The sequence below is a fragment of the Apium graveolens genome, chromosome 10, assembly GCF_009905375.1.
Source record: "Apium graveolens cultivar Ventura chromosome 10, ASM990537v1, whole genome shotgun sequence".
Taxonomy (NCBI): domain Eukaryota; kingdom Viridiplantae; phylum Streptophyta; class Magnoliopsida; order Apiales; family Apiaceae; genus Apium; species Apium graveolens.
This window is the reverse complement of record NC_133656.1, coordinates 182765508-182835305: the sequence shown is the minus strand read 5'-3', so window position 1 is coordinate 182835305 and position 69798 is coordinate 182765508. Positions and strand designations below refer to the sequence as shown.

At 35.6% G+C, this 69798-nt stretch overlaps 3 protein-coding genes across 7 annotated transcripts; 2 read left to right on the top strand and 1 right to left on the bottom strand.

Annotated features, from left to right (window-relative positions):
• The first annotated feature begins 19009 nt into the window (after positions 1-19009).
• LOC141688878 (putative transcription factor bHLH041) lies at positions 19010-22998 on the top strand. 5 transcript variants are annotated; one of them, XM_074493007.1, is made up of 8 exons: positions 19010-19495; positions 19602-19727; positions 19816-19918; positions 20012-20026; positions 20163-20237; positions 20429-21079; positions 21358-21753; positions 22799-22998. In XM_074493007.1, the coding sequence occupies exons 1-8, from the start codon at positions 19380-19382 to the stop codon at positions 22865-22867; spliced, it is 1551 nt and encodes a 516-aa protein (XP_074349108.1). In that variant the 5' UTR covers positions 19010-19379; the 3' UTR covers positions 22868-22998. The 5 variants fall into 5 exon arrangements, with proteins under 5 accessions (XP_074349108.1, XP_074349107.1, XP_074349106.1 ...); XM_074493006.1 differs by having other exon boundaries at positions 19011-19495; positions 19813-19918; positions 20163-20225; positions 20420-21079; XM_074493005.1 differs by having other exon boundaries at positions 19011-19495; positions 19813-19918.
• A 10950-nt stretch (positions 22999-33948) lies between these two features.
• Positions 33949-39074, bottom strand: LOC141693895 (DNA repair protein recA homolog 3, mitochondrial-like). The gene is made up of 8 exons (XM_074499083.1): positions 38815-39074; positions 38159-38216; positions 37422-37639; positions 36879-36966; positions 36618-36790; positions 36334-36480; positions 35340-35471; positions 33949-34638 (listed from the first exon to the last, which is right to left on the bottom strand). The coding sequence occupies exons 1-8, from the start codon at positions 38878-38880 to the stop codon at positions 34246-34248; spliced, it is 1275 nt and encodes a 424-aa protein (XP_074355184.1). The 5' UTR covers positions 38881-39074; the 3' UTR covers positions 33949-34245.
• A 455-nt stretch (positions 39075-39529) lies between these two features.
• Positions 39530-42199, top strand: LOC141691408 (zinc finger BED domain-containing protein RICESLEEPER 1-like). The gene is made up of 5 exons (XM_074496149.1): positions 39530-39550; positions 39763-40578; positions 40695-40938; positions 41022-41239; positions 41357-42199. The coding sequence occupies exons 1-5, from the start codon at positions 39530-39532 to the stop codon at positions 42197-42199; spliced, it is 2142 nt and encodes a 713-aa protein (XP_074352250.1).
• The last annotated feature ends 27599 nt before the right edge of the window (positions 42200-69798 follow it).

Here is a 69798-nt window from a genome sequence, read left to right as displayed (position 1 = left end):
TTTTGATATTGTGTGCTTTGTGTGATTCCGTGGAATATAATATCTTTACATATCTTATATGCTTTGTTCAACCATAATCCAAATAGTTTAAAAATAAGAAAAATTCAAGAAACACATTCACTCCCCTCTATGTTACTTTTCTGTGCATTCAATATCTAACACTTTTAATGATTCAAAATAACGCATTATTTCTGCGGCTTGTGAATTAACATCCACCAAGATTACATACTCATCTTCCTTATTCTCATATCCGGAATTGAGAATATTCATGTATTGCTCCAATGGTTCTTCATATGGAATATGCTCTAATTTATCAGAAATTAGAACATCAATAATAGAGTTTGTGGAAGATTCATGTACATATCCTTCAAGATTTGATATCGTTTGAGAGACATTCACCTCTTTTTCGCTTTCAACTAACCTGGGTTCCGAAATTTCTCTCATATCATCAAGCTCTTGTTTTTGAGATCGTTGAAAACATGAATAGCTAGAGTCCATATATAGAGTTCCATAAAAATATCCCTCAACGATCCATGAATAGTTAGGAGGTTGCACCAATGGCTGATTGATATCAAAGCACATAGAGTCTGTATTAGAAGGACAACGGTCATATGTATGAGCACCGCAATAATAAATACATGAGGCATTGTCAATGGCTCCATTGATGAATCATTGGTTTCCATATAGGTTAATTTTTTCATGTGCATAAATCCTTAATAACAAGAATTTTGTAAGAAAGGAATTTTGCGGTCTTGAGCAACACACTCTTCATCATACATCATATCCATCTCATATGGAGAATACATAACTTTATGTTGTTGAACCTGACAAACAACAAGAATTAGTCACTTAAGCACAAACAAACCAACTTGCAAGATAATTAACTTAGCAATAAACAGAATAACAATCCCCGACAGTGGTGCCAAAAAATTGTTATGTAAAATACTGATGTGCAAGTGTACACAATCACAAACAAGTAATATAGTAATAAATACCAGGTATCGTTCCACAAGGACTGTGTGACTGTGTAAATCACAAATAATATCCAACAATTGGGTTGTGAAACACAAAAAATGAGTTTCATTTTCTAACTAAACTAATTAATTTACCAGAATAACTAACTAAATTAAATTAGCAAAGAGATTGGATAAATTTCAGATATGAGAAGCTGAGTCTGGATATTACTTTCCCCTAATATGTTCATGTCGACAATAAAGCAGTGCGATACCACAACAAATTACAGTTCACTAACCTGAATTCATTCATCATAGGTTTCTCTCGAAATCAATATTTGTGATTATGTAATTAAACTAATAGATTTCTATGCCCAATTTAACTTACAGAATACAAATAAGCACCAATTTTACACAAATATGCATGGTAACAATATATGTCTATAAAGTCACATAATTATTATCAACGGATATATTCATGCACCGTTCAAGTATTGTGTTAATTAACTTTAACACTGCTAGTATTATAATTAACTCGTTAACCTACTAAAGTTGATCAGACAATAACAAGGATTAGAATGAAAAATACTTGAACGAGTAACCATCAAACTACATACAATACTCTTTAAAAAAATACCAATAATCTCATGCTAGAGTTCCATAAAAATCCTAACTCATATAATTTAATTCATAATAAAAGTATCAAAATCATCATAAGATAACCAACACATGTTTATAAGATGAGATAAATAAAAAATAAGAAAAAACAAAGCCAACTGAATGTCTCAAATGGATGAATTCTTCTTCGTTAATGGTTTATTCTCCTCCTCCATTGTGCGGATACTTATCCTTGTCTCTTGTCTCTCTTCTTTTTATTAGGATGATCTCTAATCTCATAATAATATATCTGATAAAAGGTCTTTTTAATGAATTTATGCAAATACAAGAAAATTTACCAATTAGAATCGAATTCCACGAAAAGAAATTCGTAGTTGACCTTTGGGCTCTGATTTTGGGCTGATTCGGGTAGACATTGAATTCAATACCACTTACGAAATAAAGCTTTCCTCATAAGTTTTTTGTGGAATGTTTGTAATATCCCATATATTTTCAAATATTATTATTATTATTCGGAATTGTTTATGTGATTTTATGTGAAATTTTTTGGTGAATTATCTGAAAAGTAGAATAGATATCTGAATGTTATATGTGACATTATTTGAATATTTGAATTTTTATATGTCCAGAATAAAATATAGATAATTGTGGTATTTTTCTGGTAATTTTTGGAGTGTTATATGATTTTATAATGATTTATGATGTATTAATTATTTTCAGAATAATTATAAAATTATTTTATAAAGCCGGGAATCTTCCAACTTCAACCGTTTTGCGTTTTTACAACCCGAAACTCTTCCGAAAACTCCTTCCTAACCTAATCTGGTAATTCCGGACATTTTCCGTGTTTTGACTTTTTCGATCCGGATTACGGTTTGACCCGTGCGCGGCCCGACGCAATATTTTCGATACGACAGTTATTTCGGTAATCAATAAAAACCCGTAATCTCGAAAGACGGGATATTTTTACGTTATGTTCGTATATGGTGTTTTATAAAAAGCCCGGTTTTGATAATTATCCAATTCTGGTATTGAATTGTATCGCTTTTACAGTTACTTAGCGGCTAAGCAACTAATTTAACGATCCAGAACGATCCAATATTCCATAAATATAAATAGCCTATTTCTTATTTCGTTTATTTCATTTATTCATTTGTAACCAGTTAAAATACCGTAAAAATAGAGAAAAACCCGAGAAACCGATACGTTTCCGAGAATCAAACACACGAACGAAGGCGTTATCGAACTCCGATTCGGGCGTGCAGCATATCAAAACGAAGCTCTCGAAATCTTCTTTCTGAATCAATCATCAGTTTCTGTCCAGAAATCACCGTAATTTTCTTATTTAATTATTTATATTCGAATTATTTGATGATTAAATGATGAATTTTTGTTCTTGATGTTGTTGATGTGATTTGATGCTTCCATGTTGTAGAGCATGTTTTTCTGGTCAATTTGGTATATTATACGTCAAAAACTGAGTTCAATATCATATAGAAATTAAGGTTTGATTTTCTGAAAATTTTCTTGAATATGTGTTCTTGGTGTTCTTGAGAAATTCTGAAAATCAAAGTCAATTTTGAAGGCGTTATTGAACACCAAATCACAAGTGTGAATAACCAAAATGAATCACAGACGATTCTTTACCATTTTATATCATCAAATCATACCTCAGGTGAGTGGATTTTGAAATCGATTTTTAGGATTAATATTCGAATTTTGGGGGTTTATGATTTAATGGTTTTTGACTGTTTGTGATGATTGAATGTTGTTCCTGAGGTCACGAGGATTATTTTGGTATTTCATTTGTTGATTTTTGTTGCGTTTTGACTGAACTCGGTCTTTCACCGGAAAGAGCTTGAAGCTCGCCGGTTTGTATGGAGTTTTAGCCGGAAAATCGAAGGCGGCTTTGTCTGTTAATATTCGCAGGATATCTGAAAAGATGGGATGTTGTAGAATCGATGTGGCTTGAGTACGGGATTAAACCGTGCGTTTTTAGGCCGTTATTGAGTCACCGGAAAACGGTTGTTGACCGGTTTCTGGGGAAGATCCGGTCGGACCCGACCGTGTTCTTCCTGACCCGTTTTGCAACCCATGACCAACCCGTTTTTTTTTAATCAAAACCCGGGTTTGATCTTCAGTTCCCCAAAATTTTATTTTAGAACCTGTTTCTGCATTTTAGTTTTAAAAATAATTCAAAATTCTATTTATAATTTCTGAAAATTCATTTTTATTTTAAAAATCATTATTTTAATTCTGAAAATTTATTTTTAATTTAAAAATAAATCCAAATTATTTAATTAATTAATTTTAGTTGATAATTAATTATTTAATTATTCAATTAATTTAAATATTAATTAATTAATTAATTTAATTAGTTATTAATTAATTTTAATTGATTATTTAATTAGATTTAATTATTTATTTTTGATTTAAAAATTCTAAAAAATAGTTTCGAGCTTTAAAATATTATTTTAAATTATTTTCCAAACTCGATAATTTTATAAAATTATTTTCGAGTATTCGAGCCCTATTATTTAATTATTAAATGATTCGGAGACCCGTTTTATTCCGAAAAATGTTCAAAAATTTATAATAAATCAACCGTTTGTCCGTTTAATACGAAACAAACGCGTACAGACTCAGAAAAATATTGCGCTTTCAATAAAAATACTTTTGAGACCTAATTTCCTTTGTATTGCAATGTCATTTGATTTATGCATCAGTTTGAGTCGATATTTGGTCGGTAAATGCTAATATTGACCTAATTTTCATTCTGAACGCACTGAGACGTACCTTTTAATGATCTGACTTATGTGTTACATGAAATATATGAGTACGTGTTATACGAATACCATAATTACGTGTTACGTGATATACATGCTATCTGTTTCAGTTTTAAAATACCATGCTAGTTATAAACGATCGGGTAGATGTCAAGACGTATAGTTACGTCAATTGAATTTAGTTCTGTCAATTAAGATAGTCCTTTTGTTTATAGAATCGAGTAGCAAGGAGTGCAGTCAAGTGTTAGACGAAGATAATAGCCATCAGTTAGAAGCAGAGTTAAAGTAAGAGGTTATTGAGCATACCAGGCAAGTACCCCTAACTTCACTTATTGTTCAAGTGACGTTTATTTTGAATTATATTATGCAAGTACCTCTATCTTCATTCATCATTCAATTGATATTGACTCTGAACTTTATTCTTTCGATTTCCATACTATTCTAAGTTCAGAATAGTTAAACGTTTTATATATTTCGCTATAAATCACTCTATACAGTGGAACATTGAATTGAGATTAGCGAATAACTAATTATTCTAGTTATTTCGCCATCGATTGTTGAGATAACTCTGGACCATGAGAAATGGGGAGTTATATGGTTAAGGATGTCCTTTGATTCGGCTCCTTTGATCAAAATGTTTTATGGATTGGATGAATGCGTAAGTGACCGGGACGGACGGTCCAGCGGAGGGCTATTTCTATGTGTTGTATGAAATACTATGACACCATTTTTGCCACAGGCAGGTATATTGCCTTTTTAATTGAGTACTCGTATTTTGGGGACATGTTTCTATGAATCATGACCTTGTGCTATCACACGGGCTGATCAGCATGTGATAGTACGTCCGTCGGAGTTAGATTCCAATCTAAAAGTTATCATTTATTGTTGATAGTTTGTGAAGTTTTTATTAATGATCAAATATTACTGCTTTTATTCTTTTGTTCAGTTATTATTGGAATGTGGTTTATCATTACAAGTACATTTTATATTGCTTGCTGAGCATTTCTTTCGCTCATACTTGTTTATCAATCTAATCTTTCAGCTAAGCCAGAGCAAGCTTGAGATCCAGGTTTGGTCAGAAGTCGAGTGCTTGTAAATAGTGGTGTGTATTCCAGGTAGACTGTTTTGGGACGCTTGGATAGTCTAGAGGTTTGTAATAAAATTTGAACAAGTTGTAAAACTAATTAGACTATGGTCTGTAATAACAGTTGGTTTGTAGTAGTGCCTGTTCCATACTATAACCTGTGATCGATCCAGTGCAGGTAATGGGGTCGTATTTATTATATTATTCCGCTGTGATTATTTTATTATAATTTAGTGGCAAGTGACCCCCAAATCTAGACCCCGGGTTTGGAGGGCGTCACAATGTTAAATCGTCATAATCGGACTTCTAGAATTTCAGGTATGATTCAAATAATGTAGACGGCGCAAGCGGTCCAAAACTCCGATTTTTACTGAAATTCACCTCCCTCCAAGTCTTCCTTTATTATAACTCATTGATAACTACAATACAACACTAATAATTTTTAAATAAAAATTTAAATCAAAACAAAATAAATAAAATATAGGGATAATATTAAAATAAAGTGCACGCCCATACTACATAGAATATATAATTAACTTATGGCTGAAATTATAATTTGTTGACAGAGGAATTTGGTATCAACAAAATTTGAGGTTCGTAGCCGGAATCAAGATCTACGACAGTGGTTCTTCTCCTGAAAAGTGAGCGGAGTGTGGTTGTTGTGATATATTGGGGGTTGAGATTGCTTAGGGTTGGTGGTGGCTCCTTAGGCTCTCGCTTCCGACCCCCTTGCAATTTGCCTACGTATCCCTATTTATAGGGAATCAAGCCAACATAGTTCTTGGGGAACAAAAAATCTAACGGGCTTAGATTTCTTGTCCCGAGGCCCAGTGGAAAACCCACTGGAAACCGTCTTCTACTAGCTTTAGGAATGTCCGCCGATGAGGCCCAACCACAAAGGCCCAAGGCTCGTCCGCGGCTTCGAGACTTCACGGATAAGGCATCTCCCAACGAGGACACCCGTTGACTACAGAGACAGAGCTCCCAAAGCACACACCAGATTTTACCCCGCATCCCCAATGAGGACACCCATTGTGACGACCACAATCTCGGGGTTAGGAAATGAGGACTCACACACCTCTAATCTACTAATTAAATATGCATAAACCCCGATTATCTACTAACAGGATCAACAGGATAAAGAATGAGACAAGATTACAACTACCAATCAAACAATATAACTTACAAACCCAAAATATTATTAGATAATCAATATCGATTCCGGCTGGGAACCGACAGATAACCCATTGTATCTTTAAACACCTCTTTCTAGGTGCGAGCTCACTTATACAAACCACTACCTGCTCTGGCAACTGGAAGCCCTCAACACGGTAGGGACCATCAGGTACGCTCTTACGAGCAGTGCGCCTAAGCCTGGCCATCTTCTTGCTTAACTGCCATGGTTAGATTAAGACAAAACAATGAGTATAAAACTCAGCAAGTAACTAAATAGCAGTTCTACAATAACAATTCTCAATATACTTTGAACAAACTAGGGCATTCTATTTTAGCTAATCTAGGTGGCAGATTTCCATATATTTATTTTTGTTTTCTTTGAGATAAGGAAAGGTATCCGAAGAATAGTTGGGCTTTCAAGAAACAAGGCTCGAAACAGGATGAAAGCCGACATTCAACACAAATCATTATAGGATCAAAATAGATCTTTCGGTAGAGGAAAGCAACAGTATTTCAAGATATAGAATCATTCATATGATCAACAATTTCAGGAATCAGGGTTCTGAGCCTTAAGCTCCACAATAACATAATCAACTCTTTTCAAAGCAGTATAAAACATTTTCATTTCCAGAAATCAATTTACTGAATAAAAGTTTCAGTTCCCTTTTTAAATAATCATTTAGAACCCATGATTGGATCACTTATCTTTCCATTTCATTATATACGGGTGATCAGCCCGTATCGACCTCCATTCCGGTCTTTAAGGTACCATTCGGCATAATTTCAGCCATAAATTGGACTAGTCCCACTAGCCTCTTACCATGACTGGACTAGTCCCACTAGCCTCTTACGTCTCAATCCAATCCATCAGGAATTCATTTGGAAAACCTTGAGTTGGAAAAACAAATAGGTTTTCTAAAATCCATTTTATCATTACCAAGCATTTGAAATCATTCGGACTCTTTCAAGTTGAAACTCATTCTTAATTCAGATTTTAAAGAAACAAAGTTCAGGGAGTGAATCAAAGATACGCAAGGAACAATTCCCAAGGATTCTGCATCAAAGATAATAAGGTACTAAATTTGAAGGATCAGTAATAACTTAGGGATCATTAGGGCGATCAAGAGAAACAGGGTATCATTAACAGAGTTATCCAAGATAATTAAAGGATCAATATTATTTATGGCATTATAGGAGACTGGAACAGAAAGGCAGATTATCAAAGGGTGAAATCAATAGGATTATCAATAACAGGTTATCAAGAACAAGGGTACTTCAAATCAATATCAGGGTTTCATAAAGCAAGGGTTTCATACTTTAAAAGTTCAATACTCTACATGGTATGAACAACATTTCCTTTCTAATCATTTACACAAGTAATCAGAGTTACTTGCCTGAAATTGCTTTCCTGAGGGTTGAACTACTACCACCTATTGTACTTTTCCCTTTCCTAGCCCGAATGCCCTAACGCTCCGAGTCTACAATAAAACCAAAAATCTTAATTAGATTCCCAACTCTCGTTCTCGGAACGATCACTCTATACGATAACTCGATTATATCCTCGACTCGAGCATACGAATATAGCTTATACACATAAGCACATAGCACATAACACATTCCTTCCTCGTAGCCTTTATATCTTTATTTACTTAGCAATCAAAGCGTACTCGCTTGACCTAGGCTATTTCTCAAATTACACTAACACGGCCCTTTTACGAGTACTAGACCCATTTACAACCAAACATTTACGTGCATACTATCACTTATATCAATCGACTTCATTCCCTTTTCTTTTATTCCTTAAATTCGAAACACATAACACAATTAACTAAACAATCCATAGATATTCACATATACGCATCCAATCATTTCATATTTGATTATCAAAAACCAAGTTTTGACCTTAAGTTCATATGGCCTATTCGGCCTAATTGCAAATACCACCATAAAATCAATCAAATACTCACTTTAATTCACATAAACACGTATCTCATTTAACAACCTTTAAAGAACCACTCTTCTTTCTTTTAATCATAGAAATCCGAACCATAATCATACATATACAATCAAATTTCTCAAAAATCACACCATACAACTTTAGTTCTAACATGATTCCATATTTAAACTAGCACCATTTTCTTGATCAACAACCATTCGAACCAAAACATACATACACGCTCACATGCAATTCAATTTCAACTTAGCACGATATCAAACACTTTATCTTTATCACGTAAGCCAACTAAGTTCCTTAACACAATTGATTTTTATCTAAATTACAACATGCATCCATTCATTCATCAAATTAATCTATTTTAACTCAATTTCATTCGGCAATAACTCGAATTCACATCTCAAGGACAAATCTTTGACATGCACATCTTGATCCTTTTTAAAACTAACATGCAATCACTTTTAGGATATTCATACTTAGCGTTTACCAAGATTATCTCACAAAAATCAATTTCCTTTCTTATTAACATAAAAATTCGAACCTAACTTAGCATGCATCAATAATTTCATTTCTTTTTCAAGCTAATAACAATCCATTATTACTTTAAACAAGTTTACTCAAATCAAACAACTTTAAAAATTAAGTCCATTCGGCCTTTTTCAAAAACAAGACATGCAACTTGATATTCTTACTCCTTGAATCACAAATCATCCTATTTCTTAACATCAAATCATTAAATCGGCATTTCACCACAATCAACTTGTTTTTTCCTTAAAAATAATAATGGCCATTCGGCCCTTTTTAATCAAAACATCACATGCAACTCGAACATATGGTCTTAAGGTTCTAGAGCTCAGTTTTTTTAACATCATAGCTCACCACCGGTTCACCGGAGTTCATCACCGGTGGCGGTGGCATCTCGGTGGTGCCCTCATTCGAGGGTGTCCAACCATGAGCCCCCGATTCCATCAATTACACAAAAAAAACTAACATGCACATCTTCTCTATCATTTGTTTACAAGGAATCAAGCTTAGCAAGATGACATCAACAACAAATAGCAAGAACCATGTGCTTCTCGGGTGAACACACACACCGAGCACCCACAACACACACACACATCGACATGCAAGTGGGTATACACACATGCACACACTTTTACCTACAAATATGTGTTTAACAAGAAGATTTGGGGATGATTGATGTGTTTGATCAAAGAAAAGAGAGGTATACCGAGAGAGATTGAAGAAAGCCGAGAGAGAGAGTGAGAGGGTTCGAGTGAGAGAAGGAGAGAAAAGAGAGAAGAGAGAAGTGATGTCACGGGAGCAAGAAGAAGAAAGAAAAAGAAGGGAGTGAGGTTATATAGCACTCAAAAACAAGGGCACTTTGGTAAATTTCTAATTCCTTTTTCATTCTTACTTGTCCATCTTTTTACTAAAATAAAACAAAGACTAAATATAAAATATATCTCTCTCGAAAAGTCAAGAATTATTGAAAATGACATTTTTAACGCGTAGGTCTCGAAATTAGCTTTTTATCCATTACTCATAATAAGAAATTGAGCGAACGGTTGATTTTATATGAATTTCGCAAACTCGCTTTAATAAATACCTTTTCCACATAAAATCGATTTAAAAATGCAAAGATCAACAATTAAATTCAATTATCATTTTTAAAAAGTCTCTAAGACCTCTACGAAGATAACAGAACAAATCCCATGTTTTTATCCATCTCAGATGATTTTATAAAAATGCACGAAGGTTAATTAAACCTTTACTTAAATCACATAATTCCTTTAAAATTCACAAAATTGACACAGAACATATAGTCATGCACACAGTCAAGCAATCACACGCATATAGTCACATAACGACTCAGGTCTGATCATAGAATATATCACTCTTAAATCTTTATCCTCTTTTACGCGTACCGGGTCACGTTCAGCCTGACGGCCCGACGCTCAGCGTTTCGATTACGCTTCTCATTATCTTTGTCAATCAGCACGTCTCTTAAGACAAAATACTTTATTCATTCACTTCACATATAATTCACATTTTATATTATTTAATTTTCATACTAGGACGGGTTCCGTTCTACCTGACGGCCCGAAACCACAGCTCGACTTCTAAGCTGACTCTTTAAATTGGAACGTTTTTACCCACGCTCCTTAACTCTAGTATACAAATAAGACAATTAATCATCGCTTAATCACATAATCTCATCACATAACACATACTTTACTTTCTTAATTATGACGCAAAATTCTCGGTCGTTACACCCATTGACTACAAGAGGAGGTCTTCATTCATCAGGCATACCCCTGGAGGTCTCTGACCACGGACACCGCCTTTCCTATAGATGTGCTACAGGAAGGAGTTCTTCAATAGAGTACCCGCATCAAATAGGTTAGTAATAATAATCTACATCTTCCTTGAATCTTCCAAAGAGTTCGTCCAAGTAGCATGTCAAAGTTGTATTATTTTTCAAGTAGAAGTTAAGGGTACACCCAAACATTTCTGTATGTTGGCAGCGCCCTGTGTCATCAGCCTTTGATCTCTTCTTTTGTCATTCTATATTATAGGGTGCGCCCTAAATTATTCAACGTTAGGGCTCGCCTTAACTCTGTCCAAGTAAAGCCAAGGTATGAATCTGTCAAAGTAATCATGTCCGAGAAACCCGGCCAAGGATTCTATCCGAGGAATCTTTTAGGGCTCGCCCTAATATGTGCAAAGGTAAGGGCTTTTCCTGACCTGTCCAAGGGTTTTGGCACGTGCCAAGCTGTCCAAGGATTTTGGCGCGTGCCAAGTTGTCCATGGGTTTGGGCGCGCCTTAACTCGTCCAAGGTTTGGGCTCGCCCTAAGTCGTCCAAGGTTTGGGCTTGCCCTAACTTTTCCAGCAAAAACCTATTTCCTTGGACGTCCTTCCTTGGCCGTTAGTCCTTGGTCGTCCGCCCTTGGCTGTCCGACCTTATTAAATTATGTTGACCCGGATTTGACCCAAATAACTTTTATACCAAATTTTGGCTATAACAGCTACCCCCCAAAATTCCATATGTCATTGGAAATGGAATTGGAATTTTTAACTTTCTTGGCAAAAAATTTGTACGCATCGTTCTCTTAATAAGGCGCACCTATATTGTTTATCTTTCAGGGTTCATCCAAAGAATTTTAACCAATTAATAAGTCAATCATGGAAGACATTCGTCTCCATTATCTTTAAACCCAAGAAAAAATTTATGTTATCCTTAATCATGAGGGCACATCATTTGGGAGAGGAGCATCGACCTCAACAAAGATTTTCATTCTTGGAGGGCGCGTCCTCTGTAAGAGGAGCATTTACCTTGACAAGGGTCTTTTCCGAAAATTATAAATTTTTTAATAAAACAGGTGAAGTTTGAGCTAAGGGGAGTAGACATGGACTACCTCCTAGACCATCTGTATTCATTTAACAAAGAGGTATTTCACGTAGAAGCGTCTCAAACATAGGAACCTCACAATGAGGCATCTCAAGCATAAGCATATCACGAAGATGCATATCAAGTAGAGTCATCTCTAAATGAGACATCTTCTCGGAGGAATTTTTTAGAATTTCCTCGAATTTGGTCATTTCCCTGATTTTGAGGAAAAATTATTTATCTTATGCTCGTGGCACCATGTGATGCCACGTAACCAATCACATGCGTCCTACCCCCCGGGTGCGCGTCCTCTATCAGAATATCATCTATTTCGATGAGGTATTTATACTTAGAGGGCGCGTCCTCTACAAGAGGAGCCTCTACCTCGACATAGGTAGTCATTCTTGGAGGGTGTGTCCTCTACTAGAGGAGCTTCTACCTTCACAAGGGGAATCATCCTTAGAGGGCGCATACTCTATAAGAGGAGCATCTACCTCCACAAGGGAAATCGTCCTTAGAGGGCACGCCCTCTGCAAGAGGAGCATCTAACTCGACAAGGGTCTTCTACAGAATATTCATATAACAAAACTAAATCAAAGATCAATATTTTTAGAAGGCTTCTATCTTCAATGAAGCTTAAGGGATGCAGAAATCATCTTATGAAGAAGCACCTTTCAACGAGGCATTTATCTCAGAGGATTTCACATGAAGTTGAACGTTTTTCCTGGAAGCTGAACGTCTTCCTGAGCTTTGGCATTGCACACAATTTGGATGTTTCCCGGACTTTTGAAAAATCCATTTATCTTCAACACGTAATATTATGTGACGCCATAAAAACAATAACATGTGCCCCACCCCCCAAGGGTGCGCCAAAATAGAATAGCTTAGTCAATCCCTTAACTCCTCATTGATTGAACTTATTTTTGTGACCACTTTCATTAACTTGGCGTTGTCTTCAAGCAATATTTAGTAACACAAATGTACCTTCTTACCTCTTGGATCTTTATTTCTCACCCCACTGAAGACCACCATCGACTTTTTACTTTCTCACAATAACAATTTTTAAGTTTAGGGAGGCACATCTATTTCATAGCAGTGTTACTTCTCGTAATTTTTGTATTCATCTGGATGCGTCATTTTCACCCTTCTCCAATAAGTAACTGGAAGATGTATAATTGGACACCTATATATTCGGAAAGTGTGCACCATCTCTTCAAATATCTATATTTTTTTGTTGGCGGCTTATGTTGCTTTGTATCATTTTCAACTTGGTACACGTGGTCAAAGAATTCAATGGGCGCGTCCTAAAGTGGTTGTGCTTCTCATGCTGCAACCCTGATCTATATCAAGTTGCTAACTACATGCATGTTTCCACAACTTTGATATCGTCAATACATTTTAATTTGTACACCAACGGTATCCATCCTTGGCGCGTCCAAATAGATATAGTACTACTTTTTTCGTTCTTCCTCCCTAAATGCTTTGGCCCTTTTCCATAATCGTGTCTTCATTTTCCTCTATTATCGAGCTTCTCACACCAACATCAGCTTTCACACTATCCACCCAGATAATAAAACCAACCTCATGCTCTTCCTATATTTTAGTTTCTAGGCCCACACATATTTAATTCATTTTCTTTATTATCACCACACAAGCTGCAACACCGCACTCTAGGGTCGTTGGTCGATCCTTTAAAACTATTATGCGACCAATACTGCTCTCGACTTTAACATTTGTAGGTTGAGTGTAGGATGATATATAGGTGACTTATATGAAGGCGCATCCCTGTATATTTCATCATCAACAAGATGGATTTAATTTGTATCCCATCCTGGTTTGGCCTTGTAACTTTAACTTGTACAACCGTAGAGTGACCTTTATACTTTTCTCTCCTCCACATTATTTCTTTTACATAGACACCCAAGCACACCCATTGTCTATATTTAGTCATTATTTTGAACGTCATATTCCCATCAGCTTCACGTTCATTTTAATCCCAACATCAATTTGGAATAAGATTCATATATAATCTGCAAAAATCTGACCTCTCAAACCATTAACACCAACAAAATGCATCTGCTTGATTTCTTATTTTTTATTGGCTGGGTGATTTGATTTTGTAACCTTCATGGATGCGTCATAAATCTTCGGCCAATTCTTAGTCTATATAAGAGTTAAGACGGGTCTCCTTTCCAGACCATTTAGAAAGCTATTTCCATTCTTTAAATTAGAAATAACCCGTTTGCGTGCAATTTCATCATTTAAACTATTTTTTCGGTTTCTTCACGGTGCGTCCTTGACTGTATGGATATACTGTGTACACTATTCACCTACCAAACAATTGCTTTTGCCACAATGCTGGTTCAATCAGTATGAATTTGCAAGCTGCATATTAACTTTTATACACTTTTAATGTGATGAGCCTTTTCCTTTTTCATTCATCTTAGAAGATAAAAGGGCGCGCCCTGCTCTTTCTATTTCTTCCTTTGTGCATAAATTTCTGGCCTGCCTTCAACAACTCTTTCTGTAGCTATATTTTCATACCAACTTATGTATATTTTTTATATTTATTCTCACTTTTTTTCCTTTTTAATGAATTTGTAGCTTCTGATCATGCAACTATGGGTCATGTTTCGACTATACTTTTCTCCCTGAACGCGCCTTACTCCTTTAAATTGCATTATCCTGATAAGGATTGAGCTTATTACAAAGGAAATATTACAGAAACCTGGAGCCGAATCACTACATGAGCGGATCTTGACATTATTCCTCGGACCACACCCTTTTTTAAGCTCAATTCAAGATAATTTTCCATCTTTTTATAATTTCATCCATATAAGTAAACTTCCTTTAATACAAACAGCCCCGGGTCTTCTTCTTTTTTATTTAAGGCGCGACCTTCCTCTTCTATCCATACTAGCATGCATGTATTTATAAATATTTTTAATAAGCTAGTGGCATTCATAGCTTTGTTCCCTTCTGCATGTTCATGTAGGCATGTACTGTTATTCTTTCTTTTTCTTTTTAAATGGCGCGCCCTCAACATCTCATTATTAAGTAATATTTTCTTTACTTAAGCAAGGGTATGCCCAAGGATACATCAATTCTTTTACTTCATACGCACATGTCCATGCATGCAACTGATAACCTTTTACTTGAGTATTAATCACCAAAATTGTACCACCTTTAGTACATCATTTTTTTAGCTGCTCCGTGAAGCCATCAAGCAAAAGCTATGTACCATGAACATATACCACACATGTACACAATCCTTATAAACCATCTTCCATTTATATTGGCCCCGCCAATCTTGCCTAAATAATATTAATTCTATGACAATAAATATCACACTTCCTTTCTTTTATTTATTCCATTACTCACAAAATGCTTGTGGATGTATTTCTTTAATACATGTAGGATATGCACTAATTTCCATTTTACTCCCATTACTCAAGTGGGCCCGCGTATTTAATTAGGACTTTAACCATTCAAGTGATAAGCATTTTTGCTTTCTTGTTTCACGTCGCATATGACACAAAACAACAAAACCCCCATTTATTTTTAATTTCCTTTGACGTGGGCTCCACGCTTCCACCACTATAGACTAATTTTACTTTTAATACCAATAATGATTTCCTCTTCCGTCAGTGTCTCGTGCTCCTCCAACACCGGCACATTGCATGCAATTCTTTTCTTCGAAGACTCACGAGGGCGCGCCTGGTTTATCCGAAAATTATAGAATCATCCTCTCTTTTGTCCTTGAAAACCTAGTAGATAGACTCCACCTTTTTGTTTTAATTTTATTTTAAATAATTTCCATGCAGCTCCCCCTATAATATTTTGATAAATTTACTAGGGCGCGTCCTTAAGATTTCTAACAGAGGTTCATTCTTTTTATCTTTGCTTAGAAACAAATGCCCCTATCATAAGGCAAATTTTGTCTCATACAACTTACTCGAAGAAGGCGCCCCCATTATTTCTTCAAATTGAGAATGTCTTGTACTAAAACTGCACATTCTAAAAATATATACATCGATATAGCTCCGGCACCAGCAACACCCAACTTCTTACTCTCTTTTTTACATTCGATTAATTGAAGCTTCAGTATATAACCTCGTTATTTCCGTATTGAGTTGCTTCAGATACCAAAATAATCAGCCATAATAATCTTTAACAATTCTTCTCCCGTGGAAGTTAGTAAATAGAGGGGCTCACACAAAAATATGAGGATCTTGATATTACTCCATCGTGAGATGAAGGAGCTTTCTTTGATATTTCCGAGCCTCATCCCTGAATAGTATTATGCTTTTTGAAGCTTAAGTAACCCACTGAAAATCTTTAATGTCACTCCACGAGAATCGTGCATGAATCGTCACTATTAGATCTTGTTTTGTGTCTCCATCAAAATACCTTGTTCAAAGACGATCACATGAACCCATATCTCACCTCTCCCTTCGAATGTTGCAACTTTATTCATCTTCCAGATCTTGCACATGTTCTTCACAAACACACCATCATGATTAAGCATCTTTCCTCCTAGATGCAAATCTTGATCAACCCCTCCTTCTAGCGCCAATTTGTTGACGGAGGAATTTGGTATCAACAAAATTTGAGGTTCGTAGCCGGAATCAAGATCTACGATGGTGGTTCTTCTCCTGAAAAGTGAGCGGAGTGTGGTTGTTGTGATATATTGGGGGCTGAGATTGCTTAGGTTGGTGGTGGCTCCTTAGGCTCTCGCTTCTGACCCCCTTGCAATTTGCCTACGTATCCCTATTTATAGGGAATCAAGCCAACGTAGTTCTTGGGGAACAAGAAACCTAACGGGCTTAGATTTCTTGTCCCGAAGCCCAATGGGAAACCCACTGGAAACCGTCTTCTACTAGCTTCAGGAATGTCCGCCGATGAGGCCCAACCACAAAGGCCCAAGGCTCGTCCGCGGCTTCGAGACTTCACGGATAAGCCATCTCCCTGGTCAAGGATAACCCTCCGCTACTAGCTGTTTCTCTAGTCCGCGGACGCAGGTATAGCCGTGGTTCACCCCAAATATTGGACGCATCCTTACCCCCGATAAGGAGCCCCTACCGGATTACAGGACAAGTGATCCCAAGTTTTTGGGTGCAAAGTGCAGGATACTCCGAAGTCTCCCAACGAGGACACCCGTTGACTACAGAGACAAAGTTCCCAAAGCATACACCAGATTTTACCCCGCATCCCCAGTGAGGACACCCATTGACTACAGGAGGAGGTCTTCATTCATCAGGCATACCCCTGGAGGTCTCTGACCACGGACACCGCCTTTCCTGTAGATGTGCTACAGGAAGGAGTTCTTCAATAGAGTACCTGCATCAAATAGGTTAGTAATAATAATCTACATCTTCCTTGAATCTTCTAAAGAGTTCGTCCAAGTAGCATGTCAAAGTTGTCTTATGTGCCAAGTAGAAGTTAAGGGTGCCCCAAACATTTCTGTATGTTGGCGCCGCCCTGTGTCATCAACCTTTGATCTCTTCTTTTATCATTCTATATTATAGGGCGCGTCCTAAATTATTCAACGTTAGGGCTCGCCTTAACTCTGTCCAAGTAAAGCCAAGGTATAAATCTGTCAAAGTAATCATATCCGAGAAACCCGTCCAAGGAATCTGTCCGAGGAATCTTTTAGGGCTCGCCCTAGTATGTGCAAAGGTAAGGGTTTTTCCTGACCTATCCAAGGATTTTGGCGTGTGTCAAGCTGTCCAAGGATTTTGGCGCGTGCCAAGCTGTCCAAGGGTTTGGGCGCGCCCTAACTCGTCCAAGGTTTGGGCTTGCCCTAACTTTTCCAGCAAAAACCTATTTCCTTGGACGTCCTTCCTTGACCGTTCGTCCTTGGTCATCCGTCCTTGGCTGTCTGCCCTTGGCTGTCCGACCTTATTAAATTAGGTTGACCCGAATTTGACCCGTATAATTTTTATACCAAATTTTGATTATAACATAATTAATTCATAATATCGACCAATAACGTACCCAAAATATTTCCAAACAGAAATCTAAAATTCTTATCTTCAGTAAAGATTAATCGTAAAAGTATACTGGTTTTGACTTTTGAGCAATGAGCAATGAGCAATGAGCAAAGCAGAAGCCGAGAGTTTCGAGGCCTATAATATGTGAGATACACAGTTCAAATAGAGGCCAGAACCCCGAGGCCCAAGATACTATAAACAAAAGCTTGAATCCCAAGGCCCATAATCCAGTTGGAATGCCGAAGAAAAAAGGTTCTAGACTTCTAGTACCCTAAAAAAGATTCTTGTTTTTCAATTTTATATTGCAACTTTTGGGTACCAACCACAAAATCGTGATTTTTCAATCCATGAAATGATGATTTACTTAAACATTTCAAGTCTCTGACAACATGATTATCAAAGAATTAATGATTTTCGAAGAATATGTGTAACATTTTAAAGTATATGGTAGATTAATACTCTTAACAAGAAAATTAGTTATACAACTTATTTGTTATTAAATTAATATTCTTACGAGAGAGACAAATATAATAGACAATATCTCCCCTCCTATATTTCTAAATTATATATTCAAAGTTGTATCTAGGTTTATCATAATTAACAAAACAATAGAATAAAATTAATAATAATAATACTGTAATAGCATTGTCTGACCTTTCTAGAGATTAAATATAATATTACCAAACTAATAACTTTTGTTGGTAGAGATGGGCAACTTATAAATTATCTACCCACCTGCCTTAAATACATAATAATAAACGTTTATTTATAAAATATATAAAGTGGTTCATGTAATAGAAAATGAAAATAGTTTTATAATAACAAAAAAATTTGAATGTTGGGCCTTCCTACCTTGACCATTTGACTTTGACCAAAACTTTTCTAACATAATGATCAACCTTCTTACCTGGCTGCTGTGCTACTTGTCTACTTTGGGTAGGCCCCACATAATCTATCCTAAAATTCCAAAAAACTGGAGTTTCCGATATCCCCTTCCTCCTCAGTTCCTTACTAACTTTACAAATCTTCCAATCTCTTCATAAATCACACACACACACTATTTGCTTCTGGAGTAGTAATTGTCTGCTGAATTCTTTCAATTTTACACCTACGTCTAAGGTCTCTGTTTTCTTAAATCATCAAGACCTGGCCCTTACTACTCGGTCATGTTAGGTTCCTAAACACTGCCGAGTCTTGAAGAAAATTATAAGTTTCTTTAGTATCAAGGAGTAGAGGTAAGGTATTCGTACATATTAATTACCGTCAAAGGCCTTCGGTATTCAAAATCAAAACTTAACTGCATGCTCATGTTCCCCAACATGGACACAGAGTGAATTATACAGATTCATACATTGCATTCATGCACAAGCAAACTTAGCTGCTTAAGAGTAGGTTATAGATCAAACATTTCTAGACTACATACATGGACTCGATTTTTCGGCTTAGTGAAGATGCCCGAGCAGCCTTTCTCCAACAAATTTCTCAGACATTTGGATGCAACTACATTTGCCTCTGGACTTACTTGCCTCTACCATCCAAGTACGTTTTCTTCTTCTTTTTTTCTTACCAAATATACGTAAATGGTACGGTCTCTTGTACTACTTTTGCAATGAAAATGATATGCGTGTATTGGATTTCCGGGCAGTTGTTTACTCTTTATGGATGGAGTCTACAATGAAGGAAACAAGCAACCAGGTTTATCATTAGGAATTACTCGAGCCATGACGCTGTTCAATGAGTACCGAAAATCAGTTATCATTGTCGATAACAGGTGTGTAGATTTATGCATGTCTCATTTAATCTAATGTAAAACTTTTCGAGAGACAGACTATCTTATTTTCTTTTCCAATTTTCAGCAGAGCACCGGGACTTGCGTTCAAAAATAATCTTCCTTACATTGAGTTCAAAGAATTCGATCTGCAGGCGGTAGCATCCACCCAAACACAACTGCAGTTCTATCAGGTAATTACATCATCTACTGTAATACGTCTCCGCATTTGAAAGTGTTTACATTTTATGCAGTTTATGATTGAGTTTAAATTTTTCGATATGCAGGAAGCTCGGATAAAGGTTTGTAATTAAACAACCAAAATAAGTTTTCTCTTCAGTTTCCCCAATCCCGATGTAGAAGACAGTTACATGGCTTCTATATATGCAGACACATATCATGCATTCTAACAAGCTTAACATTTTTGCCTACATCCAGACAACGATATTTATGGGGTGCAAAACCGGAGAAATTGAGCTAGGCATGTCTATCAACAACCAAGTAAGAAACCATGTTAGTGTTTGTTTACGAGATTAGATTCCTACTAATTTTGTATTAAATTCTCATTTTCATTTTCGTTATCAACCAGTTTAATTAAATCTTATAATCCTAACTTCACCTTAATTTAGAGCTTTGATTTGTCGATAACATTCATAGCTTGTTTTCATTTGTTTTGATACATGTGACAAATTAAGCTTTTGCAGGTCAATATTGAAATGGAAATGAGGAATTTGTTTCCAGATGATTTTATGCGACAAGCTATTCCTGTAGAGCCTTCGCTGCCAAATGAACAAAATCCGCATTCTTCGTCTTCATCCTCAATGAGATCACTTTCCATTGATAGCCCTGAGGGCACACCTAGTAACTTCCTATACAACATCAGTAATAATGCAAGCACTTCTTACAATATTTCCGAATCTCCCTTTGCGCCTTCTTCTCATACTTTCATGAACCAAATAAGAAGCATTCATCAGTTCCCAACAACGATTGAAAGTGAAAATGCTGCAATTACACATGCCATGCTTGCAGTGATTTCATCATCCTCTCCAGCTTCTTCTACGAGTTCACATCAACCGCTCCAAAAGGCGAGTGCATTCAAGAGTTATAGATCAGTTTTAGGCCCCACAAACCAAATAACAAGCAGAATGCATAGGCAGAATATGCTTAAAAGGGCATTAGCTTTTTGTAGATCAAATGCAAATCTAATGCCAGCTGCTTCTCAAGAACAATCAATCCAATATGCAAATCGTCCTACGAGTAATCAGATGCATCATATGATATCTGAAAGAAAAAGAAGAGAAAAGCTAAACGAAAGTTTTCAAGCATTGAGATCATTACTGCCACCTGGATCCAAGGTACGCAAATATCATTAACATGTAAACTGCCTCAAATTTAAGCCAAATGAATGAGACTGTTTGCTAGTAGAACCTCGATAAATGAATATTCGATATACAAATAATCTCGTCAAACATATAATTTTTTCTGCTTCAAACATAACAGAGACAATGTAAAATTTGACCTCGATAAATGAATAATCTTGATTAATGAATAAAATTCTTCGAGACCAAGGATATTCATGTATCGAAGTTTAACTGTATATGTAATTACTTGCTAATTGTTAAACTGTGTGTAGAAAGACAAGGCATCACTACTAAGTAACACGACGGAGTACATAACTTCACTTAAAGCTGAAGTCGAGGAGCTCACGAGGAAAAACCAAACTTTGGAGACGCAACTTCTACAGGGAATTAGTACAGATGATCAAGATGTATTAATAGCTAGCGCATTTTTATCTGATCAGAGGCATCATGTTTGGATTTCTAACTCAAGTGAATCGACATCAGAAGGGCGAAACCTGAGTGTTATTGTAAGAGGAGATTACTGCAGTATGCTGGATTTGTCGATTCAAGTTGTGGAGTTTTTAAAACAACTTAGATATATAAGCTTATTATCTATGCAAGCTGATATGCCAATGGTGGAGACAGCTTCATCACTTATTCGATTAGTTTTCAGACTGAAGATCGAGGAGGTATGTGATATGATCTAACTTCTAAGCTATAACTCTAGTTAATCCAGTAATTAAGCATTTCATTAGGCGGAAACTATATGCATATATATATATATATATATATATATTACAACAATTTTAAGCTGATACTTTGACGAGTAGGGTAAATTTTGCATGAATTATACCTAATTGTTAGTCATGTGATGTAGTAATTATGTTTAGTGTATATCATAAAACAAATTAATTAGTTGATTCATTTCTGATATTTCTTGTTTATTTATTGGCATCATTTGATGTCTAACCCTATTATGCTCGCCTTATATTTTGCAAACACGCATGGCAAAAGTAGCTTATTTAGCATAGTTTTTGTCCATAAAATTCTAAACGTGACGAACATTAAAGATTTTAGTACTCTGGACTAAACCTCGAAGTGGTGTTCTTTTTGTTCAAGGTTGGAAAAGAAAAAAATCGTGTATATTATCAGTTTTAAACAATGATTTAATTTTTAAGGATGCATGCAAATATATATTTTACTTAGAATATATATACTATAATTTTTTTGATCTCTTTGTCAAAATAATATTTTAAACGTCTATTTTGATCGTTTTGTCCAAAAAACGACTCTCATTATACATATTATATAAAAGTGTAAAATAACTAATTTTGAACAAAGATGATTTGAAATCTATTTATATATATATATATATAATTTTTTGATTATCTTGTCAAAATAATATTCCTAAACATTTATTTTGATTGTCTTGTTCAAAAAGCGACCCTGATGACTATATATATTATATAAAGTGCAAAATAACTATTCTCTACAACAAAGATCTTTCGAAATCTAACAGAGAATGACTTAGTTACATGAAGGTGGGTAGATATGGATGACATATATTGAGTGTCTTCATTCATGAATATGTTACAAATGAGAAAATTTTGTAAAGGTAAGGTTACTTTATTACTTTAATAATTATGATCAAGTATTATATTATGTAGTATTATACTTTTGCCAAATGCATGCATGTTCCTTACTCTTATTTTCTTTGTTTTTAATCGTCTTTAGGGAAGTGAATGGGACGAGAGGGCCTTCCAAGAAGCAGTCACGAGAGTTGTTGCTGAGTTGGCACGTTGACATTTTTGACTTTACACGTGGCAAGCAGGACATAAAAATTGTAGTTGTAGATGTTTGAACGTTTGTGTACCACAATTGCGATCAACAGTTATAGTTATGCTCTTTTGTATAATGATGATTGAGATTGAATAGTTTGTGTTCTCCGTATTGACCAAATCTGTACTTTGACCTTGTATTTACAAGCAAGTAGAATTCGTACTACGGCATCCGACAAGGGTAATGCAAACCAAAAAAAATCATGTAATTTTCCAGTACAAAATTTTTTTGTCAGAGCAAATATCATGAAACATCTAATCGTATATATTTCATATCTTACGGTTAATTATATTAAAAAAAATCTGTTTCTACTTTTAAATGAAAAATGTTTGCAATTAAAATATGTCTTAAATCGATAAACGTCTCAAACGCTGAAATTTCGGGGGTCTCGTGGAAATTATCTATTTTGGACCTATTTTCTGATTTTTTTAACCTTCCGTAGAGTATTATATAAAACATTTAGTTTATAATCTAAACGTCTCGAGATAATAAAAAAATTCTTTTCTACCTATTTGTGTTATTTTTTCATGTTTATTATAATTTGTGTTGCTTCCATTTGAAGCACTTTCATTGAAATTTTGACGACTTCGAAATTCCTCTTTTGGGTGCCAGCTTCCCCCCTTTCCCAAAATTGTTCTTCTTGGGCTTGGAGCTCTGGTGCTCCATCATGTTTGCCTTTTTAATAGCAACATTAGTTTTCCTCTCGGATCCTCTGTTGTCTTCTTCGATACAAAGTCTAACGATAAGATCCTCCATAGACATCTCCTTACGCTTATACTTAAGGTAGTTCTTGAAATCTTTTCAACCAGATGGTAACTTTTCAATCACAGCAGCAACTTGGAAGGACTCACTTATGACCATCCCCTCAACATGAATATCATGGATGATCACTTGTAGTTCTTGCACCTGACTGACCACAGTCTTAGAATCCGCCATCTTGTAATCAAGAAAGCGACCAACGATCCATTTTTTTGCCCCAGCGTCCTCGGTTTTATGCTTATGGTCAAGTGATTCCCATAAGACCTTAACTGTTGTTTTCGAGTAGTATACGTTATACAATGAATCATCCAAACAGTTTAGCTCATAGTTCCGACAGATATAGTCGGCGTGCTTCCAGGCATCTACATCATACACCGTCTGCATATCACTCTCAGCAGTGAGTAATGTTACTTCCTCCTTGAGATATCGATCAAGGTTTAGAGTGGTCAGATTAAAAAGCATCTTTTGCTGCCAGCGCTTGAAGTTCGATCCATTGAATTTCTCAGGTTTCTCAGCGTATACAGCAGGCACGGCAGGATGAGTAGGCGCTACAGGATGCGTAGGCGCAACAGGTGTCTGTACACCAGTATTATGTCCAAGAGGCACCTGGAACTGTCCAATGACGGCATGTCCCCAAGGCGTTCTTCCCCAAGGCACATGTCCTGAAGGCACATGTCCAAACGGCGTCTGACCCCCATCAAGTACCCGTACATGTGCGTTAGGGTTTAGCGGCGGTTGGTGATCCCCATCAGATGTTATAATCTGTGCGTTGGGATCAACCACATCGTTAACAGTCATATTGTTCATCTTCTCCATTAGTCTGTTAAACAAAAACATGCAAGAGAGATTTGTCGGTCACATATTAAACAAATTAATAAGCTTTAAGATTGTTAGACAATATGTGCAGAAACAAACCAATATGTGTATGTGTGTGTGAACAAAATGAACATACAGAGTAACAAAAAAAGAGGAGAGGAGAATATAATCCGAGTCCAGTGTAGAATTGTCTCCTTAAAGCTTATTAGCCCTCACCGTCGTGTGCGAGCGAAAAGCCTCCCAGGATAAAACGGATTGCAGTGATGTAGAACAACACTCTCAGCGAGCTTGAAACAGAGCAAGAAATTATCACTAGAGGAGAGAGAGATAGGGTTTTGTGTTTAGAGGCGAATGTGTTTTTGATGTCTCAAACCCTAATGCCCTAGAGGTGTTTATATAGGTGTAGATAGACTTGTGCGCTACTCTTTTTCATAATTAAATATCATTAATTATGAAATTGGTGTAATACTTGCAAGCTACTCTATTCCATAAATAATCTGAAACAGAATCATATTGAAAATATCAAGACATACACCATATCAATTAATCTGAAACAAAATCAAATTAATTTATACCATAATATTTGAGCCAAATTCTAGTGGAAAATAATAATTTCCATTATTAAGAGAATATCATCATATCTCACACATCTTTTAGTCATAATGCTCAAAATATGACTTACCAATATGGGACTTATACCCATATTTTCCAACAATCCCACACATGGGTGAGATTTGTGATCTTAGTAGCACACACCAGACAGACAGACAGACAGACACAAGGTTTGACTTAGTAATAATTTCTTCGATCAGATATAGCATACGATAGGTAGAGAATGCTCCTTGAACATTCGCTCGAGTAAGCATACTGACTTTACTGGTAGACAGTAGACGTGCTTGTCCTTGAACTGTTCGGCCATTTGTGTAAACGATGATATACTTATCACTATATATGTCCTGACTCGTTCAGCTCTCATGTGTATGTCCATTTTGGCCATGGAACATCGTCCTGGTTCTGCAGGAATTTCTAAAGAATTGTGACTTGCAATTCTCCTTTGAAGCGGCCTTACTTCTATCCCACATAGGGATATTTGTCTTATAGAGTAACACGCGTTTACTCAACTGAATTCCATGCATTCAACATTTTGAACTTCATGTATTCACCGAAAGATCATTAAAAGCTCAGAAGACTGTTTCTCATCATAGGAACAGGCTAGGGTTTACCCCCACAGTGATTTGGTCATCATGATTTAGTTGGCCCATTGAACCAAGTTCTTGGGATCTCCAGTCAGCAATGGTTGAGTGTCCACCATGATGCCGTTAAGCAATAGGCTTAAGACCCATCCATCTCGATGATTTCTAAACCACTTATTTTGATAACCCTTTGGTTAGCGGATCCGCGATATTATCCTTTGACGATATATAGTCAATGGTAATAATTCTGGTTAAAATTAATTGTCTAATGTAACTATGTCATCGTCGTATATGACAGGACTTTCCATTATATATCATGCTCTGTGCTCTGCCAATAGCGGATTGACTATCACAATGTATCCATATTGCAGTCACGGGCTTTGGCCATCTTGGAATATCCTCCAGAAACTGGCATAGATATTCAGCCTCTTCAGCGCATTTATCTAGTGCCACGAACTCAGCTTCCATCGTGGAATGAGTTATCACCGTTTGCTTGGAGGATTTCCATGATACTACTGCTCCGGCTAGTGTAAATATGTAACTACTCGTAGACTTTAGTGTCTTCTTTCTAGATATCCAGTTTGTGTCAATATATCCCTCTAATACTGCTGGATATCTGCCATAGTGCAGTCCATAGTCTCGAGTTCCCCTCAAATACCTCAATACTCTTATGATTGCTTTCCAGTGATCAGCTCCCGGATTACTCGTAAATCTACTCAACATGTTAATTGAGTATGCAATGTCTGGTCTTGTACAACTCATAAGGTACATCAGACTTCCGATTATTCTCGAGTATTCCATTTGGGAGACTCCTACACCTTTATTCTTGGATATATATAAAGTCATATCCACAGGTGTCCTAACTTTCTCAAAGTCATCCTTAAGAAACTTTTTTAGGATCTTATCAATGTAATGAGGTTGACTTAGTGAGAGACCCTCTAATGTTCTAGAAATTTGAATTCCTAGAATAACATTTGATAGTCCCATGTCTTTCATGTCGAATCTTGATTTCAACATGTCCTTAGTAGATTTGATCACTTTATCATTGCTTCCGGAAATAAGTAGATCATCTACATACAATGTCATCATGACATAGCCGCTGTCATTTTCCCTGACATAGCTTTTCTCGTTTTTCTTGTAATAGACACAACTATCACATTCATTGATTTTGAAGCCATTTGCCAGCACGATCTCATCAAATTTTTCATGCCATTTCATAGGTGCTTGCTTTAGACCATATAGTGATTTCACTAATTTAAAGACTTTTCTCTCTTGTCCAGGGACAAAAAACCCTTCAGGTTGTTCCATATAGATTTTCTGATCTATATCCCCATTTAAAAAAGTTGTTTTCACATCCAGTTGATGTACTGTTAGATTTCGCATTGTAGCGATAGCAAACATCATCCTTATGGATGTTATTCTCGTTATAGGAGAATAGGTATCAAAGTAATCATGGCATTTATGTTGCTTGTATCCTTTGATTACACTGGCCTTATACTTATCGATAATGCCATCAGTTTTTAACTTTTTCTTGAACACCCACTTGATACTTAATGGTTTACAACCGGTTGGAAAATCTATTAATTCCCAAGTATAATTCTGCATAATCGAATCAACTTCGTTCATGATGACCTCTTTCCACATAGGCCCATCCGGTGAGGTAACCGCTTCCTTATAGGTTTTCGGATCACCTTCTTCGAGCAAATAGGTCATAAAATCAGACCCATAGGATTTCTCCGTACGTTGTCTTTTGCTCCTTCTCACAACCCCCACATTTCCGTCTTCACTCTCATTATTATCATCTATAGACTCATGAGTTCGTTTAGACGTCATAGGTTGTTTGTTTCCTGGATTACATGGAAACATTGTCTCAAAGAATGAGGCGTTCCTTGATTTCATAATGGTATTCTTTTGAATATCAGGAATCTTGGATTCATGAATGAGAAACTGATATGCAGTGCTATGTGGAGGATATCTGATGAAGATACAATCCACAGTCTTTGGACCAATCTTCACCTTTTTAGGTGTAGGGATTAGTACCTTTGCAAGAAACCCCCATACTTTTAAGTGTTGATAACATGGTTTCTTCTTCTTCCATAATTCATAAGGACTTACATCCTTATTCTTGCGCATCGTAATGTTTAAGATATTATTTGCGCTTAAGATGGCTCCCCCCACATCGACTGCGGAAGTCCAGAGCTTAACAACATCGCATTCATCATCTCTTTAAGACATCAATTCTTCCTCTCAGCCACACCATTTGACTGATGGGAGTATGGTATAGTGACCTCATGGATTATACCATGTTGTGAACAGAATTCCCCAAAGGGTTCAACATATTCACCTTTACGATCACTCCATATTGTTTTGATTTTCTCTGATTGTTGTGTCTCAACTTCTTCCTCATAGATTTTAAATTTATCTATAACTCCGTCTTTGCTTTTCAGCAAATATACATAGCAGTATTTTGTACAGTCATATATGAATATAATAAAATACTTGTTTCCTCCTCTTGTTGGAGCGAATTTTAAATCACATATATCACTATGTATTAGGTCTAGCACTTTGGTGTTTCTTTCCACACGTTTAAATGATGATCTCGTTAATTTTGCCTCAACACAAGTATGACACTTATGTTTTAAATCAATTGTTAATTTTGGTATGTATTCTTTTACACTTAACCTTCGTAAAGTGTCGTAATTAACACGTCCTAATCTAGCATGCCATAAATTAGGAGACTCAAGCAAGTAAGCAGAAGAATCCTTCATTTTATTATCGTCCTTAATGGACATATCATTGAGCTTAAAAAGCCCATCGGTTACATAACCCTTACCTACAAATATACCACTCTTAGACAAAACAACTTTATCTGACTCTATTACAATGTGAATGCCATGCTTATTCAACATAGAACCAGACACCAGGTTCTTGCGAATATCAGGTACAAAAAGTACATTCTTCCAAGTCAGATTCTTTCAAGAGGTCATCTTCAGAATCACCGTACCTTCTTCTTCAATCGTAGAAGTTGCAGATTCCCCATGTAGAGCATCTCACCAGCATTAGAAACTTTGAGGCTAGAGAAAATCGCCTTGTCCGAGAAAACATGCCTTGTAGCTCCATTATCAATCCACCATTCCCTTGGATTTGAGCCAACGAGGTTTATTTCAGAGATTGTAGCACATAGGTCTATATCACCTATCTCATTGGACACATTATCAATCATGTTTGCTTCCTTCTTCTTGCTGGGTTTCTTGGGCTTTTTGCAATCGGCAGACCTATGCCCCATTTTATCACAGTTGAAGCACTTTCCTTGAAACTTCGACGGGTTCGAAATTCCTCCTTTGGGTGCCAGCTTCCCCCCTTTCCCAAAACTTCTTGGGCTTGGAGCTCTGGTACTCTACCATGTTTGCCTTTTCAGTGACAACATTAGTTTTCCTCTCGGATCCTCGGTTGTCTTCTTCGATACGAAGTCTAACGATAAGATCCTCCATAGACATCTCCTTACGCTTGTGCTTAAGGTAGTTCTTGAAATCTTTCCAACCAGACGGTAACTTTTCAATCACAGCAGCAACTTGGAAGTACTCACTTATGACCATCCCCTCAGCATGGATATCATGGATGATCACTTGTAGTTCTTGCACCTGACTGACCACAGTCTTAGAATCCGTCATCTTGTAATTAAGAAAGCGACCAACGATCCACTTCTTTGCCCCAGCGTCCTCGGTTTTATACTTATGGTCAAGTGATTCCCATAAGACCTTAGTTGTTGTTTTCGAGTAGTATACGTTATACAATGAATCAGCCAAACAGTTTAGCACATAGTTCCGACAGATATAGTCGGCGTGCTTCCAGGCATCCGCAGCATACACAGTCTGCATATCACTCTCAGCAGTGAGTAATGGTACTTCCTCCTTGAGATATCGATCAAGGTTTAGAGTTGTCAGATAAAACAACATCTTTTGCTGCCAGCGCTTGAAGTTCGATCCATTGAACTTCTCAGGTTTCTCAGCGTATGCAGAAGGCACAACAGGATGAGTAGGCGCTACAGGATGCGTAGGCGCAACAGGTGGGACAGTCGTAATAGGTGTCTGTACACCAGTATTCAGTCCAAGAGGCACCTAGAACTGTCCAACGACAGTATGTCCCCAAGGCGTTCTTCCCCAAGGCACATGTCCCGAAGGCACATGTCCTAACGGCGGCTGACCCCCATCATGTACCAGTACCTGTGCGTTAGGGTTTAGCAGCGGTTGGTGATCCCCATCAGATGTTATAATCTGTGCGTTGGGATCAACCACATCGTTACCAGTCATATTGTTCACGTTCGCCATTAGTCTATTAAACAAAAACACTCAAGATAGATTTGTCAGTCACATATTAAACAAATTAATAAGCTTTAAGATTGTTGTACAATATGTGCAGAAACAAACCAATATGTGTATGTGTGTGTGAACAAAATGAACAAGCAGAGTAACAGAAAAAGAGGAGAGAAGGATATAATCCGAGTCCAGTGCAGAACTGTCTCCTTAAAACTTATTAGCCTTCACCGTCGTGTGCGACCGAAAAGCCTCACAGGATAAAACGGATTGCAGTGATGTAGAAAAACACTCTCAGCGAGCTTGAAACAGAGCAAGAAATTATCAGCGGAGGAGAGATGTGGGGTTTTGTGTTTAGAGGCGAATGTGTTTTTGGTGTCTCAAACCCTAGAGGTGTTTATATAGGTGTAGATAGACTTATGAGCTACTCTTTTCCATAATTAAATATCATTAATTATGGAATCGGTGTAATACTTGCAAGCTACTCTATTCCATAAATAATCTGAAACAGAATCAGATTAAATATATCAAGACATACACCATATCAATTAATCTGAAACAAAATCAAATTAATTTATGCCATAATATTTGAGTCAAATTCTAGTGGAAAATAATAATTTCCATTATTAAGAGAATATCATCATATCTCACACATCTTTTAGTTATAATGATCAAAATATGACTTACCAATATGGATTTATACCCATATTTTCCAACACAAATATCATGAAACATCTAATCTTACATATTTCAAATCTTACAATTAATTATATTAAAAATCTATTTTTACTCTTAAATGAAAAATGTTTGTTAAAATATGTCTTAAATCGTAAACATCTCAAACACTGAAATTTCGGGGGTCTCACGGGAATTATCTATTTTGGACCTATTTTTCTGATTTTTTTTAACCTTCCGTAGAGTATTATATAAACTCTTTAGTTTATAATCTAAACGTCTCCAGATTAATAAAAAAATTATCTTCTACCTATTTGTGTAATTTTTATGTTTATTATAAGTTGTGTTGCTTCCACAATAAAATTTATAAAACTTTACAAAAAAATATGTTTATAAATCTAAAAAATTCCAGGAGTATGATCAGTCTCGTAGAACTATTTGATTTATAATGACGTTGTGTTATATATAATTGAAAAGTTAGTATATTTAAGGCTATAACTGAAGTATTCTCGAATTCCTTTAAAAACAAGAAAAAAAAATACTAAAAGTAGGTGAGTTGTTCTATCAAACAAACAAAATTAGACTGGTTAAAAGACCGAGAATACATATTGAAAACAGAGATGTTTCAACTTTGAGAAAAAGGTACTAGCAAATAATTATTCAAAAAGGTACAACTCATAATCAAATCAGTCAGTGTTGTATTTCTTGGCGGGTTCGAGTGTGGAATATGTGAGTATTATTTTATGGGGTGTCATGTCAAAAAAATAGAAAATGATACATGGAATATACAACTGTAACTGAATACTAAAATAAGTTCTTTTTTCCACATGTTATGCTGCTGGGAAAGGAGAATTCTTGCTTGTGATTTCTTGCCGCATTCCCCTTATTAAAAACTACTCCGTTTCTCTGGATTTTTTATATCAGGGACGAGAGATTGACACACATTTTAAAATTTCCATAAATTATGATTTTTTTAATAATTTTAAATATTTTTTAAATGAAAATATAATGTTTAAAATTTATACAGAAAAAGAAAATTGTAAAAATAAATTATATAACTATACTTTATAGTAGACTTCAAATGTGTGTCAGGAGAAAAAAACATGTAAAGAATAGAGTGGGACGGAGGGAATAATAGTCAACAAAGTGTCGATATAGTGATTGAGATCTTGTACTTTTCGTGTTCGTGAAAAATCAAAAGCTGTCTCAAAAAATACAAAGAATAGGTAATATATAATGAAATTTATTTTATGTTCGCTTTCATTTGAAATTTATAGATATTTGAATAATTAGATTTGGAAAATACTAGCGACCCCAAATTTTACACCAAAAAATTCCCTAAATCTGATGAATATTTGGCAACCTTCCTAATAATAATATGAGACCCATCGTGCATTTATATGCGCCCACAAATTAAAATCAGGCATATGTCAGCCACGTCATTTAGTAAAATTTTTGGGAAGAAAATCTATATCACTGGATATCTCATGTCCGCTCCATTGAAAATTATATTTTAAGTTAGAGAAAAAGAAAATTGTATTCAAAATTGATTTAATTAACCAAGTTTATCCGGGATTCAAATATATTTAGCGTGTCAACTCATTCTTAGAAATCATCAATCCATTCTGAATAAGTTACAAGTTGATAGCTTCGAGAGTTTGACCGAAGTCAGCAGCATATATATGGAGAATGATGGGAGAGAGAGTGATCTTGTGGTGTGCTATACTTGAAACTTTTAGTAGTCATTTTATGTTGAGCTTTGGGTTATACTAATCCTCAAAAATGTGAATCCTGTTAATTACTAAAAGTTAGAAAAGATTTATTTACAAGTTTATTTAAAGGAATACTCTAAATAAAAGTTACTCCTAGTTTAAAAGAATTCTAGAAGAGTTCTGACTGACCATTCTATAAGAAGCAGGTAAGAACACTAGTATATTTATAAAAATAGAAGCTATCTTAATAAATCAAACTTAGAAGAACCGGCATTTCATCACATGGGTTTATTTAAAATTAGCATGATGAAAGATTCGCCACCAGTTTTATTGTAATTTTTTTATGGATTCTTCTACCTCGGTTGAAGTAAGTTATGTTCAACTCCTACATATACAGTTAAACCTCTTTAAAGTAATACCCTTGGGACCGGGAAAAAATATTACTTTACCGAATTTATTACTTTATCGATATAATAATATTTTATTACTTTATCGATAAAGTAATATTTTATTACTTTACCGAATTTTTATGTTTACGTGGTACAGTATAATATATAATGTACGTATAAAAACTAGAATTAATCACATGCAATGAATTTTTATGATGCGGTTATGGAATCACCTACGGATGAAGAAATCATTGAGTCGGTAATGAGCACTGATGAAGGGACTGATCCTGAACCCGACGATAGCAATGTCATCCCAAGCGTGTCATCAAAGGAAGCATTTCAAGCACTCACCACTTTGAACAATTACTTGTTACAACACGAGCAAAACATACCAGGAGTTATTTTTGTTTTACATAAAGTCAAGGACGAGATTAATTTTGGCTTTGGTGGAAAGAAGAAACAAGCTACAATAGATTCATATTTTAATAAGAATTAAATTTTGTAATCATATACATTATACAGTATATATATATATATATATATATATATATATATAATTATGGAATTATTACTTTACATATTACTTGGGCCCTAAATGACTTTCGAATTTTTTATTATCTTATGCTTTTAGCGAGAATATTACTTTACAACATTGGCCCAAGTTGGGACCGATAAAAATTATTACTTAAGCGAGGTTTTTACTTTATCGGATATTACTTAATCGAGGTTTAACTGTACTACAAATAATTTGGAATTAATACGGCCTCCGTCTCATTTATGTCGTTCATGGATTAAATTATAAATTATGGGGACAATTCTTGGTCCAAATAAGAAAAAAAGTGACCATAATTAGTAGGATGTAGAAAGCATTGTTTTATATTGAACAGTTACCGGTGTAATCGAGATGAGTCGAGCCAAATAAACATTTTACGAGCCAAGCTTGATTAACTCACAAACATTTTGACCTATTTACGCTCCTAATTTCAGCCGGGACCTCAGCTGTTATCACATGAAACAGTCTCATGATTTGCCTGAAATATAACCACAAAACTAAACTACTTGCCATGTGTTTTAGGCCCTTCAAAAAACTGCACTTTTAAATGATACTAAAACAAGATCCTGGTGCAACACCTGACCAGATCCTAGTGCAGTGCAACACCTGAAAAAATGTTGAAAACTATACCGGGAGATGGTAAAACAAAAATTTCATCTCCTGTTCAGCTGTTAAAATCTTAAATCTACAAGACGTCAAGACCTATGATATGAACCTGAAACTTTTATACTTACAATTATATATTACAGGGGTGTGGTTGAAACACTATCAGTAGATGCAGACCTCACTGTTGACAGAAAGTGATGAATAAGCGAGGCCCGTCTAAATGCTTCAAGCCAAGGTGTGTACATTTTAACACGTGAATCATAGAAAATTAGAGGATAAAGGCAAGGCACTAAGGTCCCTACCCAACTCTAAACTCATTCTCACTCTCATACCTCAGCTGCAGCTATTACTTCCTCATCAGTCGTGTCGGATATAATATTATCAGTAGGATTTTCTTGTACAGACTCTGTTTCTGTTTCAATTTCCTTGTGCCTCTCAGAATCAGTTAGTTTCTCCCTAAGCTTCATCATAAGTTCCTCTTTGGCATCTTGATCCTCAGCCAAAAAGCGCTTGATAGCATCCTTACCGCAAAAGCTCTTACCATTTAAGTTGTAATAAGCATTTCCTGCCTTTGTAATGAACTTGTGTTTGCATCCCAGCTCTAGAATTTCTGCTTCTTGAGATATTCCCTTTCCAAACTCAAGCTCGAATTGTGCAGTTCTAAATGGAGGGGCGTGCTTGTTCTTCACAATCTTCACTGTAACTTGGCTTCCGACAGTCTGCGGAAAACAACAAACCACGTAGAGAAATGAACTGCAGCTGCTATTGAGTTGTAGGACCAATGCAAGAGCTCTATTCTTAGACCGTAGTGTAGCCCACAGGTAGAGGCTCAATTAAGTAAAGCATCAGTTTCAATACAAGTATACAACATATATCTACAGTGCAACAATCTTCAGGCAACTAAATGTACCAAGTAGAAAAAAATGAGGCGCAACTTAGTAATTTTTCAATCTTCTTATTCTATAAATTCTTGCCATAAATGGAAATAATATTATACTCCCTCCGTCCCAATAGTCTAATAGTCAACCTCACAGATTTCAGAATATACATGGCAATTTCTACTTTTAATCTAAAATTTTATCTAGCCTGGTTTGGACGATTTTCTTTTTTTGACTTGTTTTCCCTTACTAACCAAATCTTAATCATCTTCAGAGGGATAAGCTAACAAAATTAATGGTTTTTCTTAAAGACAGTCGTAAAAATCAAATGCTTTTATGCTGCAGCAAAAGACATTACATTTACTTCAATTTTAATTCAACTTTTTTTAGTCGGGAAATATTCAACTGGCTTACGTTGTCAGGCCTCTTAATAAATAGATAAATACCACGTCAGTGACCACAGGACTAACTACATTACAAACAAGGATTATTTGATGCAGATCCCTTCAGATAAATATCATAAAATAGACAGGAATACACACCTCCTCACCCTTTTTCACGAGACCCGTTCTCCTGATATTTAGGCGCATTGAAGCATAGAACTTTAAGGCATTTCCACCACAGGTTACTTCAGTTGGTCCACCAAACGTGAAAGTAGATAGCTTTGCTCGCACCTGGAGTTGATTGAGAGAAGTCAATATATTTCAGTGAAACTACAGGATCCAGCTGTTTAAATTGGAGAGAGAGAGAGGGAGAGAGAGAGAGAGAGAGAGAGAGAGAGAGAGAGAGAGTATGAAACACTTCTTGAGCATCATGGTATGGTAATACGAAGTGACGTGTTCCCATATTTCGCATATGTTAACCAGGTTACTTAGGAGCAATGCATAATAATATAAAGATAGTATAATCTTCTCAGAGTAAATGTATAGATGATCATAGACATTTTTCCACTCAGTAGTATAGCCAGAGAGCTGCGTTCACCTTTATCTAAACTCATTGCTTCTAATGTGTTTACCTAAATGGAAACTCTTTGCTCCTTAACCAACATAAAAACCAACTATACTAAATTATGGCAGTGAACTCGGTGATCTACTTCAGTATGAGAATATCAGATATCCAGCATAACAATATAGCTAAGATGTTTTGATAAGAAAATACAAAAGTAGTATTTGCCAATCACACCAAAAAATCCAAAAAAAAAGAATATACTGTATGATGATGACCTCATACATACTGATTTCATAGGTAGTATCTGCATATCTGACTACCTACAGCCATATGACCTCATAGTTCAATACATGATACATGATCAGACCATTTAACCATAGTTCTTATGCTTCATTACTAAACATATCATTTAAGACAAAAGGCAGCCCAAGGAAGGCATATAAGCAGCAAACAGCGAAGTCATCTTTAGAAGTAAAGAAATTTATAATGTTTTATAATGAAAGAAGAAATTTCCACACTAAAGATGATGTGGAGAACACTGTAAGATTATAGTCATCAATTCTCATTGTTAAGGTACATGTACTAGACCTGATTTATAAATATCAGTATAGTCTGGGACATGGACAAAGAATGGCTTAATTTGCGCAGTGCCTGGCTCATAAGTCTAGCTTGCATTGCCATGTGTGCATCCCCCATCTCGCCATCAAGTTCACTCTTTGGAACTAGAGCTGCTACCTAGCAGTAAGAAAACAAAGTGCATTAAAGGAGAAGTTTTGCATATCCCTAAATCAGATTAAAAGTTGATTATTCGAGAACCAAATCTAAATCTAATTAGGTTAGACAATAAGACTCAATCAGCAAAACTTCCTTACACTGTCTACAACAACAACGTCAACCGAACCGCTACGAATTATGGTATCCACCAGACTAAGAGCTTGTTCACCACAATCTGGTTGTGAGAGAAGCAAATTTTCAGTATTTACCCCAATAGCCTTGGCTAATGCTGGATCAAGAGCATGCTCAGCATCAACAAAAACACAGTAACCTACACAAAAATAACAAAAACTTCATAAATTTTAGATATTAAAAAGCTCATCAGCAGAAGATCATTGTTCAATAAAATGGATAGTAACCTCCTTGCTTCTGTGCCTCTGCTATTACATGTAGAGCAAGAGTTGTCTTTCCAGAAGCCTCTGGACCATAAATCTCAACAACACGACCCTGAAGTAATTCAACGCACATTAAAGGTGCAACCACGAATAGTACCAATAGTCTCTCACCAAATAAAAATTTAAAATTTCCAATCCCAAACAGAAAAACATAACACAAAATATATCTGCAAATTAATGAAGCACTTTGCCTATACTAGACAAAATTCATCAAAGTAAACATATGGGAATTAACCAAGTGGTAGTAAAAGAGAAGAAAAAAATGATATGCATTGGTAAAAGTTAAATATATCGAGATAATAAGCAAAATTAGTTGTTTACAGTCAAAAAACTTTTAAAAAAATGGAGGAACTCTTACTCTACTCTCATAATTCTATGTAGTAAATACCACAAACAACATATGGAAGAGCAAAAGAAGCTTTAGAAAAATGTTTAAACAAAAAAAACATCTTTGAAGTCTAAACTCTATGAATTCATCTAGATATCTTCTGTAACATGCTAAGATACCTTGGGAAATCCACCAATACCCAGTGCCAGATCCAAGGTGAAGGATCCTGTAGAAATCACAGGAACTTCCTTCGGAGAGACAGAACGACCAAGCCACATGATGGACCCTTTCCCAAATGAAGTAGTAATCTGATCCAATGCTTGCTTTAGCGCCAGATCTTTCTTTGACATATTCTCTTCTCCTGAATCACTTCCATCCGATTTTGATCTCCGTTTACCTTCATAGAGAGAAATATTGATTAGCATAGTTATAAATACAACGGCATCTAATAAAAGCAAGCGACTTATACGTCTGCATTCTTACAAGCAATGAACCAAGTCATCAATATCAAAATATTACAGAACTTGCCAACAAAACTTTGAAAATCAGTGCATTAAAGCTACTTAGAGGTAACAAGCTTCCAAGTATACTACATTACCTAAATGAAAAATTACACAAGCACAAATGATACTTGGAAAAAATTATTTAAAGAAGACTTTTAAACATTGCAAAATACAGAACCACTATTTTTTGCTAAATGCCGTGATGCTACATTCACTTGCTAATTTGCAACACAAATGGTACACTAAAACCACACTTGCAAAAAAATAAATATGCCGCATACATATTAAGGATAGTGTAGGTTGAATGATACTTTCGATTTAGAAAAAAAAGTTAAATATATGTCATATAGGGTCAACTGTTAAACAGAGTACAGGTCCACGCAACTGAATACTTAAACAAATAAATTAATCACCTCTGGTAGAGAAGTTGCTTAGCTGTGAGGATGTTCCCAATACCCCTTTTCTTACACCCTGCAGACCAACAAGTTCAAAAGAATCTTAAAATTTAAAAGGTGAACTGAACTGTGACGTTCCATCATTTCTTTGTTTACACCAAAACTAACATAATAAGAAGGCATGTTCCTGAAGTACTGACTGTAAACAAGAATCACAAGTCATCAAATGCATTAAGCTCGAATATAGTAATCATTAAAGTAGTTCAATATCGTAATATTAACTGCATAACAACAAAAATCCCACTTCATTTTGCACAACAAAGGGTTTTCTACAATACCATAGCCACTAAATTAGACAATGACACATCGATATAACTCAAACATAAAAAAAACTCTACTATACTGCCCTATACAATTACAATGTTGCTAAAGAATAAATACCAGCTCCAACAAACACAAGAAACAAAAATAAAACTAAAAAGTCATAATCAATCCTAACTTTAATACCCTTATATTTCAAGAAAACTAACCAAATTGTTAATACTAACTTGTTGGAATACAAAAAGAACCATATCCCACAAAAAAAGATAACACCTTTTAACTTGCAATCACTTAATTGATCACAAAAACATAAAATTTCATCAAGAAAAAAGATGGGTTTGCAGAAAGATTACCTGAGAAGAGAGAAAAGGGTGTTTGAGGAATGAAGCTGTTCGAATAAGCCTGCTTGCCATATTCATCTTGGGTTATATATATGTAAGACTGCTTTAGTTGGGTTACATTAACAAGATTATGGGAAATCAAACTAAAAGCAGAGAGTTGTATATCTGTGTACGTATATGCAGGAGAGAGAGATGATGAAATTGAGAGAGAAAATTGGAGAGGGTTTGTGATTAGGGTTTAAGGTGTTTCCCTCCTTTTTTTACCCCCTTTGTTTTGTTGGTCTTTTCCACCAAAATTTAACACTTACTTCCCCTTATACCGGAGTGAGCATTTCACGGGTTAGAACCTATAATCGAATCGAATCGTTCAAAAATTTCGGGTCCGGTTCGGGTATTTAGCTTTTTGGATCCGGTTCAGTTCTTAAAATTTTAAAAATTTTGGTTCCCGGTTCGGTTCAGTTCTTGATGGTCAAAAACCGAAAGAACCGAGAACCGTTTAGGTATAATATAATTAATATATATATATAATATATTATATATAACTACGTGTCTTGTCTATGTATTCGGTCTTTTAATTTCTGCTCTAATATGTATATTATCAGTATAACTGTATATGAAACGACACGAGTACACGACAACACTCACACCATTAGAATTTAGAAGTAAAACGAACAAGGAACAAGGATGATCTGATTCTTCTCTTCTTTGTCATCACTCAAAATATCTTATGGATTCAGCAAGAGATTCAGTAAGTACTTGTACTTATAATTTCTTTTATGTTTCGTTAACTATATTATCTTATTAGGGTTTTCTTGAATATGATTAGTAGAAATCTTTTTAGTTCCCTCTGTAGATTATAATGATTAATGATGATTGATGAGTATACAATCTACTACTAACTACTTGTACTATTGAATGTTGATATTATTCAAAGGTATTAGCTTTTGTTAATTTTTTCAGAATCTTACGGAAGCTAATAATAACACAGACCCAAATGGAATATCTTCGAATCAAACTCAAACTGGTTCAAGATCAAGAACAAAAAGAAAACCTGTGGCACTACGTTCAGATATTTGGGACGATTTTACAAGATTTCGAGATGCAACGACGGGTGAATTGAGAGGCAAATGCAAGCACTTTGGATCGGAATTTGCTGCTAGTTCATTCAATGAGACATCTTCTATGCGCAAACATTTAGAGAAATCGTGCAAGGGAAAGCCTAAGGATGATGCAAGTCAAAGACAAATAACTGGAATGAAAACTCAAGCAGGAGGTGATTCCCTTGTCTCTATAAAGGTTGATGTTAAACTTATTACAAAAACTATTGCTGAAATGATCATAATTGATGAGCTACCATTCAAGCATTTTGATGGACTTGGTTTCCAGCATTTAATGGCTCTAGCTTTTCCAAAGTTCAAGCTGCCATCACGATTTACTGTACAACGTGATTGTTTTGGTATATTTTGTGCTGAGAAGAGAAAGTTAAAACATATTTTGATGAGAAAAAAACAAATAGTCTGTCTTACAACAGATACTTGGACGTCTATACGAAAGGTCAATTTTATGTGTTTAACTGCTCATTACATTAATGAGGACCGGAAACTTTGTAAAAAGCTTTTGAGTTTTACACCAATTACTTCACATCGAGGCAAAGATATAGGTCGTTCAGTTGAAAAATGTTTGCGTGATTGGGGAATTGAAAATATTTTCACAGTGACGGCTGATGATGCAAGTTCTAACGATGTGGCTATTGAATATTTAAAAGACGAATTCTCTGTAAAAGATGGGAGTGTTTCGAGCTGCAAGTATATACACATGAGGTGTGTTGCACATATCCTAAACCTAGTTGTCAATGATGGGCTGAAAATAAAACATTATCTCGTTCAATTAAGAGAATTCGAGATGCTGTCAAGTATGTGAAGAACTCAGCTGCTCGGCTATCAAAATTCGAAGAATGTATGGAAATGGAAAATGATGGTAACAATGCAGAATTGACATTGGATGTTTTCACGAGGTGGAATTCAACGTATATGATGCTCGATGCAGCTTTGAAACATGAAAAGGTATGGAAAAGATACGAAAAAGAAGATATTGTGTTTGCTATTGATCTTGCTGATGGGAAATGGGGTACCAGATGTAAATGTCTGGACTAAAAGATGGGAGTGTTTTGAGCTGCAAGTATATACACATGAGGTGTGTTGCACATATCCTAAACCTAGTTGTCAATGATGGGCTGAAAATAAAACATTTATCTCTTTCAATTAAGAGAATTCGAGATGCTGTCAAGTATGTGAAGAACTCAGCTGCTCGGCTATCAAAATTCGAAGAATGTATGGAAATGGAAAATGATGGTAACAATGCAGAATTGACATTGGATGTTTCCACGAGGTGGAATTCAAGGTATATGATGCTCGATGCAGCTTTGAAACATGAAAAGGTATGGAAAAGATACGAAAAAGAAGATATTGTGTTTGCTATTGATCTTGCTGATGGGAAATGGGGTACCAGATGCAAATGACTGGGCTAATGCTCGTAAGTTACATATATTTTTTAGACATTTTATGAGTTCACACTAAAAATTTCTGGTAGCAAGTATGTAACTTCAAATTTATTTTATCATGAACTATTGGCACTAAATGGTACTTTAAAGTCATGGATCAGGAGTGATAACGAGGATTTAAGTACAATTGCTTCTAAAATGCAAGAAAAGTTTGATAAATACTGGGGAGATCCGTTAAAGATGAATAAGTTAATATTTATGGGAGCAGTTCTTGATCCTCGTTTCAAGTTGGGATATGTTGAGTTCACCATGGAACGTTTGTACGAAAATATTATGTTAGCATCTACGATGAAACGACAATTAAAGGATGCACTATATGAATTGTTTAATAACTACAAAGAGAAGTATTCTTTGACTTCCGATGAAGGGTGTTCAAGTGGTAAGAGTACTGTCATTTTTTCTGATGTTAACGAAGAGAATCAGTCTTCTGATATTAGTCAAGTATGGTTGAATGAATATATGACAGAGTTTGGGATGCTTCATGGCGGGAGTAGTGCAAGATCTGAACTTGATGTTTATCTTGAAGAATCAAGGGTTAGCGGCGACCAAAAGTTTGACATTCTTAATTGGTGGAAGGGCAATTGTGTTAGGTTTCCGATTCTTTCTCAGATGGCTCGTGACATCTTAGCCATTCCGGTGTCAACAGTTGCATCAGAATCTGTATTTAGTACCGGTGGATGGGTATTAGATGCATTTAGAAGTTCTTTATCTCCTGTAATTGCAGAAGCTTTGTTGTGTGCACAAGACTGGCTTCGAGGATCTCTCCATTCAAATGATGTTGAAGAAAATGATGACGATCAAGAAAAGCTTGCCAAGGGTGAGAACTTATTTTCCTGAAACCTTGTATTTAGTTATCTCTGATTCTCTGTTACTAATCTCTAGTCCTGATTTTTTTAATCCATTATCCTACTTTCTTCACAGAATTCAGCAACTTGATAGTAGATGCACTTTCAAGAAATATAGAGATTCAGGAGGACAACAATGAAGAAGAAGTTATACATCACTTTTTGGCATATTTTTCAATACTCGTTTAAAGTATAATTCTATAATATTTTTTTAATAAAAGTTTTATATTTAAACTTTTTTTCAAAAAAATTAGAAAAAATATTATGAAATTATATTTTATAGAAGTCTCAAAATACGCGTAAATAGTGAACATAAATATCTTGTCGGACACAGGGAGTATATTTTTTTAACAAACACGTTATTACATTTAAGGGAACAATCAAGGGATCGCGGCTCCGTTCCTTTTAGTTTTATGGGATAGTATTACGTCCGGTTCAATATATTTTCAGGCATTCAAAATTAGAGAGAAATTGCACGGAACGGGGTTTTTCATTAATACTCGGAAATGTTGTTTTTGGGTTTTTTTTCCTTTTTTTTCCTTTTTGCCCCGTGTTTACCTTGTTTTTAATGAATTTGTGAGGCTAAAAAATTCATGTGAAGGTCATGTTTTTGAACTCTCATATTAAAATATAAAATTATCTTGATTTTTTTTGTTGGCAAATATGTAAACATATTTTTAGTATATATTTTTATTTTAATTTAAAAGTTGTATATATATCATTTTCGTAATTCCAAAAAGAGCACCATGAGAGTCGAGTGCGCACATTTATGACGAAGACCCATTTCCACTGAATTTTTAAATGTAGTTGTAAAACTTTTTTTTGTAAAAACTTTTATCCATGTAGCAGTACTTTTACAGTACTTTGATTACTATCTATTTTAAAATAAATATTTTTTTTGAAAATATTTGATTTTTGACTACCCAACAATGGTACTAGAAATTCATGATAAATTAAGAAAAAACTAGTACATAACAGTAATACTAACATAATTGAAAATAGCACAAAACTACTAACGATAATAACATTACAATAAAGAAAGATATAACTAATACGCATCTGAAATGCATCAATACATCAACGGAAAACGACAGTAAAATATTTCAAACAAAAAATACGAAATGGAAAAATGCAGGCTGCAAAATCAAAATACAATAATTATGGGCAACATGTTGCGATCCACGTTCAACATCACCTTGATCATGGGTCACCAATATTTCGTGTCCACACAAGAGGTGTATTGTTAACCCTAAATCTACATCATAAATCACTGTCTTCCACACTCTGGCAATTAACGTAAAATCTAGTTCATTTCGTAGCCAGGTCTCGTCGGTATCAGTATCAAGGTTCATTTTGCAGCCATAAATGGTATGATGGTATGTTAGATATATTTGTGATGTCATGTCTAATCTGATTTGTTTAGTTTCAGAACTTATTATCAGAACTTAACTGGAAATCAGAACTTACTGAAGATAGGAAGTTATTAGAACTTAAGCCATCAGGACTTACATCAGAACTTAAGTGCGGATACACTTCAGGGATGAAAAGCGGCTGATTTACATGAGAGGATCTGGATTAAAAAAGAAGAAGATATGCTTGGAGAGTTATACAGCTAAAGGACTACAGTAGATAATCTCTGATTGATGTATTTTAGGAAACAGAACATATCATATCAGTTAGGAGATATCTTGTAACTGTTTAGTATATAAACACAGATTAGGATTTACACTATATGTGTTATCATTCACGAGAATATTATTCATTGTAATCATAGCAGCTCTTAGTGATATCATACATCACTGAGAGAGTAGATTAAATCTACTGTAACAGAGTTTGATATATTGAATAAACTTGTTTTATGTTACATACTTGTGTTTATAATCGAATTGATTGTAGATACTATATTCAACCCCCTTCTATAGTATCATTGAGGCGTAACAAGTGGTATCAGAGCCAATTTGTTAAGCTTACAAACAATTAAGATCCAAACAAACAATCAATCATATCTGATCAATCAAAAACACTAGACCCTCAAGAACCTGCAAAGGTTCAACCCATTCAAAACACCAGTAGATATGAAACCATCAGGGTTCCTATGCTCAGGGTGTCCGAGTACCCTGTATGGAGTGTGAAGATGGACATATTTCTGCAAGCTACAGATCCAGAATATTTAGACAGAATTTATGATGGTCCACACAAGCCCGCAAATCTTTCTGTTGCAGTTGGGAATGAGCCACAAAAGATGATTCCCAAAGAAAAGAGAGAACTCACCACTGAAGACATCTCTTCACTAGGAAAGGATGCAAAAGTAAGACACTTGATTCATAGTGCTCTTGACAATGTCATGTCAAACAGGGTGATTGGATGCAAGACTGTAAAAGAAATCTGGAATGCATTGGAAGTGAGATGTCAAGGAACCAATGTCATCAAAAAGAACAGAAAGATAATACTCACACAGGAGTATGAGCACTTTGACTCAAAATATGATGAGTCACTAATTGATACATATGACAAATTTACAAAGTTGTTGAATGATTTGTCACTAGTGGATAAGGAATATGATCAAGAAGATTCAAAACTGAAATTCCTACTAGCTCTTCCTGAAAAGTGGGATTTGAAAGCTACTACAATAAGAGACAACTATGAACTTGCTGATCTGTCTCTTGATGAAATCTATGGGATGCTCAAGAATCATGAACTTGAGATGGAGAAAAGGAAGAAGAGGCATGGAGGGAAGTCTAAGACAGTTTCTTTAAAGATTGAAGAAAAGCCAATTATCTCTAGGAAGGCAAAAGGAAAGGCTCTCATCGTACAGTCTGATTCAGAGTCATCAGATTCTGATGATGATGATTCAGAACCTGAAAATTTATATGATGTGGATGTTGATGCAACTGTGTGCTCTTCTGGTAAAGGGTCTCACAAAGATAGCCTACAAGAAATTCAGAAAGGGTAAGAAGTTTTCCAGGAAAGGTGCAAGTTCTGACAAGAAAGGTTCAGAAAGACTGAAGGCAAAGGAGGAAAGTCTGACAGAGGAGACAACTCAAATGTCAAATGCTACAATTATGGTGAAAGAGGCCACATCTCTCCTGATTGCAAGAAAGGAAAAGGTGATAAAGGCCAGGCACGTATCACAAAGAAGAAAAACTGGGCAGACACTTCAGAATCTGAAGAAGAGGTAAACTATGCCTTAATGGCAAATGCTTATAGTAGTTCTGATGCTGATGAACTAAAGGTACCTGTTGGGTCCCAATGTGTTTGTAGAAGGGGGGGGGGGGTTGAATACAAACGTTACCAAATAATCGAATAAAATGTGGAATAAAAAATGTGAAACAAAATTCAAGTTAAATAAAAATATTATTAAACTTGAAAGGTGTTACAACAACTGTATCGATTACAAGGTATTAATCTCAAATCAATTATCACAAATCTAGAATAAATTCGACATAAACTTTTTCTATTTTTGCAATAATTAGAATCAAATGCTAAACGCGATTTGAGATTAAGTTCTAGGGATTTTGATCCGCTAGATTGTTACACAAGAACAAGATAAATAATTCTAGTGGTTTGGATTTAACATTAACAAACTAGAAATTGATCTTGAATTTCTGCAGAGAAGATGATTTTATATTTCAAGGCGGCTGCTCTTTTGTTCTTGACTTGTGTTTGAATGATAGATTCTTGAAAGAAGGTCTTCTGCTTCTTTTTAATCAACAAACCAATAGAATTGAATTGGCATGACAATCCTATAGCTGGCAAGACTTTCGGTAGGACAATTGAATGAACTAGCAAGACAATCTGAATGAACTAGCATGACAATCAGAATGAACTAGCAAGACAATTATCCTCCTAGAGTAACTTTCGGTATCACAATGGAAATGACTTGGCATGACAATCGGTATGACAATCCAGATTGTCATGCTAGTTCATTTCCATTTGTCTTGCTGATTTAAGACTTGAATTTAATCCAATTAAACTTCTGAAAATTCCTAAAATTAATTCAGAATTAATTAATCAATTAATTCAATTAATAAATAAATTATTCTTTGCAGATATAATTTATTTTCTTAATTAAATTAGATGAATTAATTAATTAATAGAGAATTAATTCTAGTCTTGAGCAGCAACCATTCTTCTGCAAATCTTCTGAAAGTCACTGAAAATTATGAATCAATTCCACCACTTCAATGTTGACACTCGATGTACTGTCTGGTTCATGAGTGACTAACTTCCGTGACGTTTCTTCATGTCTTGACTTTGACACTTTGATTTTCTCCAGATTAAATCCTTGTAATTAATGATACTCTGACGAGATCTCTGTCACTTGATTAAATCCACGATCTTGATTTATATCACTGAGGCGTGATCAACTTCTTGAACTTCTTCCAGTGAATTACCTCCTCAAGTCTGTAGATGAACCTTGTTTCTGAATCCTTTGACAGATATTACTTTGCGAGATCTCTCTGACGGTCGATCCACTATTTACTTATTACATTCTTATTTGAGTTGAGTTGAATCCTCGAATATACAAATAGGCTATGACATATGACTTACAATCTCCCCCTATTTGTTTGTTAGACAATAACACACAAATACCTAGAGGATAACTCAACTAACAAATAAGAAAAAGATATAAACATACATTCAAAGTAAATAGCAGAAAAGTTCTGGACTAGATTTAACATTTTCCAGATTCCAAGTAGATGTTCCTCTAGACTGAACATATCTTCAAGTAGTTCCATCTTCATTTGTACAACCACATTTCCTGTTGAGAAGCCCATATCTCTTGCTTCTCCCCCTATGAGAATCAACTGATTAAAGAAGATCACCTTCGTTTTACCACCTCTCCCGTACAATAGGATCCGCAGATAAAATCCAATGGTACTCCCCTAACTGCTTCTTCCCTTACTAGGAAATCACCTTGTGTTTACCACCTCTCCCGTACAATAGGATCCGTAGTTACAAACAACAATGGTGTGGTGTAGTGTACATGTAGGATCTTTTTCTTCCTCCCTGCTATTTCTCCCCCTTAGTTGAGGAATCCTCCAAACTATTACTTAAGCTTTTATCTCCCCCTTAAAGAAGGAATGTATGCCGTCGTCTGAAGGAGTTCTCATATTTCACTTGGCTGGAAAAGAAATAACAAGTAGTTTCTCTTTCTTCCTCACTGTGAGTGTGTGATTGTGTTTTAGTGTACCTCACATGTGTTTCACTCTTCTCTCCACTCGTGTTTACACTCATTCTCACAAGTGTATCACTCTTCTCTCATAGCTCCATAATCCAGCTGTACCTGCAAGGAAAATCACCTTAGCCATCCTTAAAGGAGGTCACAGGTGGTGCAATGGGAGTTCACAAATCCCCATCCTTGTTAAACTCGTCAGATGAATCTGAGTCATAATTTACAAGTTGCTAGTTTCCCTTTTAGGGTTCCAGATTTGAATTCTGGGAAGGTAAACAATGATCCAACGATTTTAGCATAAAGATCAAAGTTCCCTTCTAATGTCTGTGAAGACACTTCCTTGTGACTCATCAGGTAATATCTGAATCATTGTCAACAAGTTGCCGATCTGCGCCTATGTCAGATCCACTATCCGCAGATGCATCCAGGGGATTTAAGCCTGGGGAGGTAGACACTGACCACTGACATATGGCTTTTGGATCAGTATCCTCTCCTAACACCTGTAAAGGCAATTGGTCCACTAACGAACCTTGAACAATCGAATCTGACCTTAAAATGGTCGAAACTCTTGTTTCTGTCAACTCATCCTTTGTGTGTGTAACCTCTCCTTGTGCATCAAGAATTGATTATGTTTGAAGTGGTGACACTACATCGGATACCTTGGCCGACATGCAAAATTCAATAGACTCACCCTGTTGAGAGAATGAATCTAGTAACTGTTTTTGAGCCTTTTCAGCCATTACATCTTTTTGAGAAGATGTATGGGGGCTAGCAGTTGTCTCGGTTTAAATACTACTCATCTATGTAGGAGACAGAGCTACTGGGTTGACTACAGAACCTTCCTTATGTGGTGCACTAAGGCACTATCTCCCTCACGCTCATTCATACTACATTTAGTGGTAAGAGAGTGTTGGTTGGTTCTGTTTTTGTGTTTGTCTTTACAGTCTGGGATAGACGTTGTGGGTTTTCAACCTCATGACTGTCAATGAAAGAAAGTCATTGGAGACTGAACCTGTAACACAGAATATATGGTAATAGAGAGAAAATGATTTACAATAGTGATTTCAAAAGATTTTACATGAAATAAGAAATCACTAATGTAGAAAGAAGTTTAATTTTTGTTTTTCAATATGAATGAGTTTTTGATAAAACAATGATCACTTAGGGTAAAGTCTAAGTAATTCTCATTCATGTCAAAAGCTTACAAATATCTGCAACATAATGTTAACAAGATATCATTGACCGATACTTGTCAAGTACTTTAGATACTAATTGTTATGTTGCATAATCAATATACCACTGCACATATAAAACAATATGATTGTGCTTAGTGATAAGAGAGTTATAAATATAACGACTCTACTTATTCATATAAAATTGTAACTGCAGTTAGAGTGCCATACCATGTCCTTGACGATTGCTTGAGCAGTATACTAGTTCATACCAACCTGAAGTGAGATTGTGAAGAAGAGATTGCATAGTCCAATAGATCTGCAGCTGCAAAGTCCATGAACTGTGGTGCACTGACTTCCTCTTTTAACTCACCAATCAGGAGTACACTTGTACACATCTTACTAGAGTACAATTCCAAGTGTAATGTGCAGCAGGTGCCTGATATGTCGTAATATTCTCAAGTCTCGTCACTGGTGCTATATGTTAGATACTGCTTCCTGATAATAACCTAGCACAATATACAAAATTTCACTGATAACATATCCAGCTTGCAAACAGCCATATCCCTCAGATAAACCTTTGCTGTTATCTCCAAAGGTAACCAGGGGCCAGCTTTCTCAACCACATTTGATAGCAGGGCTCTATCTCCGGTCATATGTCTTGATGATCCACTGTCAAGAATCCACACTACCGGTTATACTTGTTTAATGCCCTGCACTACAAATGGATTAGACCTTCTTCGGAACCCAAACTTGGTTGGGCCCGGCATACTTGTAGAACTGTCCTTTGTCAGACAAAACAACATTTTTAATTTTAATGGTCTCAACATTCTCAATGACTGAACATTTGACCTTGTAAACAGCCTTAACAAATTTCTGTTTAAGCTTAGGCACAAATGTCTCCTTTCTAGCCTTAGAAGGACTAGCAGTCTTAGACCTATCATGCTTCTTGTTATTCACATGCTGACGAGGAGTAGTCTTATCATTAGACACATGCTTACCATTAAAATAAGCATACATCATATTAAAAGCACAAGACATACAATTAGCAACACCACATGCTTTATGAGAGTGATTAATAGCAGGTAATTTATGCATGGTAGACATGGCATTATTGTTATCCAACTCATGTGTGTCTGAGTTAGTCTCAGTTGCTTTCACAACTTTGACTGGAACTTTCGACTCACTTGACTTGGAAACAATCTTCTCATTAGCATGATCCTCAGCACGTATTTCTTCTTGAATAACAGAAGAGGTCGCATCAAATGGTTCAGCAATTGATGCTTTATAGAGGGGTTCATCAACACCCTTAAGCACATGTGGTACTTCCCTCCCTTTAGCACATACATGAGGAGGGGAGTTTATGCCTAATTCTCCAATAGCAGCATTGTAATCATAACCTATTCCAGATGTTTGATTAACAACTTGCTTACTGTAGAACTCTTTAGCCTTCGAACAAGAATTGAAGTAGGCTCTAACCTTAGTCTCAAGACCGGTGATCTTGTCTTTGAGAATAGTTTCGAGTTTTCTATAACAGTCAACTCTATTCTCTAGAAAAGATACCTGTTCTTTTAATTTGTCTTGATTAATGTGCACAAGTCTTAATTCATTGACCTCTTTCTCAAGGTCTGTGATCTGTAAACTTAACAGTTCATTATCACGACGTGCACAATCTAAGTTACCTCTTAGATGATAAACCATTTCAGCATCAGAAAGTTTTACCTCTATTCTTGACGATGAAGCTTTTCCATCAATAGCCATAAGAGCAAGATTTCCTTCATCTTCATCTTCACTGTCAGTATCATCCCAGCTTCTTCCCTTTGCCAGATAAGCCCTTTCAGAGTTCTTTCTTACTTGCTTTGGCTTTCTACATTCTGTGGCAAAGTGTCCCAACTCATTGCAGTTATAGCATCTAATGGTGCTCCGATCAACCATCCCTGTTTTGTATCCACCACTGCTGGTGTTAGAGGATGAAGATCTACCTTTCTGGAATTTGTTGTAGTTGGACTTGTACTTAAGCTTGGGATTCCTCTTGAATCTGACATGGGAGAATCTCTTGACAATTTGGGCCATTGACTCGTCTTCCAATTGCTCCAGCTCTTCCAAGGAATAAAAATCATCACTTGATTGATTTGTAGTAGGAGGATCATATTCTGCTACTAACTCATTTTCCTCACCCTTGGAAAACTGTACCATTCTTTCTAACTGTTGAGATTGTTGTTGTTGTTGACCTTCAGCTACAAGTGCAGTAGATGTGCTGACCATTCCATCCTTCCCGTAGACTTCCTTCTGTTGAATCTGCTCCAACTCATAGGTTTTTAACACTCCATAGAGCCTGTCCAAAGAAATCTCACTCAGATCTCTAGCTTCTCTAATGGCAGTGATTCTATGTTCAAGATGAGCTGGCAGTGTTAACAGGAACTTTTTGTTGACCTCCCTATTGAATAATACTTTCCATTGATGTTCAGGTTGTTGATCAACGTATTGTACCTCTCAAACACTTCAGTAATTCCTTCTCCTGGATTTGATTTGAAATGTTCATATTCAGAGGTTAGGATTTCCAACTTGTTCTCCCTAACTTCCTCTGTGCCTTCATTAATCACCTCAATAGTTTCCCACATGTGTTTGGAATTTTTACAGTTCATCACATGTCTGTTCATCAAGGGATCAAGGGAATCAATTAATATTAATTGAAGGCTGGCATCCAAGGAGGCTTCTTCCTTCTCAGCAGGAGTAAAATCTTCAGGCTCTTTTGGATAGGTTCTAGCTTCAGTAGTCACCACACCATCTATTATTACCTCCGGTTCAATAATCATCGGAGTTTTTATACCCTTCTTTAACAAGTTTGAATATTTGGGATTTGCAACTTGTAAAAATAATAGCATCTTCTTCTTCCACATGATATAATTCTCTTTATCAAATTGTGGAATTTTAACGGTTCCAACTTTATGTGAAGTCATTATGAATTTTTGAATGAATAAAAATTCAAAGAGTTGAAAAATCACAAAAGTCTAGGATCTTGATTTGTTCGTTAATCAGAAGGCTCTGATACCAATTGTTGGGTCCCAATGTGTTTGTAGAAGGGGGGGTTGAATACAAACGTTACCAAATAATCGAATAAAATGTGAAACAAAATTCAAGTTAAATAAAAATATTATTAAACTTGAAAGGTGTTACAACAACTGTATCGATTACAAGGTATTAATCTCAAATCAATTATCACAAATCTAGAATAAATTCGACATGAACTTTTTCTATTTTTGCAATAATTAGAATCAAATGCTAAACGCGATTTGAGATTAAGTTCTAGGGATTTTGATCCGCTAGATTGTTACACAAGAACAAGATAAATAATTCTAGTGGTTTGGATTTAACATTAACAAACTAGAAATTGATCTTGAATTTCTGCAGAGAAGATGATTTTATATTTCAAGGCGGCTGCTCTTTTGTTCTTGACTTGTGTTTGAATGATAGATTCTTGAAAGAAGGTCTTCTGCTTCTTTTTAATCAACAAACCAATAGAATTGAATTGGCATGACAATCCTATAGCTGGCAAGACTTTCGGTAGGACAATTGAATGAACTAGCAAGACAATCTGAATGAACTAGCATGACAATCAGAATGAACTAGCAAGACAATTATCCTCCTAGAGTAACTTTCGGTATGACAATGGAAATGACTTGGCATGACAATCGGTATGACAATCCAGATTGTCATGCTAGTTCATTTCCATTTGTCTTGCTGATTTAAGACTTGAATTTAATCCAATTAAACTTCTGAAAATTCCTAAAATTAATTCAGAATTAATTAATCAATTAATTCAATTAATAAATAAATTATTCTTTGCAGATATAATTTATTTTCTTAATTAAATTAGATGAATTAATTAATTAATAGAGAATTAATTCTAGTCTTGAGCAGCAACCATTCTTCTGCAAATCTTCTGAAAGTCACTGAAAATTATGAATCAATTCCACCACTTCAATGTTGACACTCGATGTACTGTCTGGTTCATGAGTGACTAACTTCCGTGACGTTTCTTCATGTCTTGACTTTGACACTTTGATTTTCTCCAGATTAAATCCTTGTAATTAATGATACTCTGACGAGATCTCTGTCACTTGATTAAATCCACGATCTTGATTTATATCACTGAGGCATGATCAACTTCTTGAACTTCTTCCAGTGAATTACCTCCTCAAGTCTGTAGATGAACCTTGTTTCTGAATCCTTTGACAGATATTACTTTGCGAGATCTCTCTGACGGTCGATCCACTATTTACTTATTACATTCTTATTTGAGTTGAGTTGAATCCTCGAATATACAAATAGGCTATGACATATGACTTACAGTACCTCTATCAACTCTTGCTTTTGATATAGAAGATATTATTGAGTTGAGATTATTTCTGAAAAACATTTATATTAGCTATAGAGATCAGACTTTAGAGAATGAAATATTAAAATCTGAAAATCTAAAGTACAAAAAAAGAAATAGCTATCTTGAAGAAGAGTTAGTCAAGATGAACACTATTCAGACAGAGAGAGATAATGATCAGGACTTGGACTAACTCAGGCAGAACAACTCAGAATATTCTAAGTAGTGGAAACTGGAAAGAGGGGTTAGGTTATAAAGATGGTAAATGTGAGAAAGGGACTTTGCCAATTAAGCCAATTGCTATCAAACAGATTGTAAAGCCAAAGGTAAATCCTGTTAAATTTGTTGCAAAAACTGTTGTGTCTGATTCTGAAGAGATAAAATACTCTAAAACAGAAGTCAAAGAAAAGTCAACTTCTGACAAATCAAAACAGGATAAACCAGATTTGGTGAACATTGGCTTAATGACAAAGAAGTAGCTTAAGTATAAGCTAAAAGAGATTAAAAATGTGAACAGGGAAAAAGAAGCTAAGAAAAATAGGAATGGAAAGGAAGGTGTGAATAAAAGTAATAATTATATGCCTGTTCCTAATGCTCCTAGAAAGAAATGCTATAATTGTGGAAACTCTAACCATCTTGCTTCTTTTTGCAGGAAGAATAAAGATATAAACTCTTTACCTCCTAGATCAGGAGTTAAGAGTCAGTCTGTTAGGTTTAAACCACAAAATCCTTATTTTCATTGTGGTAGTTTATGACATTCTATTTATACTTGTAAGGAATATCATAGTTTGTACTATGATTATTATGAAATAAAACCTTCTTCAAAGAAAGTTAGTTTAATTCCTTCTAGTGTAAATTCTGATGCAAAGTCTGATAAAAAGCATGTTAACATAAACTCTGAAACTAAATCCGCTGCAAATGCTAACAAACTCAACAAGGCCAAAGGATCCAAGCAAGTTTGTGTCCTTAAAACTAATCAATAGCGGTCTTTGTGATTGCAGGGCAACATGATAAATATCCTGGTTCTGGACAGTGGATGTTCAGGACATATGACTGGAAATAAAGCCCTGCTATCAGACTTTGTGGAGAAAGCTGGCCCAGGAGTTTCTTATGGAGATGACAATATGGGAAAGACTCTGGGATATGGCAATATCAATCTTGGGAATGTCATAATTGAAATAGTAGCTCTTATCTCAGGACTTAAACACAATCTGCTAAATGTGAGTCAAATCTTTGACAGGTTATCATGTGGATTTCTTTGAAGAACACTGTGAAGTTGTAAGTAATTCTACAGGCAAAGTGGTTCTGAAAGGTTATAGACATGGTAACATATATGAATCCAGACTTTCAACAAATTCTGATGGTTCTGCAATCTGTCTGTTAAGCAGAGTATCAATTGAAGAAATCTGGAATTGGAACAAGAGACTCTCTCGTTTAAATTTCAACAATATAAATGAGCTGGTAAAGAAAGATCTTGTGAGAGGACTGTCAAAATCAATATTTGCTCCTGATGGTCTTTGTGACTCATGTCAAAAGGCAAAACAAAGAAAATCTTCATTCAAGAGAAAAACTGAATCCTCAATTCTTGAGCCTTATCAGTTACTGCATGTTGATTTATTTGGTCCAGTCAATGTCATGTCTATTGCAAAGAAGAAATATGATATGGTTATAGTGGATGAGTTCACAAGATACACTTGGGTGTATTTCTTGCACAAGAAGAATGAGACTGCATCTACTCTAACTGATCATGTCAGACAGCTGGATAAGTTAGTCAAAGATTCTGTTAAAATAATAAGAAGTGATAATGGCACTGAGTTCAAGTATTCAATCATGGAAGAGTTCTGCAAAGAGTAAGGAATAAAGCATGAATTTTCTGCACCTGGAACTCCACAGCAAAATGGAGTTGTAGAAAGAAAGAACATTACTCTTATTGAAGCTGCACGAACTATGCTTGATGAAGCAAAGCTACCAACCTATTTTTGTGATGAAACTGTGCAGACTGCTTGTTTTACACAGAATGCTACACTCATAAACAAGCATGGAAAAACACCATATGAGATGGTGAAGAAAAAGAAGCCAAATCTGAAATACTTTCATGTATTTGGATGCAAGTGTTTTGTTCTTAAGACTCATCCTGAACAGCTGTCAAAATTTGATCTAAAAGCTGATGAAGGAATTTTTGTTGGATATCCACTTTCCACAAAAGCCTTCAGAGTCTACAATTTAAGAACAAGGGTTGTCATGGAATCTATCAATGTATCTTTTGATGATAAAAAGATTACTGAACTTGAAGATTTCAATGATCATGATCAGCTGAGATTTGAAAATGAAGATGTAAATTCTGATGACCTAAATCCTGATCCTGTAAGTTCTGACGGGTTAAATTCTGATGTCATTGAAACTGTGTTTTAAAGGAAAATGCACCTGTTCAGGGGGAGCAAGCTGATGATCATACCATATCTCAAGACTCTTAAGAAGCATCATAACCAGTCACTGGCTCTTCAAGTTTCGATTCATCAAGTTCTGATGAGCCAAATTCTGACAATTCTGAAAACTCTAATTCTTCCATTCCTGAAGGATCCAACTCAAATTCTGGAATCTCAGAGAGCATAACTTTAGGGGGAGCATCAGAAAATGCTGATGGAGACAGCATGGATCATGGGGGAGGATCCAGTTCTAGAGATCAACTTCCATCTGCAAGGAAGTGACTAAATCACACACACCTGACTTAATAATTGGAGATCCTGAAGCAGATGTCAGAACTAGAATAACAACAAAAAATGAATGTCTCTATCATTCCTTTCTATCTCAGACTAAACGAAGAAGCTCTTCAAGATGCTGATTGGGTACAAGTAATGCAGGAAGAGTTAATAAATTTGAAAGAAATAAAGTTTGGACCCTAATACCAAGACCAAAGGACAGATCAATTGTTGGTACAAAATGGGTGTTTAGAAATAAAACTAACAGTGATGGCATAATTACAAGAAACAAAGCAAGGCTGGTTGCTAAAGGTTATTCTCAACAGGAGGGTATTGACTATGATGAAACATTTGCTCCAGTTGCTAGATTGGAAGCCATAAGAATCTTTTTGGCTTATGCTGCTCACAAGAAGTTTAAAGTATTTCAAATGAATGTGAAAAGTGCTTTTCTCAATGGAGAATTGGAAGAAGAGGTATATGTTGAACAACCTCCAGGCTTTGTAGATCCAAAATTTCTAAATCATGTCTACAGGCTTGACAAAGCACTTTATGGCCTTAAGCAAGCTCCTAGAACATGGTATGAGACTCTGCCTCAATTCATTCTGGAAAGTAGATTTCATAGAGGCACAATTGGCAAGACTTTATTCTACCTCAAACATGGAAATGACTTACTTTTGGTACAGATATATGTTGATGATATCATCTTTTGCTCTACAAATACAAAACTTTGTGAAAGATTTTCCAAGTTAATGCAGTCAAGATATCAAATGAGTATGATGGGAGAGTTGAGTTATTTTCTGGGACTTCAAGTCAAACAAACTGAAGAAGGTACTTTTATCAGTCAATTCAAGTACACCAGAAATCTACTCAAGAAATTTGGAATGCAAGACAGTTTTACTGCATCAACTCCCATGGCCACTGCCACCAAGTTAGATAAAGATACTGGAGCATCAGTAGACATTACTAACTACAGAGGTATGATTGGCTCTTTACTCTATTTAACTGAAAGTAGACCAGATATCATGTATGCTACCTGTCTTTGTGCAAGATTTCAGGCTGATCCAAGAGAACCTCATCTAATAATTGTGAAAAGAATTTTCAAGTACCTTAAGGGTACAGCTGATCTATGATTGTGGTATCCTAGAGAATCAGATTTTAAGCTAATAGGTTACTCAGATGCAGATTTTGCAGGATGCAAAATAGACAGGAAAAACACTAGTGGAAGCTGCCAATTTCTTGAAGGCAGATTGGTTTCTCGGTTTAGCAAGAAACAAAAATCAATTTCCACATCAACTGCAGAAGCAGAATATATTGCTGCAGGAAGTTGTTGTGCACAGATTCTGTGGATGAAGAATCAGTTACTGGACTATGGGTTAGAATTTTCTAAAATACTCATTTACTGTGATAATCAAAGTGTTATTGCTATGACAAAAAAATCCAGTTCAACACTCAATGATAAAGCACATCAGTATTAGGTACCATTTCATAAGGGAACATATGATGGAAGGTATAGTGGAATTGTATTTTGTTCCAACAGATCAACAACTAGTAGATATCTTCACAAAATCACTATGTGAAGCTACTTTTACGAGATTGGTAAATGAACTTGGAATGGTTTCAGGTTCTTTCTCCAAATTTGTTTAGTTTTTGTTCTCATACATCAGACTTTATGATCAGTGTTTACAGATTTTCTTATCTCAATGTAATCTGTGCTTGAAATTATAACATATTAAACACTACTTATTATCTGATGTGATTCTATAAACTCTGAAAGTGTTTTGAATGTTCTATGACTATTCAATCCAATGAGGATTATCTTGTTAGATGTTGACTTAGTAGTCTTTAACAAACTATGTATCCCATGTTTGAATTAGTTATTTATGTGGAAATCATTAACACAAGCAAATTCTGATTTTGATCTTAATCAAATTTACTTCCTGTATCTTATTACTGAGTCACAAAATAGATTATTGCTTCTTATCTGTCAAATTATGATGTCAGTAAATCTTAAGGATGAACTACATTCTTGATAAGCCTCACTTATCTGAAGGTAATAAAAAAACAAAAAAATAATTTGAAATCAGGTACTCCTTTGAGATCTATAGTAATTTATGTGAAAGGGAAGATCCAAGTGCATTGCTGGTATTAAGTTATATGCATTAGAAAAGCAAATTGATTTTTCTTGGTGACTTTTCACATTCTCTAATTACTGGATAAATATTCTGATAAAAGCATTAATTCTGATGGCAGTTGTAACTCATTTACACTGAGAAGCCCTTGTCAAAATAATTTCAAAAGATGCATAAAATAAGCACAAACAGTTGAGGTGGATTCTTGCATAACTTTATTCTACAGTAGACTTCACAATTCAAGACAGATTTTAAGCATTTTTCTTAGTTATGCCTTATTTCTAAGATATACTGAAGTTTATCAGACTTTAATCTTTATCCGATCATTTGCACATACACACAATATCACTCCATATGAATGATGAAAATTACTGTGGTGATTAAGTTATTTCTGATAAACAGTTAAGTATTATTTGCATAAATTATGAGGACAAGTTCTGATTATGTTCTGATAATTAAACTCTGAAGAAACCAGTCAGTATTTTTGTGAAGAAACATAGAAACAGTCATTCACTTTTTAAGTACAGAAGCCATGTTCTGATGACCGTTAAATTCTGACAATAGTCAAGTTCTGATGCAAATCCTGATGCTTGCGTGATATTATTTATTTACTTGACTTATTTTTAGTATTTACTGTAACAGTTATATTTCTCAGAAACATAATTAGGTGAGATAAAAACAGTCATAATAATTTGTTAGTGGGTTGCGTGTTGGTTTTGGTATGTGCATGTGTGCTATAATTACTGCATGTTTACCGTGCCCACTACTTATGTTTTGACTGATTACACGCTGCCAAGTGTAAAAACTGCCGGTTCTAATTCAAAAGAGACGTTACCAAGTGCAGAGTATAAATATTAGAGATAAAAGATTATACAATCTTTTACCCAATCTTTTACTCTATGCTCTCTCTCTCTCTTATTTTCTTGCTCTCTTATTTTCTGACGTTCTCTTACAGGCATTTTATCAAACACTTTGCAAACACAAAATTTTCACTTGATTTTTCAACAGAAATGGCACCAAAGGATGTTATTTTTAATGGAGCTAAGTTTGTCCCAAACAACTACTCTGTTATCTTGAACAAGGATGAAGCTCCTTCAGAACTTCACTTTATTCAGGATTTCTTGGCTCACAGTGAGATTGGGTATGCTCTCAACCTCAAGCAATCTCTGGTAAACAAGTGTTGAAGTTCTGGAAGACTGGAATCTATGATGATGGAGGTGAAACTGGATCTCCCAGCATCATCTTCTCATAAGGAGAAGATGAGCATATGGTAACTGTTACTACAGTGAGGCAGGCTCTTCATTTGCCTGAAAACTGCACTTACAACTCAGCACCTGGAGAATCTGTTCTTGAGAACATGATGGCAAGCTTGGGATATGAGAAAAGCTTGTCCAAGCTAGGACAGTTGAAGAGGCCTTACATCAGGAGGGAATGGAGTTTCTTATTTGATTGCATTACAAAGACTTTTGCTAACAAATGCTCAAATTTTGATGTCATTCCAATCATGAGTCAACAAATAGGGTATGCACTTCTTAATCAGACTCATTTTGACTATGCGTCTGATGTGGTAGGCTTTATTGGTGACAGAATGAAGGAAGTTGCAAATGTATTATATTTTGCTAGGTTCTGTCAATTAATTTATAGTTATTGTTGTTCTGATAAGCCACAAGTGTTCAGTGACCTAATGGAACCTTTTAAATTACATAAAAGGGCATTTACTGATTTGTTATCTGCTGATAACAAGAAGAAAGTACTAAGACCTCTCCAAATACCCCAATTTGTCAAACAGTTCTTAGTCAACACTATCTCAGACACTTACACAACCATATTCACCATCACAACCATCCACTACTCAACAACCACAGTCTACCTCACAACCACCAACATCAGCACATGTTGTCAGCACTTCACAGTCCAGACCCAAATCCAAAACCAAACTAACCTCTGGTACTTCTCAAAAGGTGCCAGTTATAAAATCTGACACATCCTCTAGACCCAAAACCTCAAGAGTTAAATATGTTCCTCTTCACCAAGGAGAAAGAGAATGATGATTCTGAGAGATGAATCTGATGAGGAAGAACATGTCCAGGTTCCTGCATCAGAACTCGTGATAGAAGAAGCTGAAGAGTCAACTATTCAGAAGGAGAAAGCAGTTGAAGCTTCTGGCATTCAGAAAAGAAAGAGGTCTTCATATTCTGATACAGATCATGCCACCCCTCCATCTAGAAAATCAAAATTGAGGAAGACAAGAGCAGGTGTGCATCTTGCATAAATTCAATCTAAGGATGCTGAAGATGCCGAGGAAGGGGATCAGGAATCTACGATCTCATCAGAACCTATTGTGATTGAGGCCCTGCCAGCACCTGATGAAGTTCTGATTCATGAATCTGAAATTCCTGAAGTCCACAGATCAGAACTTGTACAAGAATATGTGATTTCTCCACCTTACTCTCCAATCAAAGCTACAGATGATGTTAAAGAATAAGAGACAAGTCCTGAAATAGATATTCATAATTTGAATATACCTATTATTCTAGATCTGGAAGTTCCAACTACAAAATAGCCAACTCCTGTTACTTCTCCAATTTTACAGGCTGGGATACCAACAACACCAATTCTTGATCTTGGAACTGAAGATCAGAATTTAGACAAAGCTGATTCAGAGTCTCCTATAGCCACACACACCTTGGTGTTATCTGAAGATGAGGAGATTCTATCAAGTTTTGGAGAGTCAGCTCTAGTAAACACTCCAGTGCCTACAGGAAAAGAGGCATTATTCCAGTTTGAGGAAGAGGCTGCTCCAGTTCCATGGGAGGAAACCTTTAAAGGGGTTGAGTGGATGCATAAAAGGAATGATACTGATTTTATTCCCAGCCCACATGTTCTGACAGAACATGTTTCAAAATCTGATGAGTTGCTGACAAGTTCTAACTTCAAGCATCAACTAAAGATCACTGCTCTCAATACAAGAACTCTAAAAGGTCAACACTCCAAGACTCATGCAAAGGTTGATAAACTTCAGGAAACAGCTGATAAGCTAGACATGATGCATAAACTAGACAAGAAGAGGTTTATCAGATCAATTCAAGAAAAAGTGGATGCTATTGAGCTTGTTCAAACCAAGCAGCAAGCCCAACTGGATGAGGTATTACAAAATCAAGCTGCTCAACAGACTCAGTTAAATAAGATCCAATCTTCAGTGGAACTCCTTTTTTCTCTACTCCCGACAGATGATGCCAAAAAGGGGGAGAAAGTAGTTAAGTCCAAATGATCACCAAGCCAAACACTGAAGAAAAATGATGATCATGGAGATGACCAGGGAAACTCTGAAAAGAGTAGAGGTCAAAGTCAAGGGAAACAGCTGAGCAGAATTCCCACTCAACAGACAAGTTCTCTTCAGAGAATGTTTGGTAGCAAGAACTCTGATAGATCTGCTATACAAGGGAGGAATAAGGAAGGAAAGAAGCTAACAGATCAGGATGTTCCTTTGTTGATCACAAATGCTGATACTTCAAATACTGATGATCAAGTTCTGACAACTACTTCTGATGTGATAGTCCAAGCTGGAAGCCAAGAGTCACAGAAGTTTTTGCAGACTTTGAAATTCAAAAGAAAGAAAGCAACATTCTTCTACAAAGATCCCAAAATTCAATCTGTTGATGAAGAATTGGCCAAGAGACTATTCCTTAAGGATAATCCAGGAGTGGATTTAGAGGAATTAAGAGAATAAGAAGCTAAATTTGCTGCTGAGAAGAGCAAACCCAAGTCAAAAGCTTCTGATGCTAAAAAGCCACCAAGGCCAAAAGAAAAGGGGATTGTGATAAGAGAAATATCTGCCACAGAGATTCCTAGATCAAGGACTAGATCTCAAACTAATGATCCCAAAGACAAGGGAAAATGAAAAGTTGGGGAGACAGTCAAGAAACAGAAGATGAAGATTCCTCAAATTCTGATGGATCCTGTGTGCAAGATGGTTCAAGTCTTTGATGATACTGCTGCTGAAGATGAAAGATGAAACAGTTGAAACTCTGAAGAGAAAGAGGATGACAGAAGAATCTAAGACAACCTCTGACATAGATCAAGTTATTCATAGTGAAGAAGTTCGAACTTAATAAATCCTGAAGATATTTCAGAACAGCAAGTTATAGATGAAACTGCAAATCCTGACCAATTCATCAAGACATCAACCTCTGACACTGCTCAAGTTGAATAGACAGCTTAACATTAGAAGACAAGAAGAAGCTGCTATGGACAAGTCTATTCCAGTTCAGCCTAAGATAAATCAGATGTTGAATCAACTTGCAGCATTTGGGGTAAAAGCCAAGCAAGCTAGAGACACTTCTGGATTAGGTTCTGACAGAGAGAAATTACAGATTGGGATAGAAGTTGATATTAGAGATCCATTCATATTGACTGACAAGCCATTTGAAGAGAGCATACAGAAGCACCTTGACAAAGTGTTTTCTGCTCAAGTAGTGATGGATACTCATGATGATTATGAAGTAAAAGAGAAATTGATCTTATTTCAGATTGATGGCAGAACTTATAGATTATCTGAATCTGATGTGCTGAAGAAATCTGTCAAATAGCTCCAATATATTCATTATCTACTGGAGGTACATTCTGATGTTACCAGGAAATGGTCAGAATATATTCTGAAGACAATAAAAAATTTACTCGAAATTTCTGGTGCAAGAATGACAGAGTATACTCCAATGATGACTGAGGATGATGGAAGAGAAATTTCTATGAGGAAAAATTCTGCTAAGGTAGAAGTAATTCTGAAATGAAGATGTTTATGCTATAATGAAGATTCTACACATCCAAGGGTAATCAGATTGGGAGATGGACTTGAAAGAAATCCAATTTATGCACTCAGAGCTGTCATATATCAGATTGGTGATACTGAAGATGAAGAACTGCAGCAAGTCAAAGCTCAGTTACTTGAAGTTAAAAGAAATGCAGAGACCAAGTTGGTATCAGACTTTGTAAGGAATCATTATGGATTCAGGGTGATTCAGTGAATTTGGTAAAAGCTTCATGGACTGTAAGTTGTATTTAGTGGTGCATATAAACTCTCATTGCATTTGTACTTAAATGTTTTTGACATCATCAAATCTATAAACTTGTATATTTTTATAATTTACAAGTTAGGGGAGATTGTTAGATATATTTGTGATGCATTTCTAATCTGATTTGTTTAGTTTCAGAACTTATTATCAGAACTTAACTGGAAATCAGAACTTACTGAAGACGAGAAGTTATCAGAATTTAAGCCATCAAGACTTACATCAGAACTTAAGTGCGGATACACTTCAGGGATGAAAAGCGGCTGATTTACAGGAGAGGATCTAGATTAAACAAAATAAGATATGCTTGGAGAGTTATACAGCTAAAGGACTACAGTAGATAATCTCTGATTGATGTATTTTAGGAAACAGAACATATCATATCAATTAGGAGATATCTTGTAACTGTGTAGCATATAAACACAGATTAGGGTTTACACTATATGTGTTATCATTCACGAGAATATTATTCATTGTAACCCTAGCAGCTCTTAGTGATATCATACATCACTGAGAGAGTAGATTAAACCTACTGTAACAGAGTTTGATATATTGAATAAACTTGTTTTCTGTTACATACTTGTGTTTATAATCGAATTGATTGTAGATACTATATTCAACCCCCTTCTATAGTAATATTGAGGCCTAACATGGTATATGGGTGTAGACGTTACACAAAAGTAAAGTTCAACGCCCTATTAACTGGTACAACATTTTCTTCCGAAAAGATAACTTTCACTTTGTTTCAGGAAATAGAATACATATTTTGAAAATTCTTTGCATTATGTTGGATTTAACTTGTTTTTCTTACATTTCAACACCAATAACCATTTCCAAATACCTTTATTGTACATTTCTTGCATTTGTAACTTGTTGTACATTTCATTGGTCAACAATTAATCCAACCACATCTACAACCCAAAAAAATAGAAAATGTTAATATATAATAAAATTTAATACAAAAAAGTACAATGAATATGGAGTAAAACAATTACCAATGCAGTGATCATTTTGGAAGTGAATCTCGTCAATTGTTGAAAGATCAGCAAAGTCAAATACATCTTCATAAGTGTCAGGAACTTCAGTAATTTGAGTTAAATAATAAATGAGAATGTGCATGTCCCCCTCGACACATTTATAATTGTTGTGCAAGACATGCCTGTACAATAACAAGACTAAGTCAATATGACAATCCTAAGTAAGTTGTATGATAATCTATGTTTGCATTATGTATTGTAATTCTTAAGGCTGTAAAAATGTTCAAGGGCAGACTTGAGTCTTTTTCTGTAAACAGTATCAAGCCTAAGAATTCTATCTGGAAGACGATGAAGAAGATCATGCCTCAGAAGAATTATGAAGAAGCTTGGAGTTGAATAAATCTGTTTTGGGAAAAATATTCTAAGTCAAGATCTTTAAAAGTCACAGATTAAGTGTTATAGAGAAGTCATTCGAGAACTCCAGAATGACTTATCGAGAAGTCAGAAAAAAGGCTACTAGAGAACTCAGAGATATCGACAAGTCAAAATGTCACTAGAGAACTCTGAGATATCGACAAGTCAAAATGTCACTAGAGAACTCAGAGATATCGACAAGTCAAAATATCACTAGAGAACTCAGAGATATTGACAAGTCAAAATATCACTAGAGAACTCAGAGTTATCGATAAGCCAAAGTGAAGACATGAAGATGAGAGATCTCGACAAGCCAAATTCTCTTATAGAGAACTCAGATACTTCGATAAGTCAAAACATCTACAGAGTGATTAGAGATCTCGATAAGCCAATATACTTATCGAGATGTCAAATTCTCTACATGCCAAACTGGAGATCTCGAGGTAAAACTCAAATTACAAAATGCAGACCAGTTCAATATCCAAGATTATCAATCAACAAACAATCTAATCAAGTTGAATTGATAAGTCTACAAAAGCAATTTGAAGAGTGCAAGATCAAAGGTTAAGAATAACTGGCAAAGTAAAGTCACAGGTGTGCAAGATTAGCAAAGATACACTAAGCCAGAAATAGAAATATTTGATTATCTAAAAATACAGTTTAATACATGATGTTGCATGTTGTGTAATAACCAGTGTTTACTGTTCTATAAAGTAAACACTGGATGCTTTGTTAGCTGTAACAATTTAGATAAGAAAAACTTGTATTCTCTTAAGGAAGAAGCTAAGCTCTTTATCAACAAAGAGCCTAGAAATTTTGTAACAAAACATTCTTAATTTTAATATAAAATTAAATGAGTTTTGAAAGATCCGTGTCCACTATTTTTACTTGTTTAATTTCAGTATTAACACATTTCACTACAAGATTTAATTTACTTTGTTCACCACCTTAAATAATTCAAGAAAAGCAGAAAAATACTAAAACACATTCACCCCCCTCTGTGTGTGATTCATTATCTAACAATAATTATCCTCGTAGGTTGTCACAAGAAAATTTGAAATATCATAAGTTCGACCTTCAACAATTCGATCATGAAAACGACCTACATCCCCAAACGGTATCCATGCATGCATACGGTTGTGATGTAGTAACCCATGAATAGATTTATAAGAACTATATAAAAAATTTGATGATCGAAAAGGTTAAGTTTTTAGAGCATATTATATATTCATCAACAAGTTACACAAATATTATCTGCAAACCTCGATATGCTACAATGTTACCGTTATAGTCATCCCATTATCGTGATACTTGAACTTTTATTCTCCACTGAATATGACTTACATGTTGAAGGTTTCGTAAAGATGTGTACTGTACTGAAACCATTAAAATATAGTCTAAATGGTTTATAACTTATGCAATGACAAAAAAAATGTGATATATTTTATGCCCGTGTAAGTCTTAATTTATAGACCCTTATCATCAAATGAGTTAGATATCCCGTGAATAAACAGTAGAAGCCACATACAAGTATTTTAAATAATTTTAAGACAAACACTGAAAAGATTCAAGTGGAAGGACACATGAAAAAAATCAATGACAAGTCAAATCATATAAATGAAATACAGAGGAAACGACAACTCTTAATAAAAGTTTTCACTCTTAACAATGCTCATGCAGATGAAATGAAATAAAGTCATTGCATTTACTTGTATCAATGTGATTTTACAGCAAACCCTGTTAGACCCATACCATGCAATGAATCTATAATTTTTGAAATAATGCAGGTGGGAGCAACAATGACAAGTTATTTTATGTTTTATGATATACAGATGAACCTGAAATTAGGCCAAAAGTCACATGTAAACTTATTTTATTAATATTTTCAATCTTCTATTACAACCACATATTTGGCTTATAAATATATTCTTTCATCTAACTCTAAACCCCAACTACTCTCATATTGAAGTAAAATCTTACAAATGGATAAGGGAAAATGAATTGCAACCTCGACAACACTGTTCCCCGGTACGCTTCCAAAGAAGGAAAATGAAGTTTCTAGAAAGAAATTAATTGAAGAATAAAAGGCTAAGAAGCGAGCCGCTTACGACCATGAGCAGTTTATAAGAATGATGCGAATGATGAAGACAAGAGAAGAGAGAAAGGGTAAAGACTGGATCTCAACTCTTGATGAGATCTATATATTTGGATTGGTGAAATTTCAAATGTTAGACGCAACGTCAGAAGAAGAAGAAGAAAAACTTGAGAAGTTTTATAAAGATCGCTTCATTACAAATGAGAAATTTGTTCGTCTGAATGACGAACTTTGTGAAAAGTACCATCAAATGCAGGAGGAGATGATTGAACGAGAGGATGCTAAAATTGCACAATATGTTGCAGCTACGGAAGAGGCTCAAGAATTAGAAAAAATCGAGGATGCAAAGAAACGTGAGGAAGAGGAGATTGCGGATGGAGAGTATGATGAGTATGTTGTTAATCTAGCGTATGACTGAAAAAGTTGTAGTGCTGATGGTGGTGATGTTGAATCTAGATCGTAAGATGTTTCCTGTTGTCATTATTTTTTTTTATTTTGCTTCCATTTCGTACTTTCAGTTTTCCATTTTGCATTCTTCATTTCATATTTTCTATTTTATGTTTTCCATTATTTGTATAGTTATTTACCATTGATGTATTAATTTAGTTTTCTGTTCTTGTCATGTAACACTATTTTTAGTATGTGAAATTTTTAATTTCATTAAGCTTGAACTTTGTGAATATTATTCCCCAAGCACTTTGAAAAGTAATACCATAAACGGAAGTCTTAAATAATCATACTAAATAAAGTGAGCAAAAATAAAAAAAACAAGTATGAACTGAATACGTAATAAATGGAAGTCATACATGAAAAGTAGTACTAATCATCCACATAAATAATAACAACAAGTCTAAACTGAATACGTAACAAATGAAAGTCATAGGAAAATACTGAAAACATGAAAAATAGTACAATCATCCACAGAACCTCCCGCTGGTGTGACATAGCCTCTCATTTCCTTTGACTGCTCTACGGGGTTGCTGCCTCAGCTGTGCAGGAGGAGCAGGTTCCTCATCATCGTCATCCTGCTCATCAATCTCATCCTCCATATCCACCTCCTGCATGACTGAGAGTGTATGCCGCTGACACCCCTGCTCAAATCTTTTTGAAGAGGTATCGTGTACTGACCAGGTGTCGGAACCCTTAGTCGGGGTCTGGAAAGAAAAGCTCGAACCACATGTGTCAGGGGGAAACTCTATGTGGGTTGTGAAAAAGCATTACCGTAATCACTCTAAGTGAATGCCCCCAACTGAATCCAGTAGCTCAAGCATTAGGAAAACCATAATGGGCCTGAGTAGTGTGGCTCAAAGTAGATGTACCAGCATCATGGCTCTGAGAGCTCTGCCCCCCAAGAAGACCCACCAGCATCATGGACCTGTGAAGGGTGACCCCAAGTAGACATAGCAGAAGCTCTCTCTCCCTAAATGAAGTGGTCCCAAGCATGATCAACCTGTCCATGAACCAGTATATGATGAAGAACCCTTTCCAGCTAGTGGATGAGGACAAGGCTCCCAACCATCTCAAGGAGATGGTGTGGCATGAATAACTGTAGTAGTTGGCCTACGGGCATGAGCACCGCTAGTATGTGGTGTAGCAGAAGGTGGATTCGGGGGCCTCTATAGAAGATATGTTAAACCTATGGCATCTAGTGTGTATTATAAATCCTGCAGTGCCTCACCCACGGTACCATCATCTTTTGCCACTCCAGAACCCCGAATATGGTGGTAGGCAGTGGACAAGCCCTCAATCTATATTAACAACATGTGAATGTGTTTACATAAACTCATATTGTGACAAATAAAGAGGCAGCGTACTGTATAAGGTAGTAAAATATAAAGAGAAATCTTACATCCATGGGTAGGTGCCTCTGGGACCCCTAGAATACTTGTTGGTCCTTCTCAATCATGGGGTTGATCATAAAATGCCTAGTGACTCTGTCGTACCACTTAGGATACTCAACTGCGCACTTAGGTCTACGAGTACGTTTGTAAGATGGTGGCCCAAGCATGGCAGTATGGCGTGACTCCCACATCTCATACACCCTATTGAACTACAAAGGCCATCCTCTCTGACCCCAGTGGAAAGAATCATGGTCTGTAAGAGGAGATGCGGTAGGGACATGCTGCAAGTATCCAAACTGCCTCGTGACCCTATTAGTGTAGCACCACTCCACCCAGGTCAAATAAATGAGGGAACAAGGTACACTCATAAGTGAAAGCTCAAGCTCAGAGATGTCTCGGGCCTCGACAACACAATCATCGTAAGACCTCCACCTGAAGGAATCCTCAGACATGGTATCTAGGTCATAACAAATATCGCGTAAAGAATGTGCCTGCAAACTCGTACCATCCGATGAGACCATCCACCTGAAACCAAATGTATTATATTAATGACATGGTTGCAATATTTGTCAACATAAAAGAAAGAGTTATAGTTAATTTAGCATACCTAAAAGCAAGGGGATGTTGCATCAAATACGCATCTCGTTGTCTAGGAGCTAAGGCAGTACAATGCTCATATATCCAAACCTGGACCAGATATGCATTTGGCAAGTAAATACTTATGTACGCATGAAGCATGGATAATGCACCCTACATTATGAAGTATGTGGGGGGGATATGTATATGTAACAATGTCATAGACTTGCATAGCTCGGTCTTATATCCAATGCTAGCTGAGCACATGTGCCGGTAAAGATAATCAAGATATGTACTGCCCTAGCTATATGTACTGATCTGAGGCACATGACGTACAAATGGGAGGAGGTTCAGAGGCATGCGGTAACCACTATAATTCGGCATAGTAGAACCAATGAGTAGAAGTAAGTGTGCACGTATGTGGTATAGTAGCTCACGCTCATAATCAGGACCAGTAACTGAGTGTAGGCGTGAACAATCACTAAAATGACGAACCAACCAGCTGATCTTAATTTCACTCTTCTTGATGACATCTGTATCTTGCCCAGGGTCGGGGCAACACCAAGAAGCTCATGTAATAACAATGCACCTGCATCCCCCGAAATAGGCAGAACCTAGGAAGAAGTGGCATTATATGCCATTTTTGTCCAAATTTGAATGGTTGTGCCATAAAAATGAATTAAACTTTTAGGTGTGCCATTTCCGAGACAGGGCCGCTAATGGGAACAATTTTGTTCCAAAAACGTAGCATGATGTTCGTATAGAATCTGTATTATTATTGTGAGGGTGTATAATCAAAATTTTCACACGTGATATTTTTAAAATTAATTTTGGAGTAAATTAAAACTAATTTTGGAATTAATTTTTTATGTATTCTCTTATTTTTAACTGGGTTTCGAGTTTCTAAAGGTTATGATATAAAAGCTTTTTTTATTATTATGACCTAAAATCACATTTATCAAATATTTTTTCACGATCCACTATACAGATGTGAAGATAAGTCAACATATAATTGTAAAAAAAGTTTCATGCAAATGTAAGTGGTATATTATTGATTTTATAATA

What these genes read in the sequence shown, in the direction of transcription:
- LOC141691408 (XM_074496149.1), top strand. Translation starts at nt 39,530, where the DNA reads ATGGATTCAGCAAGAGATTCA. An exon ending in ATTTAAAAGACGAATTCTCT is followed by an intron (nt 40,579 to 40,694) that starts GTAAAAGATGGG and finishes CGTTCAATTAAG; the next exon opens with AGAATTCGAGATGCTGTCAA. An exon ending in TGGGAAATGGGGTACCAGAT is followed by an intron (nt 40,939 to 41,021) that starts GTAAATGTCTGG and finishes TCCTAAACCTAG; the next exon opens with TTGTCAATGATGGGCTGAAA.
- LOC141693895 (XM_074499083.1), bottom strand. Translation starts at nt 38,880, where the DNA reads ATGAATATGGCAAGCAGGCTTATTCGAACAGCTTCATTCCTCAAACAC. An exon ending in AGAGGCACAGAAGCAAGGAG is followed by an intron (nt 36,791 to 36,878) that starts GTTACTATCCAT and finishes ATTTTTGTGTAG; the next exon opens with GTTACTGTGTTTTTGTTGAT. An exon ending in TACTGATATTTATAAATCAG is followed by an intron (nt 35,472 to 36,333) that starts GTCTAGTACATG and finishes AATCAACTCCAG; the next exon opens with GTGCGAGCAAAGCTATCTAC.
- LOC141688878 (XM_074493005.1), top strand. Translation starts at nt 19,380, where the DNA reads ATGGACTCGATTTTTCGGCTTAGTGAAGATGCCCGAGCAGCCTTTCTC. An exon ending in ACAACCAAGTAAGAAACCAT is followed by an intron (nt 20,238 to 20,428) that starts GTTAGTGTTTGT and finishes AAGCTTTTGCAG; the next exon opens with GTCAATATTGAAATGGAAAT. An exon ending in TACTGCCACCTGGATCCAAG is followed by an intron (nt 21,080 to 21,357) that starts GTACGCAAATAT and finishes AACTGTGTGTAG; the next exon opens with AAAGACAAGGCATCACTACT.